Source organism: Monodelphis domestica, chromosome 5, assembly GCF_027887165.1.
Source record: "Monodelphis domestica isolate mMonDom1 chromosome 5, mMonDom1.pri, whole genome shotgun sequence".
Taxonomy (NCBI): domain Eukaryota; kingdom Metazoa; phylum Chordata; class Mammalia; order Didelphimorphia; family Didelphidae; genus Monodelphis; species Monodelphis domestica.
Genome location: NC_077231.1, coordinates 26,879,780 through 26,951,868, shown reverse-complemented (window position 1 = coordinate 26,951,868; position 72,089 = coordinate 26,879,780). Strand labels below are relative to the sequence as shown.

The following is a 72,089-nucleotide window of genomic DNA, read 5'->3' as shown; positions in this document are numbered from 1 at the left end:
CCCTTACTATTCATCTGCCTTGGAACGGATACTTAGCATGGTTTCTAAGACAGAAGGTAAGAGTTTAAAAAAATAATAAATTAAGAACTGAAGACACTATTCTAGGAGTTGAAGACCTAAGCTTCAAAACAGGAATCTCCTTGTGTTTTGGTCTAGAGATGGTCTAGGTTTTTGGTTGAGTGCCAGACCTAGACCTGTTCTTTTGACCTCTAAGGTAAGGTACAATGCCCATCTTCTAGCTAGCCTGGTGGAGTTAATCATCACCCAGCCACTCTTTAAACTCTCTCCCAAAGGCTTGCTCTTTGCCCCAGCCATTTGGAAAACAAATGGGGGAGGGGAGAACAAATGAAAACAAATTATTTGCTGAATTCTTGTCTTTCTCCCTGGTGGAGAAGACTGGAAGGTCATTTGAGGAGGTCAAGCCAATGTTTAACAACTTGGTTCTTTAAAAAAATATATACACACTTTTAAATTTAATCTGGATTATTAACACTTTCTCAAGTCTGAACAATCAACAAAACAATAACTCAAGCCTTGTTTTATAAACTGCTGATTTCCGAGGTATAAATTCTCACAATGGGCACTTGACTATTGCTGTCTTACAAGAGGTTAGAGCTGGCTCCAGCACACCCAGTGGGTTTTTTTCTTTCCTCATCTTCCACCCTCATAAAGTAATCTATATTATCTGGAAGATGTGATCCAGACTTGATTCCTTATAATCTATATTCTTTTGGTTAATGAATGCCTCATTTTATCTCTGAGAAATGGAAAGCCTCTACTCTTTTTTCCTGTAATCCCTACTTTCCTATAATAGCAGGCACTCCCCACCTGAATCCCCAATTTACTCTAAATTTAAAAAAACACCAAATACTGGTAGCTGACTGAACAAAAACCCCAAATCATATCCGTTTATCTTACCCATATGGCTTAATCATAAGGTAAATTGGGGTACTGGATACCTCCAAAGAAGGCAAATTAGGAGAGTCTCATTTATTCAGAGATTTTATCCCATGCTCAGGATATGTGCAAAATCTTTCTGACCAGGGCTTTCAGGTCCTGTTTTAGGTGTACACTATCTTGTCTCTTTAGTCTGTCTGTCCTGAGCTCCTAATTTTCTAATTTTCTAGCACTTCATTTCATTTTCTTTTCTCTCTCCTGGCTCCATTTTACCTACCTGGCCATGTTATGTACTAAAAAGACATAACTAGGGTGGAATAACTGGGATTTTGCCCCAAGGTATGCAATTTAGAAGGTGCAAAGAAGCATTTGTAGTCCTTCAGAAGCAGAGAAACTATGGAAATTAGTACCTAATTTGCAAGAATAATGAATTGAAATCTAAAACTCCTCCCCATATCTGTCCTGATCCCCTATCCCCATCTCAACAAAGGGTGCACTTTGTATTGCTTCCCCTGAGTATAATTTATGGTACTTGCTCTGGGTTCAAAAATTCCTAATTAAAACTTAAAAATTTTTTATTTTTAACATTAATTTTTTTTAAAATATATTTTATTTGATCATTTCCAAGCATTATTCATTAAAGACAAAGATCATTTTCTTTTCCTCCCCTCCCAACCCCCCATAGCCAACGTGTAAGTCCACTGGGCATTAGATGTTTTCTTGATTTGAACCCATTGCTTTGTTGATAGTATTTGCATTAGAGTGTTCATTTAGAGTCTATCCTCTGTCATGTCCCCTTAACCTCTGTATTCAGGCAGTTGCTTTTCCTTTAACATTAATTTTTTAAAAACCTTTAAGTTCCAAATTCTCTCCCTCCCTCCCCTTCCTTGCATGTTAAGAAGGCAAAAAATACATCTGATCTCAATTATAGATGTGAAATCATTCAAAAATATTTCTCCTGGGTCTGCTCATCTCCCTTTGCAAGAATCCATGTAAGTTTTCCCAGGTTTTTCTGAAACGATGCTCTTCATTTCCTACAGCACCAGAGTATTCCATCACAGCCAATACCACATCTTGTTCAGCCATTCTGCAATTGATGGTCATCCCCTCAATTTCCAATTCTTTGCCAGCTCAAAAAGAGCAGCTATAGATATTTCATATAGATGTTTTTCCTTTTGCTTTGACCTCTTTGGGATACAGCTTGGTTAGAGCTCTGATAAGGAGCCCAGCATCCAAGGGAGGCATCAGGGCTTCAAGGTGTTTAGAAGCAAGGAGGGGTGGAAGCAGCTCGAACTAGGCAAAAGCAAAATACAATAGGAGTGAAGTAAGAGTCTGGGCCAGTTAGGAAATGGGAGAATGCCTTGGCATTGGCTAAAGAGTTGACTGAATTTTCTAGCCAAGGAGCACAATCTCCAAATCAGCATTAACCTTAACTTGGCTGGTGAAATGCTCTCAAAGCTCCTGGAGCACTCCTTTCCCAGACACAGAAGCCCTTTCCCAGCAGCCACCTCAGCATAACTCAGGGGCTTCCATCAATGTGTTTACATTTATTAATCAAGCAAACTTCACCAGTAATAGTCAGAAAAGCTAAACTAGGACATCATAATATTAATTATGGCTAACACTTATATAGCACTTCCTATGTGAAGTGCTTTATAGTTATTATTTCATTTGAGCTTCATAACAACCCTGGGAGGTAAGTACTATTGTTACGCCCATTTTACAGATGAGGAAACTGAGGCAAACAAGGGTTAAGTGACTTGCCCAGGATCACATAAGTAGGAAGTGTCTGAAGCTGAATTTGAACACTGGTCTTCTTCACTCCAGATCTAGTGTTCTATTCATCCTATAGATGTAGACATAGGACACAATATCCCACAAATATCTATTTTTATTATATATTTATTAATAATATATGTTTATATGTACTGTTAGCAGGAAGAGTAGACATCCATAAGGGTCATGTTTGGATAGCACCCACATTGGGAAGATGTGCAAGTCAGCATATACCACATATGTTGAATGGATGCCATTCCCACCTTGGATACTACAGAGTAACCACTTTCCTGGCGAAATAACCAAATTTGCTTAGTCTGGTCTTAATGCCTGTAGGGAGGGTATTCTCTCCTAGATCTGAACTCTCTCAGTAAGCAGGCCTCATACTTCATCATCAGTCCTCTTGAATTAATCAAATTTTAAATCTTTCAAAGATGTCTTTCTTTACAAAGTTGTTGTCACTGATTTTCTGGGTTATACTCAGTGTACTCTGTATCAGTTCATACAACTCTTCCCAGGATTTTCTGCAACCATCCCTTATGTCATTTATTGTTTTTAAGATATTTTATTTTCCCATTTACATGTAATCACAATTTTAAACATGTTTTCCAAAATTACAAGATCCAAATTGTCTCCCTCTTTACCTTCCTTCCCCACTCTCAGAGAAGGGGAGCAGTTTGATCTGGGTTATACATGTATTATCATGCAAAGCATGCTTCCATATTGGTCTTGGTTGTAAGAGAATACTCAAATAAAACCCCAAACCCCAAATAAAAACACAAATAAACTAAAGTGAAAAATGTATGCTTTGATCTGTGTTCCTTCCAACTCCATTGGTTCTTTCTTTGGAAGTGGAGAGCATTCTTTGTCATCAGTCCTTCAGAATTGTCCTGGATCGTTGTATTGCTGAGAATAGCTAAGTATCACAGTTGATCATCAGACAGTATTTTTGTTACTGTGTACAATGTTCTCCTGGTCCTACTTATTTTATTCTGCATCAGTTCATGCAGGTCTTTGCAGCTTTTTCTGAAATCCTCCTGCTCATCACCTCTTATAGCACAATAGTATTCCATCACCATCGATACAACAATTTGGTCAGCCATTCCCTAATTGATGGGCATCCCCTCAATTTCCAGTTCTTTGCCACCCCTTGTGACATTTCTTAAGGCAAATAATATTTGTTTCATTTATATACCATATTTTGTTCAGTCATTTTCCGGTTGATGGGCACCCTTGCCTCTGAGCTTCCATCTCTTTGCTACAAGAAATAAAGCTTTTGTAAATATTTTTGTACGTACGGATCTTTCCCCTCTACTTGAACATTTTGGGGAATAGGTCCAATAGTGGTAAAATCTATTAACTTTTTGTGTAAGTTCCAAATTGCTTTCCAGAAATTCTAGACCAATTCACAGCTCTATCAACAACAGTTCATTTTTGACCTGTCTTCCCCAAATCCTTTTAGCAGTTGTCATTTACCATTTTCAACTTTTTGCCAATCAGAAACCTGTGAAATAAAACTTCAGAGCTGTTTTAATTTATGTTCCTCCCTTTTTTATGATTTAGAACATTTTTATATGATGATTGATACCTGTCTTTGAGAACTGCTTGTTAATATCCATTGACAATTTATTTACTAAGGATTGGTTCTTGTTTTTACCTACTTAAATCAGTTCCTTATATATCATGGGCAGCTGACCTTTATCAGAGAAACTTCTTGCAAAGATTTTTCACAGTTAAATATTTCCAATTTTAATTATTTTATTTTGTTGGTGCAAAACCTTTTCATTTTGTGACCATAATAATTGTTCATTTTCTCTTTTATGATAATGCCCTTTTATTTTATTTTATTTATTTATTTATTTTTTAAAACCCTTACCTTCCGTCTTGGAGTCAATACTGTGTATTGGCTCCAAGGCAGAAGAGTGGTAAGGGCTAGGCAATGGGGGTCAAGTGACTTGCCCAGGGTCACTATGCCCTTTTATTTTGATCATGAATTCTTCCTCAGTCCATAGATACAAAAATATTTCCTTGCTCTCCTAATGTGTTTATGATGTGACCTTTTATAACTAGTCCTTTTTCTATCTATTTGGAGTCTATTTTGGCATCTGGTATGAGAGTTGATCTAAACCTAATTTCTGCTAAATTGCTCTCCAGTTTTCCAAGAAGTTTCCATTGAACTTCAGTTGTTGAAGTCTTTATGTTTCTGAACATTTTGTTTCAGTACGTGCTTAATTTGTTCCATTCATTAGTTTTTCTAGTTTAAATGGTATCAAATAGTTTTGATGATTATGACTTTATAATAGAGTTCCTTCCTTTTTTATTTCCCTTAAAATTCTGATCTTTTGGTTCTTCAGATGAATTTTATTACTATTTTTTCCTAGCTCTACTTAGTAATCTTTTCATAGTTTGATTGGTATGACCCTGAATTAAGTAAGTTAATTTAGATAGCTCTGTTATTTGTATTACATTGGTTTGGTCTAACCAAGAGCAATTTTGATTTCTCCATTTATTTAGGTTTCTCTTATTTTATTTATTTATTTTTATTTATTTATTCATTCATTTATTGATTTAATTTAATTTATTTATTTAATTCTGTAGAGTACGTTGTAATGTTATTCCTGTGTGTCTTGGTGAGTGGACTCCCAAATAGTTTCTATATTTTGTGGCTTTTCAGTTTCGTGTAATCAAAGGTATCTATTTTGTCTTTTGTGCCTTTTCCCTTTGTTTACCTCTTAACTCTGGTCAGTATAATGATCACCCATGAGTCCTAAGGGCTAAGGATGAATAGGATACCCATTTCTTGATAGAGTTGGGACTCAGAATGCAGAGTGGAATAATTTTTTTTTAACATGACAATGTAGAAATTTGTTTTTATTTGTTTACACTATTATGAAAGGGCTTTGTTTTTCTTCTACTTTCAATTTAGGAGGCAGAAGGGGAAGAAGGCAGATTTTTTTGCTGATTAAAATAGATTTTATACACACGCACACACTCTACACTTCTTACTCATAGCTACAAGAGGCCTATAATCTGCTTGGAATGGAGGAGAATTTAGGGGAGAAAGACAAATAGTTCAATTTTAAGCTTCTGGAAGATGTGAATAGAGGAGGAAGGAAAATGAAGCTTTTGGTGAATGGCCTCAATTTTTTTAGTGAAATATGAGAAAAGGTTGTCCCTTGAAGGGGGTGGGAACTGGGATGTAGAAGAAGACACATACTCTACAATCCAGTGACTCCAGTTTCCTTTTTGTACCTTATAGAAGACATTCCATTCTGCTCTGAACATTTTCACTGGCTGTCCTAAGGAGCCATGGGAATTCTGAGGAGGGATGAAAAGCTCTGGAAAAGTCACTGTGGCAAGTGAGATACTGAAGCAGTGAAAAGATTGCCTTGCCACAGGGAGGGCCCAGTTAAAATTCTATAAAATATATTTTTAGGGAACCCAGTCAGAAAGTTTCTCCAGCTTCATTTATCAGCACATTCGTAATAAACAAAGGCCAAAGATGGTAGGCGTACTCAAAGGCAAAGCTTGGCATGGCAGGAATGTGCTAGGATAAGTGGGCAAGGGCTTGAGAAGAAGACAACTTAGAACTGAAAGAGTTCACCAAAGGGTGAAGAAGAAGAACGTAGGAGAATGGAGATAGAACAGGGGAAATAGTCTGGGAGGAAATAGGGGTGGAAGGTTTGTAGGGTGACCCTCTGGGTCACTCACTGACCAGATGGTCCCAGAATGAAACTTTTTGCTTCTCCATTTCATCTTCTGTAAAGTCCAGCTCCAAATCTGGGATCTATGAAACATGACCAAATGCGGAATGGCCAATCCTAGGGGCCAATCCTAGCCAGAGTAGATGGTCTGCACTGAAATCTGCAGCCTTTCCCATGCCAGATCCATTTCTCTTACAGTAACCTATTTTACAAATTACTCAGGGGAAGGGGAGAAGCTTGCTGTTCTCATTTGGTAATAATTGTGATATTATTTCCCTTTTATTTTACAATTGTTTTAGTCCTGATGAAAGGTTTCACTCACTCAAGATTTTCTCTTTTTAGTGTGGTGACCAACTAGAGCCGAATGACTTTAGAAGTTCCCATTTTTAAACTCTGGGTAAAATGAGTCAGGTGAAATAAATTTATCATTTAAATATTGCTGTCATTGGAGCCATAATCTTTGAACCCCAAGATATAGAATAATCATTATAATATCTCTATAGTGCTTTAAGATTTCCAAAGTGTTCTAGTTTAATCAACATATGTGCATTATTTCCTCACAAAGCACAGAGAGGAACAGTGGAGAACAAAACCATTTTTTTTTTAATTTGGAAAGATAATCAACTAAGCAACAGACATTCAAGGAGCGTTCAAAATAGAAGAATGGGGAAAACGTGCAAAAATCAGCTTAACAAACTTTTCTTTACCAATCCAATCCAATCCAATAATTATTTCTTAAATGACAACTATGCACCAGGCAATGTGCTAAATGTTGGGGATGCAATTTTAGAAAGCACCTGCCTTCAAGGAATTGGCAATCTAATGTCATCAAAGACAGCGGCACCATCACACTGACATCATAGTCCCTCAACTGCTCATGGAGTAGAATGAAATGACATTAAAGAGAACAAAGACAGTAAAAGTCAGTTGGACCAAATGTATATAGAAGAGATCCATGCTGGGAGAGACACCTATTGTGAGGCTGTTAAGTGACCAATGTACAAAGTATCTAAAGGAGGGGAAGACAGTTAGGTGTAGAAAAGCATTTTAGATTTTATTAAGGAAAAAATGTATAAAAGGAACTCTGAGAGAATGTCAATAATTACTCACCTACCTGCCTATTTTCCCCAAATCTACAAAATTCTTATGGGAGTCATCCATTCCCAAATTGTGCATGTCCTTAATGAGGGTATGAGGAGGAAACAAGCAGACATTAACAAATGATATTTAATAGTAGTCCATAGCTTTACCATTTCACGATTCACTGGAAGTTGTCGAGACAATAAGATTCCATTGGCCTTATTTTTTGTTTATTATGAAAAATCATTTTATTTTCGAGAACAATATACTTCTTTATATTATTTTCCATCAAAACGTCTTCCTCCCGTCCATCAAAATCATTCCCTATTTCTTGGAAGATTTAACAAAAGAAGAAATAACTGTTCAACTCCCCTCTGTTGTTAAATCTTCCGAGAATTGTGAATGGTTGCTGATCTCTTCCAGAATGCTCTGCACTGTCCTGGGGCTTGATGATATTCATCAGTCACACATAGGAGCATCCAGAGAACCTCGCCCTCCATAAAGAATCCCTCTTTGACCCAGGATCACTCTGTGATCTCCTTTGATGGAGGAGATCCTCTGATCCCTCTGTCAAGCATCCTACACTGTACATTTGTACTGATTATGGTCCAGGCTGACTGCATCCATCTCCTTCCTGAAGGGCAGTAGGAAGAAAGCCAGGAATCAAGAAGAGATTTCATCCAAGTGAGAGAGTTGGGCAATCGACTGGAGAATGGAGGACGGAATGGGATCACTAACTATGTCAAGGGGTTCGCCGTGCCTGGAAGAGCAGCCTCTTTATTTAAGATGATGGTGAAGGAGAAAACAATGGCAAAAGGCATCCAAAAGATGAGTGGAGGAGGGAGAAACTCAAAGGAGTTAGCCTAGTATCCCTCCAAATGGATAAAGGATAGAGCTGGGGCAGTCCAGGGTGTGCTGGTGAGGGCTTAACAAATGGTTTTCTGAAAATGTAGGGCACACTTTTAAGTTTCAGGACATTTTTTTCCATCACTTTCTTAAGCCCAGACAACTGATAAAATAATAAATCATGCTGCAATTTGTAGCACGTGCTGATTTCTAAGGTAGACATGCTCACAATGAATATTTAACAATAGATTCTCTTGAGCATAAGGCTCCCACAGCACCCTTTGGTGATATAATGGGCAGGGAGTTGGTCCTGAAGGTGCACAGGAGAAGAATGAACTGGAATGTTTCTGGGACAAAGCTTCATTCCTAAATCCAGGCTTCCTATGAAAGCAAAAATTCATCTTTTTTTTTCTTTTATTTAATGAAAAACAATTTTTTTAACCCTTACTTTCTATTTTAATAACAATTTGAAGACAGAAAGGCATGGTCTAGGCAAACAGGGTTAAATGACTTGCCCAAGGTCACACAGCCAGGAAGTGTCTGAGGCCACATTTGAACCCAAGTCCTCCTGACTCCAGGCCTGGTGCTCTATTCATTGTGCCACCTAGCTGCCCCTCATTTTTTCAATACTAACATTATATTAGAGTTTTTACAAAGCAGAAAGATGTTAGAAGATAACTTCTAAATGAGTATCACACAGAAGGTAAAGGAGAGATGCATAGTGGGAGTGAACAAGCTACAATATAGAATTGATGAGGAACTCCCAAGAAGGAATTGTATCATAGGAAGAGGAGATGGACTGGTTATGTGGCAAGAACTGAGCCCACCAATGGACAATCAGAGTGTTCCGCTGACGATCTAGAAATGCCAGGAAAAAAACAAACAAAGAAAGCAAGCCTCCATCACAGGACTAATTTATGACAGTGTAAGTAGGTATAAGAGCAGCTAATTTATGAGACAAGAGTCACACAGGACAGGAAAGCATGGATGGATCCTAGACCCTGAATTCACAGGGCACCTTGAATATGGGGCTCTGCATTCATCATGTTCATTATTCAGTATAGCACAGTAATATTCCATTACCCGGATTCTGTCAGCACAACTGTGAGCCAATTTCCAGTAGAGGCATACACTTCATTTTTGCAAATTTTCTTTTCTTTTTCTTTTCTTTAGAATATTTTTTCCATGGTTACATGATTCATGATTCCCCCTTCTTTTCTTTTTCTGATGAGCTTAAAATCATCAACTAATATGGGCATTGAAAAGAAAAAGAGGATTGTATAGGATTAGAGAACATATTAAATTTAAAACAGTAGGATGATCCTTCTTTCTTCTCTCTTCTCTGTATTTTAAAAAATTTTATTTAAAGGGGGTAACTAGGTGACTCAGTGAATGGAGAGCCAGGCCTAGGGACAAGAGGTCCTGAGTTCAGTTCTGCCTTCAGATTCTTCCTAGTTGTATGACCCTGGGCAAGTCACTTAACCCCTATTGCCTAGGGTCACACAGCTGGGAAGTGTCTGAGTCCAGAGTTGAACCTAGAACCTCCTGTCTCTAGGCCTGGCTCTCCATCCACTGAGCTACCCAGCTGCCACCCCCCACAACCATTCTTTTGCCATGGAACTGATTAGTTTGTGGAACTGATCAATTCTAAATCGGAAGGTAAGAGTTTGTTTTTAATTTCACTTGAAGCTCCTTTTCTTTCTTTCTTTCTTTCTTTCTTTCTTTCTTTCTTTCTTTCTTTCTTTCTTTCTTTCTTTCTTTCTTTCTTTCTTTCTTTCTTTCTTTCTTTCTTTCTTTCTTTCTTTCTTTCTTTCTTCCTTCCTTCCTTCCTTCCTTCCTTCCTTCCTTCCTTCCTTCCTTCCTTCCTTCCTTCCTTCCTTCCTTCCTTTCTTTCTTTCTTTCTTTCTTTCTTTCTTTCTTTCTTTCTTTCTTTCTTTCTTTCTTTCTTTCTTTCTTTCTTTCTTTCTTTCTTTCTTTCTTTCTTTCTTTCTTTCTTTCTTTCTTTCTTTCTTTCCTTCCTTTCTTCTTTCCTTCCTTCCTTTCTTATAATCTCTATCAATATCCAGTTCTCCCAGGCATCTACTTTGTTTCCTGTACTTTACTACTATAAAATGTTTTTTCTTTATATATATATATATATATATGCTTTTCTTTCATAAATGACCTCCTTAGGGTAAATGTCTAGCAATGGGATCTCTGGGTATAGACATTTTAGTTCCTTTCTTAGTATGATTCTGGATTGTTTCCTAGAATGGTTGGGCCAATTCAGAGACTCAACATTGATTATTCCTATCTTTTGTCATCTTTGCTGATTTTTCTGCACGCAAGGTTAAACTTCAGAGTTGATAATGATTCACATTTCTCTTTTCAGTCATAGGCTGTTGGATAACTCTTTCATCCATACTCCAGCCAGGAAGTCAGGCCCCCAGAACAAGTCTAGTGCTCCTTTCTCTGAAGTTTTTTCTCCTCTCATTCACCAATTAACATCCCCCAATACCAATATAACCTGTTGATTTTTCCTCAATGTCTTTTGACACTGATTGCTCCATTAATATCAATTTGACCATCTCAATCTCTTCACTAGCATTGACAATTATATTACCATCAATCAGTTTTAACAAAGGAATTTAAAGTTTTTTCCTTTTATTTAATTTTTTAACCAATTTCACATAATGACAAATTTCCACACAAATTTTCCTAAGTTATATGATTTAACGTATCTCCCTCCCTCCCTCCCTTTCCTTCCCCCTCAAAGAGCTGGCCAGAGATTTGATCTGGGTTTTACATGTATTATCATGCAAAACATATTTCCATATTGTTCATTTTTGTAGGTGAGTAATCTTATAAAACCAAAAACCCCAAACATAAACCCAAATAAACAAGTGAAAAATCATATGCTTCCATCTTCATTCCAACTTCAGCAGTTCTTTTTCTGGCGGTGGAGAGTATTCTTTGTCTTAAGTCACTCAGCATTGTGTCCTAGATCATTGTATTTTTTTCCATTGAAAATTCTTATTTAATTAATTAATTTAGAATATTTTCCCCTGGTTACAAGAATCATATTCTTTCCCTCCCCTCCTCCCACCCTCTCTCGTAGCCAACATGCAATTCCACTGGGTCTACACATGTCCTTGATCAAGACCAATTTCCATATTATTAGTATTTGCACTAGGGTGATCATTTAGAGTCTACATCTCCAATCCTATCTCCATCAACCCATGCATGTGATCAAGCAGTTGCTTTTCTTCTGGGTTTCTACTCCCACAGTTCTTTCTCTGGATGTGGCTAGTGTTCTTTCTCCCTCAGAATTGTCCTGGATCATTGTGCTGCTGCTAGTAGAGAAGCTGGATCATTGTATTGCAGATAATAGCTAAGTTTATTGATCATTTCCCAATATTGCTGTTACTGTGTAAAATGTTCTCCCGGTTCTGCTTATTTCACTCTGCATCAGTTCATGCAAGTCTTCCCAGTTCTTTCTGAAATTATCCTGTTCATCATTTCTTACAGCACAGTAGTATTTCATCACCCATATATACCTCAATTTGTTTATCAATTTCCCAATTGATAGACATCCCTTCAGCTTCCAATTCTTTGCCACAACAAAAAGAGCTGCTATAAATATTTTTGTATAAGCAGATCCTTTCACCACAAAGGGATATTTTATTTTATTTTATTTTATTTAAACCCTTACCTTCCATCTTGGAGTCAATACTGTGTATTGGCTCCAAGGCAGAAGAGTGGTAAGGGCTAGGCAATGGGGGTCAAGTGACTTGCCCAGGGTCACACAGCCAGGAAGTGTCTGAGGCCGGATTTGAACCTAGGACCTCCCATCTCTAGGCTTGGCTTTCAATCCACTGAGCTACCCAGCTGCCCCCACAAAGGGATATTTTATTAAGAAAGGTTAGCAAGGTTAGAACTATAAAATCATCCTTCCCCTTTCAAACTAGGGCACACTTTCTCTATTACATACCTATATGGTCACTGGTAAAAAAAGTCTCAATGTTAAAGTGATTGCCAAAAAGTGTTCCCATAGCTAAGTTCATTTCTGAATGTAGGTTAGTCAATGGATGATTCAGTGCCTTGCTTGTGGGACACAGCCAGCATCTTAGCTGTTGGGTCAGTTTATTATTGGGCTGAGTAAGCATGCCACTCTTTGGGGCTAACTCTTCACTTTCTTGTTGTTGCTGAGTTATTTAATTATATCTGATTCTTCATGAACCCATGGACCCTTCTATCCTCCACTATCTCTCAAAATCTGTTTACGTTCATGTTCATTGTTTCCATGACACTATCTATCCATCCCCAAGTCTGACATCCCCTTCACACTTTCCCAACATTAGGGTCTTTTCCAATGAGTCCTGTCTCCTCAGGTGGCCAAAGTACAGCTCTCGTGTGGCTTCAGCTCCAGTATTTGACCTTCTAGTGTATAGTTTGAATCCATTTCTTTAAGTATTGACTGATTTGATCTCGTTGCTGTCCAAGGAACTCTTAAAACTATTCTCCAGCACCACAATTCAAAAGCAGAAATGCTGCTGTGCTCAGCCTTCCTTCTGCTCCAACTCGCGTGGCCACTACTGGAAAAACCATAGCTTTGACTGGATGGACCTTGTCAGAAAGGTGACATCTCTGCTTTTTAGTATCCCACCTAGATTTGCCATCGCTTTCTTTCCAAGGAACAAGAGACTTTTAATTTTATGACGTTACTGTCTGCGGTGATCTTTGAGCTCCAAAATATAAAATCTGACACTTCTGCTTCCACTCTTCTCCCTCTACTTGCCAGGAAGTAATGGGTCCAGTTGCCCAATCTTAGGGTTTTAAGCTTTAAGCAGGCTTTTACACTCTCCTCTTTCCCCTTCACCAAGAGGCTTTTTAATTCTTTTTCATTCACTTCCCTCAGCTAATACAACTACAGGCAAACAGCCATGGGTTCCAAGACTTCAAGTTGACATTGCAAGACCTCAGCTGGCTTGTCTCAAAGCTCCCAGGGTCATAACCTGCTCTGTCTGTCTCTGATCCTCATTCATCAAATAACAAGAAAGAAGAAACAAAAAAGGGGGGAAAGGAATAGTGGTTCCATGTGTTCATGGCCCCATAGAAATGTGTGAAATAGTTTCCATCATCTGAAAGCTCAAGTCATTTCTTCTTCCATACCTAAAAGCCTCTAGGAAGAGAGCAATCTTTCTTCTCTTTGTGTCCTTTGTGTGTACACTCAATTCTGACTCAATTAGGAGGCTTTCTATCAGCAAAGAGTAAGCAAATAGGAGACAGTCACAGAATATCTCTGCATGAACTGATACATGACCCCAAACAGGTTCCTCAAGCTTCCAAGTGAAGATGAAACAAGAAAACAGCACTGCACATGATCTGAGGATTAGTCTTCCATTGGCCAGTCTTTGATTATATAGTAATATGAAACAACTTTTATATAGTTTGTAATTCTTCCACTGAGAATTATTTCTTCATATCCTCTGACTGCTTTATCTTTGAAAAAATAACTTTCAGTGTTGAAGGAAAAACATGAATATTCTACTCTGAATTTTAAGCATAAATCTGTGAGAAGCAATTTTATTTAATTTAACACGAATGTATACGATTCTGAGGTACCACTTCACATCCATCAGACTAAGATGACAAAAAAAGGAAAGCAATCTATGCTGGTGGGGCTGTAGGAAAACAGACACTTTATCAATCTGTTGGTAGAGCTATGAACTGGTCCAACCATTCTGGAAATCAATTTGGAGCTATTAAACTATGCTTATCCTTTTACCTAGCAAAATGACTATAAGATGACATAAAAAAAAAGAGGAAAAGAACCTCTATATACACAAACATTTATAGCAGATCTTTTTGAGGTAACAAAGAATTGGAAACTGAGGAGAGGCCCATTAATTAGGGGAATGGCTGAACAAGTTTTGGTATATGAATGCAATGGAACACTATAAGAAATGATGAAAAGGGGTGACTTTGGAGAAATTTAGAAAGACTTATAGGAATCAATGTGAGCAGAACTAGGAAAACAATTTATACAATAACATTATAAAGAAAATAAACTCTGAAAGATTTAGGAATTCTGATTGAAGCAATGACCCTTTCAAAGAATTCTTTTTTCCCCCAAAGGAGTACTTAAGGAGACATGCTATCTACATCCAGATAAAGAGTTGATGGACTTAGAATGCTGATCAAAGCATATCTTCTTTCTTTTTCCCCCATGCTTTTGGACATGACAAATTTGTGCATTTTTCTCTTCATGGCTATATATATTTGCAGTGAACTTTATTTTTCTTACCTATTCAATGGATGGAAGAAGGAAAGGGAGGAGAGAATTTGGAACTGAAAATACAATAAAATTGAGTTTAAAAATTGTTTCCAAAGTTAGCATTGCTTTAACACCTAAGCATTTCTAGCTTAGAAAAAAGATGCCCAAAGTAGCATAATTCCCCTCATATTTTCAGAACTATCACTCTGCACTAAGATGATTTGAAATAATTTTTAGACATCTTAAACAAGGAAAAGATTCTACGTCAAAATATAATTTGAGCTGAGCATTCCAATGAATAGATGCTATGTAGTCCTAGTCCACTCCCCTTATGGACTGAAGTTTCCTCCCTGGGATCAATATCTTAACCCGGAATGTAAAAGAAGATACCCTTCCTAGGTGGCTCACTTCTGATAGGTAGAGTCTTATCTTATCTAGACAATCCATTGCCCCAGAAAAGACCTTGGCTTCTGTTCCACCCACTTTCCTAAAGGGAAAAGGTTAGCCTAGAAAAAATATTATTTCTTAATAGTTTCAACTTGGCAAAAAAAAAAATTATGGTTTTTAATATGCTTACATCATCCTCCTTTTGTATTTCTTACTTAGTTATTCAAACCATACTCTATTTATTAATTCTATGATCTGAGTTTTATGCCTGCTAATCGGTAGCAAGATACATTAACTCTAGTTGGTCCAAAATTTGGAGTTTGTAGTATTTGCCTTAAATGCAGCAAACCCCTAAGAAAACAAGAACTGTTCTAGAGATTTTGACCGTGTACCAAGTGACATAATGAGATTGGATCATTGCCTTGACTTGGGGTACAGAAAACAAAGCAGTAGTTAAATAAAAAGCCCAGTGTTCCAACACACTTGAGTCCCCAGCCAACCCTTTCATCTCCTGAATGGTAGTGGTAAGGCTGTGTAGATGAGCAAAGCTGTCCAGAGCCAAGTGCACAATTCATTTATTTCGGTTAGTTATGTTTTGGATGGTTATAGCTTTACTGGAAGGTGAACTAGCTGGGTCAAAGTGCACAATTTAAAGGCGATGGGAACTCAAAGTAATCTTGTTCTGCTGGTCAAGTGGCCAGTCTATAACCTGATACCTTTAGCCATAACTATTACAGAACAGGTATTCTAACTCGATTATACACTAAGTGTTCCAAGAAAGCTATCATTCTTACGGAGAATACTTACTCTCATATGTTAGAGATCCAACAAGACTTATCAAATACTTGAATTACATCATCATCTCAACATTTCGGGCACACGGCAACTGGATCATGATATAAATGGTTCGTACCAGATGTCTTCTGGCATTATTCCAGTTTCACTTACTCTGAACTGACTCAATTCCCCTGGGGTTTTAGCTCCTACACATCACGATCAACTCCGTCCCACATGTGTCCTGCCCAGGGTCTCTCTGAAATAAGAACCCAGATTCCCTCATGGGGCCATCATTATGGAAGGTCCACCAAGAGTGGCTGCACTGCCAACCTTGGGACTTCTGGGCACTACTCTGGCCAGAGGTCAGAAGAATTCCTGATTCCTTGAACTGTCCAGCTAACACTGATGAGTGGGGCTCAAATATGATCAAGTATGGCTCACAGCTGGCCAGTTAAGAAATTTTGGACCCATTGCTGTCTTCCATTGGATTTTCTCTGCCTATTAGACAATCTCCCTCATTACGGAGATGAATTCCTACTTGGCTGCCTAGAGCAAAAATGGGGTGAAATTCTGTCAACCCCCCACTGGAGCTGACTGAAAAGACTTCTGTCCTAAGATTAGGGGCTTTTCCAGTAGTATGAACTAGTAGTCTCTTTGGAGGCCCAGATGGAAACTGGAATATTGGCTTTCCTCCATTAAATCTTACCTCTCCTAGGTAGTTAGGAATCTCAGGTGCTACTCAGATCTAGCTAGTTTGTGTCCATCAGACTCAGTCTTAGAGCAATAGGATTCACGGGAAGCCACAGTTTGTTTAAAGAAAGGGACATATAACTGATAGTGTTATGCCACCGATCTTCTTTCCCAATTGAATATTTATTGACTGACTAACTGTAGTGAGATAGCAATATGGTCCCATTCTCAGATCACCATGAGTGGTTTTTAAACCCTTCCTTTCTGTCTTAAAATACACTATATATTGGTTCCAAGGCAAAAACGGTAAGGGCTGGGCAATGGAGGCTAAGTGACTTGCTCAGGGTCACATAGCTAGGAAGTGTTTGAGGCCCGATTTGAACCCCGGACTTCTTTTCTCTAGGGCTGGCTCTAGATCCACTGAGCCTCCTAGCTGCCTCCTATTATCTATTACCATGGTTTACCCAATGCAGTGACAGGATTGTACCATCATCAATGGCAACAACTTCCACGTTAGTTCTTATGGACATAGACCAGCATCTACACTTCAATAACTTTACCAAATACATTCCTGGTCATTGAGGCAGGAAATGGAGGTGAAGACCAAACAGTAAATACAGATGATACATCTCACATTCCCAGGTAACCCTTTCCTAGTTCCTTTCATCAGGATTACATGAGGTTGTTGGTTTTGTTTTCGGGGGACTGTAGTTGGTAGGCAACATGACTGCGCCTTACAGTCTCTTTGTTCTGTTACAGCACAGCCTCTTCTTTTGGACAAAGGAGGGGTTATTAGCACAGCCACTCTGTTCTTTTGCCTCAGGCTCAGGCTCCCTAGGAACAATAGTTTGTTTACAGTGGGTGATATAAGTAAACTCGCAGCTAGCTGGAAAAATGGGTAGAACACGAAGCCTCTGAGTTCAAATATGGCCTCAGACACTTAGTAGTTGCATGATCTTGAGTGCCTCAGTTTCCTCATCTGTAAAATGAGCTAGAGAAGGAAACAGCAGATCACTCCGGTATTTTGGCCAAGAAAACCTCAAATGAGTTCGTGAAGAGTCCAAATCTTGTCCGACAAGAATGAAGAACAATAGAGATACAGAGATCTGTGTGGAAGATGCTCGCTTTCAACAACCATCTGATAATCTGGTCACAGAAATTGGTTTTCCTTGTGACTGCTCAGGGGTCGACTTGAACTTTAGGGTAAACTTTAATTCATCCTCAAAACACATAACAACATCTTTAATAAAATCACAAAGATTCCTTCCGTATGTCGCCAACTATTTCATTAAGCTTGGCAAAGTACGATCCTCACAACAACCCGATGAAGAAGATGCTATTTATTATTTTCCATCCCCATTAGATGAATAAGGAAACAGCCCAAGACAGTGATGTCAAACTCAAATAGAAATGGAGCCGCTGGTGACTTAGAAAACAACATAGGAACCTGATCTGGGTTCTAATGTATTTTTATTTTGTCGAATATTTCCCAATTACCTTTTATTCAATTATTTATTTCGGCACTCCAGAGGGTTGCATGTTTGGCATCTCTGAGCTCAGGAATACTAAGTTGACATTTTCCTGGCTGTTCTCCACAACTAGAACACTTTCCCTCCTCAACTGTGCCGTCTTCTAGTGAAAAATTTCCCCCAATCCCCTTGATTCTCTTGCCTTCTCTCTATCATTTCCTATTTACCCTGCATAGTGCTTGTTTTGTATTTATTTGTTGGCTGGCATGTCGTCTTCCCCATTTGATTGTAAGTTCCTTGTGGGTAGAGATTCCCTTTTTTTTGCCTCTTTTTTTTGTATTCCCAGGAATTAGCACAGTGTCTGGTCTATGGTAGGCATTCAGGAAAAGTGGATAGAGATCCAGACCTGGACTCAGGAGGATCTGAGTTCAAATCCCACCTCAGACATTCCCTAGCAAGTTATTTAACCCTAGTTGCCTAGCCTCTGGTGCTCTTCTGCCTTAGAACTGCATCTTAGTATTGATTCTAAGACAGAATATAAACATTATAAAGAAAATGAATACATGAAATAAATGTTGATTGATTGAATTAACTGGGGTCTCCCAACTAGTGCCTATGGAAGGATATGAGCTGGGGTCTTCCTTGATTGATTGAATTAACTGGGGTCTCCCAACTAGTGCCTATGGTAGGATATGAGCTGGGGTCTTCCTTGATTGATTGAATTAACTGGGGTCCCCCAGCTAGTGCCTATGGTAGGATATGAGCTGGGGTCTTCCTTGATTGATTGAATTAACTGGGGTCTCCCAGCTAGTGCCTATGGTAGGATATGAGCTGGGGTCTTCCTTGATTGATTGAATTAACTGGGGTCTCCCAACTAGTGCCTATGGTAGGATATGAGCTGGGGTCTTCCTTGATTGATTGAATTAACTGGGGTCTCCCAACTAGTGCCTATGGTAGGATATGAGCTGGGGTCTTCCTTGATTGATTGAATTAACTGGGGTCCCCCAGCTAGTGCCTATGGTAGGATATGAGCTGGGGTCTTCCTTGATTGATTGAATTAACTGGGGTCCCCCAGCTAGTGCCTATGGTAGGATATGAGCTGGGGTCTTCCTAACCATCTATGCACGGCACCATCCGGCAGCCTCAATATCTTGGTTTTGTTTTCTACTATTATATGCCCAGCAGACGAGGCCAGCACAGGAAAAAATCCCACCAAAAATTTTAGGCCGAAGCCACACCAGCTGATCCCAATCAGCTCCCACATCCTTTTGGTGGATTACTAAATCCAGAGTGAGATAAGGCCAACTTGCCTTAGGTCTAAATGAGCTGGCAGGCCTGAGGAATGGAGATAAGAGTCCCAGGTGATCTGCAGGAAGAATAACAAGGACTGGGAGTCTTGGGGAAGGAGGCAGTCTCCCTTCAGCTCTTCCCACCCCCTGAACTGCCTGTTTGCCTTCAACTGTCTGGCTAGGAAATCCTTCTGTGGGTCTCTGTGCTTTCTACAAGACAAAGATGCCCAAGGTTCTTCCTGGCCTGAATTTTCCATTGAACCTTCTTTCTTTCTCTTCAGGGAGCAGGCTTCTGGTCACTCGGTGGAGAGGGGGCCTTCAGCATACTGGAATGTGTCATGGAGATGAAATGGGCTCTGGAAGGAACTGCCTGGGGTCCTACTAGACAATCCCAACCCACCAACACACACTTAACAGCCCCAAAGATCAAATGAGGAGGAGTTGAACCGGTTATAGAAGGTTGTAAATTTCTAAAGAATGACCCTGGGGCAGCTGGGTGGCTCAGTGGATAGAGAGCCAGTTCAAATGTGACCTCAGATGCTTCCCAGCTGGGTGACCTTGGGTAAGTCCCTGAACCCCCATTGCCTAGCCTTCTACCTTGGAACCAATACACAGTACTAATTCTAAGACAGAAGGTAAGGGTTCAAAAAACCAAAAAACACAAATCCACCAAATGTACAAGTTAAATACAATACAGTCTAGTTCTTGAGGAACTTTACTTAAAAAAAAAAAGAGACTAGTTCTCCCCATTTGGCCCAGGCTAGAAGTGCAGTCACCATTATTAATTGACAAGTTACCTCTGGCCTGTGTTGTTTCCTACCTGTGCATCTCTCCCATTTTCCTGGAGGGGGCCGCCATATTTGATAGGCACAGCCCATTCCCAAAGCTCAAGAGATCCATCAGCTCCAGCCTCATTGCCTTTCCCCCTAAGTCCTCCTTCTTCCTCCCTTCCTGTTACTGCAGAAGGCTCTCAACCCAGGAGTCATCCTTGTATCTCTCATCCCCGTAGCTGATATAGTGCCAAAGCTGGTCAGTTGAGATTTGTAGCATCTCTCTCTTTTTATTTTTAAATCCTTACCTTCCATCTTGGAGTCAATACTGTGTATTGGTTCCAAGGCAGAAGAGTGGTAAGGACTAGGCAATGAGGGTCAAGTGACTTGCCCAGGGTCACACAGCTGAGAAGTGTCTGAATCCAAATTTGAACCCAGGACCTCCCATCTCTAGGCCTAGCTTTCAATCCATGGAGTTACCCAACTGCCCTCTGTAGCATCTCTTGAATGCATTCCCTTCTCTCCTCGGACAGGGTCATCTCCCTAATGCAAGTCCTTATCACCTTACCTTCTGGAGGCAGCAAGGTGACCCAGTGGATAAAGGTTTGGGTCTGGAATCAGAAAGACCTGAATTCAAATGGAACCTCAGATATACTTGGCAAGTCACTTAACCTCTGTTTACCTCAGTTTCCTCATCTGCAAAATGTGGTAATAATTGGACTACCTCCCAGGGTGTTTGTGAAGATTGTGAAGATCCAATGAGATAATCATGGTGAGCTGCTTAGCCGTAGCTGGAACATGGTAAACACAATAGAGAGGTTAGATATATTATTACATTGTGTCTGCCTGTCTCCATCTCTCCCTGCTCCAATCTCTTATGGGAAAAATATTTCCACTGAGTTCATGGGATGTTGCTGTTGCTGAATAACACTAACACAACACAGGGATTTCAGAGGCCCAAACCTAGGTTTTATTATGCTTAAGGACAGTTTTGAGCCCAGAAAAATAACTCTGATCACAGATAAGGATTCTAAAAAAAATGAAATATTTTCTAATTAAGTCTGAGAAACAGAGAATCATTTCTGATGATACAGTAATCTCCTATAATTTCTTGGGCCACAGAAGTAGCACAGACCTAGTCAAACAGAATTATAATCTCATCTCTCCTCTAAGGAAACAGATCTAGCCAAATAGAGTCTATAGGTAAACCAAGTCAAGTTTCAGCTTAAACTACATTTAGAGGTTCGAATGACCTGATGGAGAGGGGAGATTTACATACCACAAAGATAACCACAGGGTCAGCATGCCTGTTGGGATCTTCCCCCCAATAAAACTAATTAAATTGCTTTGGGAGCAGTTAAGCTCAACTCTTGGATGCTCAATTCCCTTCTTACTCCATTTTTTACTTAATATCTTATGTTTAAAGCCTCCCTAAATACTGTCATTCTATGAGTCAGGTTTTAGCCAGCTCGGCTCAGATTAATCTCCCAGAAGACAGGTTTCAGACAAATCACCTTCTAATCCAAAAAGGCAGTCCAGAATCCTCCCAGAGGAAAGATTAATGAAAGAAGAGAAAAAAATGCCTCCTACCAAATTTACCCTCCATTTGGCCAGTAAATTGATTTTTCTAAAATGAGTAAGACCATGGCATCACCCTACTTAGTAAACTCCAGTCACTCCCTGTTTCCTCCAGGATCAATACAAAATGCTCAGTTGGGTATTCAAAGCCTGTCATATCCCAGCTCCCCCTACCTTTCCAGGCTTTTACACTCAACTCCCTGGCTCTTTTATCCAGTGACACAGGCTTGCCAGCTCTTCCATGAACAAAATTCTCCTTTCAGCTCCCAGCTTTAGGCATTTTCTCTGGCTGTCCCTCAAGACTGGCTCTCCCCATCTCATCTAGGCTGGAAGTGCAGGGACTACCTTCAGGCTGTTGCCCTTTGATTGCAGGGGGATCTTTCATACATCGTTTCCATCTTGGGCCCTTACGTTTTGGTGGGGGGAGGGAAGGGACAGAATTCAGACCTGAAAAATGAAATAAATTTGAATTTTAAAATAGTTTATTTATATCAATTTATGTATATTAATATGTGGGGAAAATGTAATATGTAACTCAAAAAATTATATGCATCATTAGAGTAGTAAGAAGAATCACACATAGGGTACATTTGGGGCATCAAGATGATATGGAGAAGGGGGGGATAGAAAGAAAAAGGGAGGGGTGAATCATTGATGGTACTAAGATATAGTCCAAGAAACAGGGGAGGGGGGAACTAAATAGAATAATCTTTCTCACACAAAGATACACATGGGAAGGGGAGGGGAAGAAAACTCCTATAAGAAGGAGAGGAAGAGAGTTTTTACTTAAACCTTACTCTCAGTGAAATCAACTCTGAGAGGGAAGAGCATCCAGATCCATTGGGATCTTGAATTCTATCTTACCCAACAGGGTAAGGGAGAAGGGAAAACCAAGGGGGGTGGGGTGGGAAGGAACACAAAAAGGGAGGGAACAAAAAGAGAGGGGCTAGAAAGGGAAACATATCAAGGGAGGGGTCTAGGGGGACTACTTTAAAGTAAATCACTGGCTTAAAAGTTTATAGCTTAAGAAGAAAGGTCAGAATTAGGGGAGGATATCAAAATGCTAGGGAGTCCACAAGTGACAATCATAACTTTGAACGTGAATGGGATGAACTCACCCATAAAATATAGATGAATAGCAGCATGGATTAGAATCCAAAACCCTACCATATGTTGTCTTCAAGAAACACACATGAGGTGGGTAGACACTCACAAGGTCAGAATTAAAGAATGGAGTAAGACCTTCTGGGCCTCAACTGATAGAAAGAAGGCAGGAGTTGCAATCATGATATCTGACAAAGCCAAAGCAAAAATAGACCTGATTAAAAGGGATAGGGAAGGTAACTATATTTTGTTAAAAGGGACTTTAGATAATGAGGAAATATCACTAATCAACATGTATGCACCAAATAGTATAGCACCCAAATATCTAATGGAGAAACTAGGCGAATTGAAGGAAGAAATAGACAGTAAAACCATATTAGTGGGAGATCTGAACCAACCACTATCAAATTTAGATAAATCAAATAAAAAAAATAAGAAAGAAGTAAAAGAAGTGAATGAAATCTTATAAAAATTAGAGTTAATAGACATATGGAGAAAAATAAATAGGGACAAAAAGGAAAACACCTTCTTCTCAGCACCACATGGCACATTCACAAAGATTGACCACACACTAGGTCACAGAAACATGGCATACAAATGGAGAAAAGCAGAAATAATAAAGGCAGCCTTTTCAGATCACAAGGCAATAAGAATAATGATCAGTAAGGGTACATGGAAAACCAAATAAAAAATTAATTGGAAATTAAATAATATGATACTCCAAAATCAGTTAGTTAGAGAACAAATCATAGAAACAATTAATAATTTTATCGAAGAAAATGACAATGGTGAGACATCCTTTCAAACCTTATGGGATGCAGCCAAAGCAGTAATCAGAATCAGTAATCCCTGAGTGCATATATTAATAAACTAGGGTGGGCAGAGATCAATGAATTGGAAATGCAAATAAAAAAACTTGAAAGAGAACAAATTAAAACCCCCCAGAAGAAAACCAAACTAGAGATCCTAAAAATTAAGGGAGAAATTAATAAAATCGAAAGTGATAGAACTATTAAACTAATAAATAAGACTAGAAGCTGGTACTTTAAAAAAAACAAACAAAATAGACAAAGTACTAGTCAATCTAATTTAAAAAAGGAAAGAAGAAAAGCAAATTAACAGCATCAAAGATGAAAAGGGGGACATCACCTCCAATGAAGAGGAAATTAAGACAATCATTAAAAATTACTTTTCCCAATTATATGGCAATAAATATACCAATCTAGGCAATATGAACGAATATATACAAAAATATAAACTGCCTAGACTAACAGAAGAAGAAATAGAATTCTTAAATAATCCCATATCAGAAAATGAAATCCAACAGGCCATCAAAGAACTCCCTAAGAAAAAATCCCCAGGGCCTAATGGATTCACAAGTGAATTCTATCAAACATTCAAAGAACAGTTAATCCCAATACTATACAAACTATTTGACATAATAAGCAAAGAGGGAGTTCTACCAAACTCCTTTTATGACACAAACATGGTACTGATTCCAAAACCAGGCAGGTCAAAAACAGAGAAAGAAAACTATAGACCAATCTCCCTAATGAATATAGATGCAAAAATCTTAAATAGGATACTAGTAAAAAGACTCCAGCAAGTCATCAGAAGGGTCATCCACCATGATCAAGTAGGATTTATATCAGGGATGCAGGGCTGGTTCAATATTAGGAAAACCATCCACATAATAGACCATATCAACAAGCAAACCAACAAAAATCTCATGATTATTTCAATAGATGCAGAAAAAGCCTTTGATAAAATACAACACCCATTCCTATTAAAAACACTAGAAAGCATAGGAATAGAAGGGTCGTTCCTAAAAATAATAAACAGTATACATCTAAAACCATCAGCTAATATCATCTGCAATGGGGATAAACTAGATGCATTCCCAATAAGATCAGGAGTGAAACAAGGATGCCCATTATCACCTCTATTATCTGACATTGTACTAGAAACACTAGCAGTAGCAATTAGAGAAGAAAAAGAAATTGAAGGCATTAAAATAGGCAAGGAGGAGACCAAGTTATCGCTCTTTGTGGATGACATGATGGACTACTTAAAGAATCCTAGAGATTCAACCAAAAAGCTAATCGAAATAATCAAAAACTTTAGCAAAGTTGCAGGATACAAAATAAACCCACATAAGTCTTCAGCATTTCTATATATTTCCAACACAGCTCAGCAGCAAAATCTAGAAAGAGAAATCCCATTCAAAATCACCTTAGACAAAATAAAATACCTAAGAATCTATCTCCTGAGACAAACACAGGAACTATATGAACACAACTACAAAACACTCTCCACACAACTAAAACTAGACTTGGGCAATTGGAAAAACATTAACTGCTCATGGGTAGGACGAGCCAATATAATAAAAATGAACATCCGACCCAAACTTATTTATCTATTTAGTGCCATACCCATTGAACTACCAAAATATTTTTTTACTGATTTAGAAAAAACCATAACAAAGTTCATTTGGAATAACAAAAGATCAAGGATATCCAGGGAAATAATGAAAAAAACCACATATGACGGGGGCCTTGCAGTCCCAGACCTTAAACTATATTACAAAGCAGCAGTCATCAAAACAATTTGGTACTGGCTAAGAGACAGAAAGGAGGATCAGTGGAATAGACTTGGGGCAAGTAACCTCAGCACGATAGTATATGATAAGCCCAAAGATCCCAGCTTTTGGAACAAAAATCCACTATTCGATAAAAACTGCTGGGAAAATTGGAAGGCAGTGTGGGAGAGATTAGGTTTGGATCAACACCTCACACCCTACACCAAGATAAATTCAAAATGGGTGAATGACTTAAACATAAAGAAGGAAACGATAAGAAAATTAGGCAAACACAGAATAGTATACATGTCAGACCTTTGGGAGGGGAAAGATTTTAAAACCAAGCAAGACTTAGAAAGAGTCACAAAATGTAAAATAAATAATTTCGACCACATCAAATTAAAAAGCTTTTGTACAAACAAAACCAATGTAACTAAAATTAGAAGGGAAACAACAAATTGAAAAACAATCTTCATAAAAACCTCTGACAAAGGTTTAATTACTCAAATTTACAAAGAACTAAATCAACTGTACAAAAAATCAAGCCATTCGCCAATTGATATATAGGCAAGGGACATGAACAGGCAGTTCTCAGTCAAAGAAATCAAAACTATTAATAAGCACATGAAAAAGTGTTCTAGATCTCTTATAATTAGAGAGATGCAAATCAAAACAACTCTGAGGTATCACCTCAGCAGATTGGCTAACATGACAGCAAAGGAAAGTAGTGAATGCTGGAGGGGATGTGGCAAAGTAGGGACATTAATTCATTGCTGGTGGAGTTGTGAACTGATCCAACCATTCTGGAGGGCAATTTGGAACTATGCCCAAAGGGTGATAAAAGACTGTCTGCCCTTTGATCCAGCCATAGCACTGCTGGGTTTGTACCCCAAAGAGATAATAAGGAAAAAGACTTGTACAAGAATATTCATAGCTGTGCTCTTTGTGGTGGGCAAAAATTGGAAAATGAGGGGATGCCCTTCAATTGGAGAATGGCTGAACAAATTGTGGTATATGTTGGTGATGGAATACTATTGTGCTAAAAGGAATAATAAAGTGGAGGAATTCCATGGGAACTGGAACAACCTCCAGGAAGTGATGCAGAGCGAAAGGAGCAGAACCAGGAAAACATTGTATACAGAGACTGAGACACTGTGGTACAATCGAACATAATGGACTTCTCCATTAGTGGCAATGCAATATCCCTGAACAATCTGCAGGGATCTAGGAGAAAAAACACTATCCACAAGCAGAGGACAAACTGTGGGAGTAAAAACACCGATGAAAAGCAACTGCTTGACTAGAGGGGTTGAGGGGACATGTCTGAGGAGAGACTCTAAATGAACACTCTAATGCAAATACCAACAACATGGAAATGGGTTCGAATCAAGAACACATGTGAAACCCAGTGGAATCATGTGTAGGCTATGGGGGGGGGGGGAGGAAAAGAAAATGATCTTTGTCTCCAGTGAATAATGTTTTGAAATGACCAAATAAAATATTGTTTAAAAAAAAAAGAAGAAAATAAAATTATCCAAAGAAATTAACCCCCCCCCCAAAAAAAGTTTAGCCAAATCCTTTTTGGCCAAAAGTTTGCACATATTATTTCTCCAGTGGGTAAGATATAAATGAATGCAGACTTTCCCAGGGACAGAGCCATTTTTATATCCTCTGTTTCTTATTCTGAGCTTCCCATGATTTTTCCTTGGTTGGATACTCAGCCTACAAAATGGAGCATCTGGGCTCAAATCTCAAGATCTCCCAGGAGGCTGATTCCAATTGTACCCCAATAATACATAATCTGATTTCTTTTCTGGGTGCAGAGTCATCTTAAGCCTCCTTTCCCATTTCTGAGGATGTGCTGGTTTTCTGCCAGCCACCCAGTTGGATAATTCCAGTTAAGCACTCCAAAAGGACCAGCAGGATCTCTTTCTTGGTCCAGCACTTCTTTGAGGATGCATGAGATCTTGTGGTCACATCGCTTTGACTGTGGCAGATCTACTGATCTTCAGCTTAGTCGTTCCTCAAGCCTGGAAGTCTCTCTAAAGGCATAAAGAAAGATCAGGTTTTTAGACATTCAAGAAGTCACCACCGAAAGACAGAAACACCAAACGTATCACTTTGGGCCAGTTGGGAATCCCTCAAGGGTGAGTGACAGGGTTATGGAAACCCCAGAGGAGCTGAGAACAATAAATTGGACAAGTAGGCCCTGGAGTGATGTGCTATCCACTGCTGATCAGGTAAGGGAAGCTACCATAATGAGCTTACTCTCCCTTGCTGTCAGAGATGATGCATCCTCACTCTTCCCTCGGATCACCACTGGCCTAGTCTAAAGGCAGGGCTCATACTTACACTGTTTCAGGTTTATCCTATATACAACCTGAGGGCTGCTCACCCAGACATGAACAGACAAGCACAAAATACCTTTCTTTGAGTTTCTGAAAGACCTGACCTCTCTCCCGTCTCTCCTCTCTCCTCTCCCCCTCTCTGTCTCTCTCTCTAATGGTCAGATTCCATAAGCCCAATCAGAAGTCAGAAAGCCTGGGAAGTTCTTCTCCAAAAGATTCCTATCAGGGTTGAAAACGTCGATCATTTTTGTTTAGTTGGCCATAGAAACCTTCTGAAGAAAAGGGGTCCTGGATTCCTGTTAGGGAACAGAAGAAATTTCATGAGAAAGCAAGGACAAGTAGGCCAGTTTGCAAAGTACATCGAGAATTGATCGTCTTCGTAACCAGGGTTTTGCTCTGTGCATGAACAAATCACTTAACGTAGAGGCAGCCTCCTGGAAAATACCTGCTACTAGGATCTACTTCTTCTCTTTTTAAAAAAAATTTAATAACATTTCCTCATAAGTTTTCTGAAGTTATATAATCCAAATTGTTTCCTTCTCTACTCCAGGAGCTGACAAGCAATTCGGTCCAGGTTATACATGTATTATCATGCAAAATATATTTCCATATTATTCATTTTTGTAAGTGAATAATCTTATAAAGCCCAAACCCCCAAACATAAAGTGAGAAATTGTAAGCTTTCATCTGCGTTCCGACTCCAATAGTTCTTTCTCTGGAGGTGGATCTTTGTCCCAAGTCCCTCAGAACTGTCCTGGATCGTTGTATTGCTGATAATAGCTAAGTCTATCACATTCGATGATTCCACAGTATTGCTGTTACTGTGTACGATATTCGATATTCTCCTGGTTCTGCTTATTTCACTCTGCATCAGTTCATGTTGGTTTTTCCAGCTCTTTCTGAAACTATTAGGGACTTGCTTCTAAGAGAAGACATTCTGTGTCCCTCTATTATAAGTAGAAGTGGCTTCTTTCCAGTGCCTGAAGAGCCAGAACAAATTGTCTTTAAAAACTTCAAGACTGGGATATTCTCTTTCCAATGGCATTCAAAGGGAGTGAAGAGCACGTTCACCCACAATATGGGTGCCATGACATGACTAAGAGAAGGGAAGGTCTATCTTCCTTTGTTCCCTCTTTTACCCTGGGGCTTCAAGGTCCAGCACAGGGTCTGGTCTAGTTTGATTCGCTTGTTATTTTTAATTGTAGGTATGTGTGATAGAATCTCCACTGGACCTGGTCCTAGGTTCAAGGAGAAACATTTCTTGGGTAGCCTTCAAAATCCATCCTGGAATACTGGTTCCAATGTCACCAAGGCTTGAATTTGGGTCCAGTAGGGACCTGTATCTAGAACTGAAAAGCACCAATGAAACAACACAAACCATATACTTCAAGCCCAATTTGGAGCCATAGACAAAAGGAGAGGAGGAAAAAAAGTAATCCTTCCTTTTACCCAGTCAGTTCATTCATAGTGCCCAAAATGGAGGCGAATATGGCCTTCACCCCCTTTGGATGCCATGGGAAAGAGAATATCTCAATTTCAAAGTTTTGTTTTGTTTTTTAATATGTAGCCTGTTCTGGCTATTCTGATACTTAGATTCATGTGGCAGGGAGCACAGCATATCTATTTTTTTTTTAAACTTCTTACCTTCTGCCTTAGTGTCAGTTCTAAGACTGAAGAGCAGCAAGAGTAAGGCAATTGGGATTAAGTGACTTGCCCAGGGTCACACAGCTAAGAAATGTCTGAGTTCCCATTTGAACTCGGGTCCTCCTGATTTCAGGCCTGGTGAGGCACCTTACCAAAGAGTTCTGACGATTTACCGCTCTTTAACATCATTTGATTGTTGGTTGTTGTCCTTTGGATTCGATGGATTTAATCGAGGCAGAATTGCACAGTCATTGGCCTCCCTCTCTCTTCCAAAGTCCAGTGACAAGACAAAAGTGAATACAGCAGATGACCTTGGCTTCTTCAGTGTCGGACTGAGCTCTCAGCATCTCACAGTGCCTATTTCTGCTGCTTTCATGCCAATTGTAATCAATTGCTCTCATCCATACATTCCATGTGGGGTAGACACTTCCCCCACTCACGGAGGGCGTTGCCGGAATTGTCATAGCTTCTGAAAAAGAGCAACGCTTTTATTTCCTTTCTTCTTTGCCCATATCTACTCCCTCAGCTCTTTTTTTACTTTATTTTTATAGCAAATCTTTCTAGAAATAAATCAAATAGTGGTGGTAATAGTGAATATTCTTACTTTACCTTTGATTTCACTGGAAAGGCTGTAATAATTTCTCCGTTATACATAATGCTGTCTCTTGGCTTTAGAAAGATATCTTAAGGAAAATCCATTTGTTCTTATGCTTTATTTTTTTTTTAAGCAGAAATGAGTATTAACAGTTTGTTAATGTATACATTGGTAAAATCACATGACATTTATTTATTTTTAGTAATATGGTCCATTCTGTTTATAGTTTTTCTATTATTGAAACAACTCTACATTCCTGATATAAATTCTACTTGGTCAGAATATAATAATAATATTGAAAAATATTGCTGGAGCTTCTTTGGCCATATTTAAAAAAATTTTATTTTTTCTCATTGCGTGTAATTTTTTTAATATTGGTTTTCTAAAATTTTGAGTTTCAAGTTCCCTTCCCTCTCTTCTCACTGAGAAGGCAAACAATTTGATGTAGCTTATATACAGGTGCAGTCATGCAAACATTTCCATATTAGTCATGTTGTGAAAGAAAACACAGGCCAAAAAACCAAACAACAGGAAAATAAAATTGGTGTTTTTTTAAAGTATGTTTTGATCTGCATTCAGACTCCATCTGTTCTTTCTCTGGAGGTGGAATTGTCTTGGATCATTGTATTGCTGAGCATAGCTGAATAAATTTGCAGTTGATCACTGATATAATATTGCTGTTGCTGTGTACAATGTTCTACTGGTTTTGCTCATTTCAATTTGTATCAGTTCATGTAAATCTTTCCGGATTTTACTGAAAGCTTCCTGCTTATTATTTCTCTTTTTTCCCCCCAATTTAAAAATTATTTTATTTGGTTATTTTCAAACATTATTCATTGGAAACAAAGATCATTTTCTTTTCTTCTCTCCTCTCCCTCCCACAGCCCCTCCCCTAGCCAACGCACAATTCCACTGGGTATCACATGTGTCCTTGCTTCAAACCCATTTCCATGTTGTTGGTATTTGTATTAGGGTGTTCATTTAGAGTCTCTCCTCATTCCTCATTCCTGTCCTTATTATTTCTTATAACATAATAGTATTCCATCACAATCATATGTCACAACTTGTTTAGCCATTCCCCAATTAATGGGTAGCCCATCAATTTCCAATTTTTTGACACTACAAAAAGAGCTGCTATAAATATTTTTTAGACATACAGATCTTTTTCCTTGTTTTTAAATCTTTTGTGGATACAGATCTAGTCATGGTTTTACTAGGGCAAAGAGCATCTACTGATAGGGGTCTCATATCTAAAATATATAGAGAACTTTATCAAATTTATAAGAGTAGGAGCCATCCCCAAACTGGTAAATGAGCAAGAAATGTGAATAGACAGTTTTCAGATAAAGAAAACAAAGCCATATGTTAGGTATGTGAAAAAATGCTCTAAATCACTATGATTAAAGAAATCCAAACTGAAACAATTCTGTGAAACCACTCAACAGATTGGCTAAAATGATAAACATTGGAGGGGATATGGAAAAATGGGGACACTAATACTGTGAACTTTAAATTATTCCGCCCTACTTAGATCTTACTTTATGGTGAAGATAAAATTGTAATCTCCTGATTGAACAATGAAGGTACTTAGTTCTTACTTTATAGTGAAGCCAGAACTTTAAGCTATGTCTATTTTTAGATCTTAATACAAAAAGGTGTTAAGTAACTATAAAGGGTAAATTAATTTAAAAAAAGGTTAAGTAACTAACAAAAGGTGAACTTAAAGAAGTGTTAAGTGTTAAGTTAAGTTAAGTGTTATATAATCTATAATCAAAGAAGATGAGAACTAAAGAAAGGGCAGTCCTGGAGAAAAGCTCTCTGATGGGACTGGTAGACATGGAAATTGAGAGGAGGGGACACAAGAGTAAAAGGTCTATATATTTCACATCACTTCCTCTCTCTGGTACCTTTTTGCGGAGGAGAGGTGGCTGGTGGCAGCATGCTGGGCCTTTAGGCATCTTGGTGTGGCTACAGCTATTGTCCAGTTTGGTGGTGAGTTTCTGGCTGAGTTTTTCCTCCTTTACTTTCTAAACTTTATCCTCTTAGAAGCCTCTAATCTCCTTCAGAGACCTTGTGGCGGAGATCTTGAATTCCCCCAGCACAGACCAGGCGGGAGAAATCCTATATTCTCTTCCCTCTTCCTCTTTAAATCCTTCCTTCTATATTAATTAAAATTACCATAAATTTCCAGACTGACTTAGGTATTTTATTTGGGATTTTTCCCTGGCAACCAATTAATTTAGATTTTAAGTCACAACCCTAAAATTATCTTTACAGTCTTTACTGTTAGTGGAATTGTGAACTGATTTTGGAGAGCAATTTGAAATTATTCTCATACAGGTCTATTCCCAAGGAAATCAGGGGAAAAAAGGAAAAGAACATATATTCCAAAATATTTATGGCAGCTCACTTTGTGGTGGAAAAGAACTAAAAGTTGAAAGGACGCCCATCAAATCGGGAATGACTGAACAAATTGTGGCACATGATTGTGATGGAATACTACTGCCTCAAAAGAAATGATGAGCAGGCTAATTTTCAAAAACTTGGAAAGAACTATAAGGGATTTTGAACAATGAAATTAGTAGAATCAAGAGAACATTATACACATAAAATGTGATTTAATACTTAAAGAATAACTTGTGAATGTTACCTTCAGAGAATGAACTGAAAAATGGAAACACAAAAGACATAATTTACATATTAGAGTCTGTCTCCCAGATGACACCTTCTTTATTGCAGGGAGGGGAAGGAGAAGGTGAAACACTTATAAATACATTCCATTAAAATTTTTTAATTGGCCTAATGATAAAAAAACGCACAAAACTTCACTGAAGAAAAAAACTTAAAATGCAGAATTGACCAAATGCAAAAAGGTACAAAAGCTCACTAAAGAAAATAATTTCTTAAAAATTAAAATCAGGCAAGTGGAAGCTAATGACACTATGAGACTTCAAAAACAATCAAACTCAAAAGAATGAAAAAAAAATAGATGAAAATGTGAAATATCTCATTGGAAAAACAACTGACCTGAAAAATAAACTCAGGAGAGATTATTGAACAATTATTGGACTGCCTAAAAGGCACAATCCAAGAAAGAGCCTAGACATCATCTTTCAAGAAATTATCAAGGAAAACTGTCCTAATATTCTAGAACCATATGGTAAAATAGAAATGGGAAGAATACACCAATCACCTCCGGAAAGAGATTCCAAAATGAAAACTCTCAAGAACATTATAGCCCAAATCCACAGCTTCTACATTCAGGAGAAAATATTACAAATGGTGAAAAAGAAAGAATTCTAATATAATGGAGCCATAGTAAGGACAACCCAAGATTTAGAAACTTATACATTAAAGGAGCAGAGGGTTTGGAATATGATGTTCTGGAGGGCAAAGGAGCTAAAATTATAATCAAGAATCATCTATCCAGCAAAGCTGAATATAATCCTTCTGGAGGGGGAAATGGATATTCAATGAAATAGAGGATTTTTAAGCATTCCTGATGAAAAGACCAGAGCTGAATAGAAATTTTGACTTTCAAATTCAAGAATCAAAAAAATGATAAAAAGGTAGACAAGAAAGATAAATCATAAGACAGTCAATAACATAACTTTTTTTTCCAAAAATAACCTTTTACAACCCTAGGTAAGAAAATGATACTATAACTGCTAAGAACTTTATCATTATTAGGGCAGTTAGAAGAAGTATACATAGATAGAGGGCATAGATGTAAATTGAATATGATGGGATGATATGTAAAAAAATAAAATGAAGGGGTAAGAAAGAGGAATGCAGGGGGCAGCTGGGCAGCTCAGTGTGTTGAGAGCCAGGCCTAGAGATGGGAGGTCCTAGGTTCAAATCTGACCTCAGACACTTCCCAGCTGTGTGACCCTGGGCAAGTCACTTGGCCCCCATTGCCTAGCCCTTATACAGTATTGACTCCAAGAAGGTAAGGGTTTAAAAAAAAAAAAGAGGAATACACTTAGAGAAGGGAGAAGAGAGAGGTACAGTGGGGTAAATTATTGCACATAAAAGAGGCATGAAAGAGCTTTTATAGTAGAGAAGATGGGCAGGGGAGGGGAAGCACTTGAACCATACTCTCATCAGAATTAGCTCAAAGAGGGAATAACAATACACACTCATTTGGATGTAAAAAGCTATCTCATCCTAAAGGAAAGTAGGAGGAGAAGAGGGTAAGAAAAGGGGGGGGGGGGGCAGCTGGGTAGCTCTGTGGATTGAGAGCCAGGCCTAGAAATGAGAGATCCTAAATTCAAATCTGGCCTCAAACACTTCCTAGCTGTGTGACCCTGGGCAAGTCACTTAACCCCCATTGCCTAGCCCTTACCACTCTTCTGCCTTGGAGCCAATACACAGCATTGATTCCAAGACAGAAGGTAAGGGTTTCTAAAAAAAGAAAAAAGAAGAAGAAAAGGAGAGGGCTGATCAAAGGGAGGCCAGATTGGGGGAGGTGGTGTCACAAAACACTTTTGAGGATGGACAGGATGAAAAAGGAGAGAGAGAGAGAGAGAGAATAGAATAAATGTGGTGAGGGGGTGGAGAAATAGGATTGAAGTAAATACATAGTAATCACTGTGAAAAAAATGATGTTTCTCTGATAAAGGACTCATTTTAAAAATATGTAGAGAACCGAATCAAATGTATAAAAATATAATTCATTCCCCAGCTGATAAATGGTCAAAGGCTATGAATAAGCAACTTTCAGATGAAATAATCAATACTATCTATAGTGCATGGATAGAATTTTGCTCCCCAGGGACTTTCTTTCCCAACATTCCTTTTGCATATTTATGCCAACGTACTAATGTATGGCATTAGTGGTGGTTGGGTGAGTGCCAGGCAGGAGAATTTTACTCACATGACTTAACTCAGGTTTTTACTTTTATTCTTGTATTTCTTCTACTTCAAGTGATTATTAATAAATCTTATAAAATATACTTGGAGTTATTGGATATTAATTTAAATTTTATAATAGTTATATGAAAAAATGCTTTAAATCACTATTGAATAGAGAAATGCAAATTAAAACAACTCTGAGGTATTGCATACCTGTCAGTTTGGCTAAAATGATAGAAGGGGAGCACTGTATGCAGAGATTGATTCACTGTGGCACAATCGAATATAAAAGACTTCTCTACTAGCAGCTATGCAACAATCCAGGACAATTCAGAGGGATTTATGAGAAAGAACGCCATCCACATCCAGAGAAAGAACTGTGGGAGCGGAAACAGAAGAAAAACAACTGCTTGATCACATGGGTTGAGGGGATATGACTGGGATGTAGACTCTAAAGGATCACCCTGGTGCAAATATTAATAATATGGAAATAGGTCTTGATCAATGACCCAGTGAAATTGTTCATTGGCTATGGGAGAGGGTTGGGAGGAGGGAAGGGAAAGAGCATGAATCTTGTAACCATGGGAAAATATTCTAAATTAACTAATTAAATAAAATTTTCCAAATGAATAAATAAATAAAATGATAGAAGGGGAAAAACAACAAATGTTAGAGGGGAAGTTGAGATTCTACTGTAATTGTTGCTGAAGTTGTGAACTGATTCAACCATTCCAAAGGGCAATTTTGAACTATGCCCAAAGGCCTATAAAACCATGCTTACCCTTTGATCCAGAAATACCACTACTAGGTCTATACCCCAAGGAGTTAAAAACAAAAAAGAAAAGAAACTTCATGTAAAAAAGATTTATAGCAGTTTTGTGTATATGTGTGTGTGTGTGTGTGTGTGTGTGTTGGCAAAGAATTGGAAATTGAGGGCATGCCCATCAACTGGGGAATGGTTAAACAAATTGGGGTATATGGTTGGATGGAATACTATTGTGCTATAGGAAAAACCTGAAAAGACTTACATGAATTGATGCAAGGTGAAATGAGAAGAACTAGGAGAATGTTGTACACAAGAAGAACAAAATTATAAATGACTTTGCTATTCTTAGCAATATAATGATCCAAAGCCATTCCAAAGGACTTCTGATAAAAAATGTTATCTACCATCAGAGAAAGAACAGATGGAATCTGAATGCAGATTAAAGCATACTTCTAAAAACTTTATTTTCCTTTTTTTTTAATCTGTGTTTTCTTTCATAGCATGACTAATACGGAAATGTGTTTTGCATGACTGCACATGTATATGCTATATCATATTTCTTGCTGTCTCAGGGAAGGGGGAAGGGAGAGAAGAAGGGAGAGAATTTGTAACCAAAAATTTTATAACACAAAAGTTTAAATTGTTTTTACATATAATTGGAAAAAATAAAATGTTAAAGGTTAATTTTAAAAATAAAAGATACCATAGATCAGTGATAGTGAACCTTTTAGAGACCAAGTGCCCAAAGTGCAAGCCTCATGCTGCATGTGAGCTGCCCCTTATCCCAGACAGGGGAGGGAGGAAGCACTCCCATTGGGCTACTGGACAGAGTGGCAGGTCATGTGAGAAATGTTCTCAGGTGTGATGGAGAGGGGGAAGGGAGCAGCCCCCTCTGGCAAGCATGCCATAGGTTTGCCCAACACAGCCATAGACAATGAAGAAATATTTTAAAATTTTACATTAAGTTCCTCTGATAAAGGCTTAATCTATCAGATATATACTGCATCAAATTTATAAAAACAAGAGCCATTCCCCAATTGGCAAATAGTCAAAGAGTAGAAGAAATCAAAGCTATCTATAGTCATGTGAAAAAAAATGCTCTAAGTCACTCTTGATTAGAAAAATACAAATTAAAACAACTTTGAGGTACCATCTCCAGAAATGACAAATGTTGGAGGGGATAAGGTAGGAAACAGAGTAAAGAACTACTGTTCAAATAGTGAACTGGTCCAACCATCCTGGAACTATGGGCTGTAAACTATACATACCAACCACTATGAAGTCTATACCCCAGAAATCAAATAAAAGGAAAAGGACTTATAGGTGTAAAAATATTAATGGCAGCTCTTTTTGTGGTGCCAAAGAATTGGAAAATGAGAAAATACTCATCATTTGGGGAATGGCTGAACAAGGAATGACTGAACAAATTGTAGCATCTGATTGTGATGGAGTGCTACTATACTATAAGAAATGCCAAGGTGCTACTCTCAGCATTCCACTGATCTGGGATAATCCTGAAAGACTTATGGGGAAAGCTATCCACCTCCAGAAAAAGAACTGTTGGAATCATCTTTCACATCACTGTATTTATGGTTTTATTTTGGGGTTTTGAGTATGTATAAGTTTGCTCTTACAACAACAACCAATCTGGAAGTGTGTTTTGTATGACAATTAAAAAAAAAAAAGAAATGCCAAGGTGGGTGGTTTGAAAAAAAAAGTCAAGATCTATGTGAACTGATGCAAAGTGAAGTGAGAAAAACCAAGAGATCAATGTACACAATGACAGCAATGTTCTAATGATGATCAACTAGGAAAAATAGATCAATATTTATGAATTAAAGATAGATTTTATTATTATATGTTATTTTTTCTTTTTTAAATATTATTAGTATATATTAAATTAAAATAGATTAATAATTGTAAATGATCAAGACAATTCCAGAGGACTCATAATGAAAATATACTATCCACCTCCAAAGAGAATGATGAACATTTGAGTGCAAGTGGAAATATACTTTTCTCACTTTCTTTTTCTTGCATTAAAAAAAAAAACATGGCTAATATGGAAATACATTTTGCATGAATTCACATGTATAATTGATATCATATTTCTTGTCTTCTTAGTGAGGAGGGAAGGTGGGGGAGGAGGGAGAGAATTTAGAACTCAAAATTTAAAAAGAAAAAATGTGAGAATATATAATTTTTAAAAATTAAAAGTTTAAAATAAATAATTTTTTAAAAGCATATATGCTCCACAAAATAGATCAATTCAGGAATGGTTAAACAACTTAAATATGAATGTATTGGAATATTACAATATTACTCTGCTATATAAATTATGAATAACAAAAATACAGAAAAGTGTGGAAAGTTTTTTTTTTCACTCTGTGGCAGTGAAATAAGCAGAACCAATAAAGTGATCATATACAATGACCACTGCTAAATAGAAAGAACAACCACACAACAAAATCAAAACTGAATGTCACAAAATGACAATAAATTAACAGGGCTGCAAAAAGGCATATGAGAAGACATCCATACTCCATTCAGCCCTTTGCACAAGTGGGAGGTCCAGGAGTGGGTACATTGATTATATTTTCAAACTTTTGGGATATATTGACAAGTTTTTATGATTTTCCCCCTTTGTTCTTTGTTTTATTTTTTATGATATTTTTATTTGTTATATGAGGTGACTCTTAGGAAGCAAAAGGGAAAGGATACTGGGAAAATAGTGATTTTAAAAAAGATATTATTAAATAAATTTTTAAAAAGAAATGCCATTCTCCTTTCTATTCCTATTAAGTAATCATCAGAGGTCTAGCATATCTAACTTTTCTTTTTTTTTTAACACTTATCTTCTATCTTAGAATCAATACTGTGTATTGGTTCCAAGGCAGAAGAGTGATAAGAGCTAGGCAATGGAGGTTAAGTGACTTACCCAGAATTACACAGCTAGGAAATGTCTGAAGTCACATTTGAACCCAGGACTTTGAGTCTCTAAATCTGGTTCTCAATCTATTGAGCCACCTAGCTACTCCCATATCTTACTTTTCTAAAGTTCTATTCAGGTACTTAACATTTTTCTCATTTATATTTTTGTTTTATTTATTTAAGTATAAAAAGTATACATTGAGTTCCTCAACTATTTTAGTTATGATGTCTAGTTCTCTATGTAATTTTATTCATTTTTTCTTAGATGCTATGCCATTTGGTGCATATATATTAAGCTATGATATTATTGTATTATCTATGGGTGCCTTTAAATTTTCCTTTTAGCCATGTCAATATTTGCTGTTGCTTTGTCTGAGATTATGATTGCTATTTCTGCCTCTTTGAGTTCAATTGAAGCATAATAAATTTTGCTCCAGCACCTCATTTTAACTATTGTAAATATATTTCAAGTGTGTTCCTTACAAACAACATATAGTCGCATTCTGGTGACTGCCATCTTCTTCCATTTTATGGGTGAATTTATCCATTCACAATCACAATTATGATAGCTAATTGTATACTCCCTCCATCATCATGTCCTCTCTTGACCCCCTGTCTTCATCTTTACAGAGAAGAAGAAAGTGGAGGTAGGGAAGGAATGTTATTAACACTAGTAAAATCTGTAATTGAAGCTATGTGCTTTTACTTCACTCCTCCTCTCCTCTCACCAAATTCTCCCTTTAAAATATCGATCATTTTAAGTTGAAGTTTGTTCTGCTTGTTGATATTCCTTCTCCAACTCTCCTCTCCTTTAGAGTTTCTTCATCCTTTCCCTGCTGAATTTGCTGTCCTTCTTTGTCTCTGTCTCCCTGTTCAACATTCCTTTGTCTAGTTCAGATGAAAATGAGGTCTGAGTGATGGTCACTCTTCATAACCTTTCCTCCATTTTAATAGAATGTATATGCTTCTCCTACTTCTCAAAGGAGAGAACATTATGAGAAAAATATACTCCCTCCTTTCCCTCATTTTCTTCCTATATATTCCTCTTCCTTTCCCTTTTTCTTCTTCTTTTAAGACAATCCAAAACAAGAACAAAATCATCTTTTTGATTCCCTGTATGACTCTTGAAGTCATTAGAATTCTATGAGGACCCTTGGCTTTTCTCCCTGAAATCACTTCATAATTTAGTCACTTCTGGTTGGCAAAATGTATTTTCCTTTCTACCTTTCATTGATTCCTGTGTTTGCATTAACTTTGTACCAACTCTGGCCTTTTCAATAGCAAAACATGAAAGTCCTCTACTTCATTAAAAATCTATTGTTTCCCTGTTGGATTATACTGTCCTGCTGGGTAAATTATATTCCATTGGAACCCTTTACAATGCTGGATGCTGGGTGGTCTTCTGTCATGGGCTTTCTTGACCAAGGGAATGTGTGATCTGTTCCCACTAAGACTCACCAGGTCAGTGTGCAGCCCAGGGCTTCCACTCTGCTTATCTGTCCTTTTTCTAGATTCTCAGACAAAACCCCTCTTGCAGTATCTGTAGCTGCTGGCTGTCTTTTTGGGTAGTCTTCTACCCAATAAAGCTTACTTATCTTTCTCTCCAGATTTCTTGGCCATTGCTCTTTCTAATCTATCTCATTGTTTGAGAGAAGTGGCAAATCTGAATTCCTTGAAGACTTTTCATCCTCAATCTTAACTCAAAATCCATTCCTACCTTCCGTAATGTCTCAGATGCCACCTCTTCTCTCTACTTGAACCACAACTACTTAGTTTAGCTTAGATCTTCATCACCTCTTGCCTGGATACCTGCCAGGCTCCTAATTCGGCTTTACTTCTCCAGTGTCTCTCTTCAATAAATCTTCCCCACAGCTACCAAAGTGATATCCCTAAAGCATGGACCTGACTCTTTGGCTCCCGAGTTCTAGGAGGTTCAGGGGCCTGCTAATTGCCTTTAGGATCAAATGCAAGATGTTTTCCTGGGCACTAGAGTTTGGTTCTACCCCAGCTTTCCAGGCTACTCATGCTCCATTCCAGCCCAAATGGCTTCTGGTTATTCCTTGTGTACAGCATCCCAGCCCTCTCTTCCATGCCTCTCTATGGGCTGTTCTCAACGCCTCCCCTTCCAACCTCTCCCTTCATCAATTCCTTTTGGAGCTTCAAAGTTGAAGGGCCGAGCCCTTTTTTGATTTCTCTTTCTTGATTCTTGATTTCTCAATCAGCTCCCCAAAAAGCACTACGGCAATTGGCTGTCCGATTCTGTATTTACTTCTCGGCCTCAGACCTCGGGGTCTGAATGTGTGTTCTAGGTAGGAAGCAATGTCCTGGAAGGCGAGGGCAGAAACTCTTTTCCGAACCTCTAGCACGATGCCTAACACATAGTGGGTGCTTTAAAATGGTTGTTGATTGACGTTTGGACATTATAAGGAGACAAGGACCAGTAAGGAAGCATAAATAAGGAGGAAGGGCCCATTTCGGCAGTCCAGGTGAGTAGTGGCCAAGTGTCCAGTACTAGGATGATGGCGGTGGTGACAGAAAGAAAGGATCAGCTGATATACCCGATCTAAGGCCTTCCCCCTCCCCCGCCCCCCCCCCAGAGAAAGAAGACTCAGAAGCAGTGAGGCAGATGGGCCAGGTCATACGCGGGTAGAGGAGAGGCAGCCAGGGGGACAGCGGGAGGAGGGGGTTGAGGAGGGGCAGGCTGAAATACGTGCGCTGAGACTTGCCCCAGCCTTGACCGCCTAGGTCGGTTCCGCTCTCCCCTCCTCCCCTTATCCTTCCTCCGAAGGGGAAAGGAAAGGCGAGGCCTGATGTTTGTTCCCAGGCGGGACCCTCCTCCCCTCCTCAAATTCTCCTGGGACCCGGAGCAGGCGCCGGGGTCGGAGTGGGGGGAAGCATCCCGAGCCAGTGCGATTTCACGGAGCCTCCGGGGGCGACTCAGGGGTGGGGTCTCGATTCCCTCGGGAGGAGGGGGAAGAGGAGCGGGAAGCGGGAGTTACCCCATCCCCTTCAGCAAAGGAGAGAGACCGTCCATCCCACCGGGGGAGGTGGGAGGGGTAGATTAATTTACATAGCAGGCGGGGCACCCTGGCGGGGGCTCCTCTCTTATTGGTGGGAGGGTGGCTGGGGGGGGGGGGGAATCAGCCTTCAGAACTTTCCACTTCCCTCTCCTCGGGATAAAGGAGGGAGAGCCCCCTCCATTGCTCTGATTGGCTGGAGCAAGGAGGTCCCCGCAGTCTGGCCATTGATCTTGGAACCCCCGTAGCCCGGACGGGTGTAGGTGGCTGCATGAGCCGGGCGGAGAGGTTGAGGTTTGGCCGAAATTGAACTTGAAGCCTCCTGCAGTCCGAGGCGCTGCCGTGCCCTCCCCTCCCCCAACTTCTCCTCCAGCTCGAGATCCTGGACCCCTTAGTGTTGGCTCCCTGCTGGGCCGGCCGCCTCAGCCTGCTTCTCCTCTCCGAGCTCCGGCGGCTGGCATCTTAGCCCCAGCCCCCGGCGCACGGCAGCCATGAGGGGGCTCCTGGCGCTGTATGCCTCGGGCTGGCTCCTCCTTTTGGCTGGAGGCTCGGAGGTGGGCCCGGGGAACCCGCGGCTTTTGAGCCCAGGAGTGAGTAGCAGCAGCTGGCCTTTCCCCCCCTCGGGGGTCCCCGGCTCTGAAGCCCTGGAAGCTTGGACGGGTTGGCCCTCCCCCCAGTGCCCCACCCCAGCCGACCTTGAGGCTGTCAACCTGTGCTAAGCGCTGGCCAGCGGAAGACAAAGAGCCCCGGCTCTCCAGGAGCTTCCAGTCTAACACGGGAGGGAGGAACAACTGTCAACCAGCTACAAACAAGCTACCTGCTGGAGAAACTGAAGATGATCGCCAGAAATGGGGCCCATGATGAAGGGGAATCGGAAAAGGCTTTCGCTGGGATTTGAAGGAAATTCGGGAAGCCGAGAGATGGAGAGCAGGAGGGAGAGCATTCCAGGCATGGGCAACATCCCGCTGGTAAAGGTGCCAGCAGCAGGGAGATGGGGTGGCTGGCTTGTTTAAGGAACACCAAGGAAGCCGGTAGGATTAGGTCTCCTCGCTTAGTGCTGAGGAAGAAAAGTAGGAGGAACCGATGCCGAAGGACCTTGAATGCCAAGGAGAGGGATATATTTGATCCTGGAGTGAAAGGGAGCCAGTGGAGTTCAGGGGGGAGGGGAGGACCACAATTGCACCCCTTCCTTAGGGAGATTGCTTTGACAGCTGAGTGGAGGTCAAACAAGCCTGGGGAGAGCCGAGGCTACGGTGATAGTCCAGGGAGGGAGGTGAGAAAGGCTCCCTAACAACTGGTGGTGGGGAGACGTGGTGGTTTATGGGGAAAGTCTCAGGAAATGAACAGGATTGGACAATAGACTGGATGTGAAAGATGACAAGGATAGAAAGTCCCTCCACAGTACTTGGGGGAGTTGGAAGCGTGGAGAAGACAGTTCAGTTCTGGATATTGAGTTGAAGATGTCTGTGGGACATTCAGTTGGAGCTGTTCAACGGGGGCTAGAGATGCTGTCTACCTACAAGTCAGCAAAGAGAAGAGGGCTGGAAAAGGAGATTTTTAGTCATCAACATGGAGATCCGAATTGAATGCCTGCGATTCTCTCCCCTTCCTTGTCTATTTGGGTAGGGGAGTAGGCAGGGCAGAGATTAGTCACATGGTCAAATCCAGGTTATTAGGTAAGAAAAAGCCCCAGAATGCACTCCTTTCTGCTTTCTTCCACCTATTCCATCCAATCACCTCCTGGTAAAACCAAATCGCACGAAACTTCTTGAGTGCACTGTAGATATGAAGGGAAAGGAGGCATAGACCCTGAGAGGCTCCCCTTATGGGAAAAAAAAAAATTCAAGAGGCAGTTCAGGAAAAGCTGTTGGACACACACACCCCAGCCCTTTTCTTGGGGATCTGAGAGTGCTAGTGGAATTTGAGATCAAAGAATTAGCTGTCCCCTACCACCCCTGCCCTGTCCTCCAAGATCCCAGTTTGAGGCTTGGTGAATTTTGTGTCCCACCCACAGCAGGGGTGAAGGATGTGGGAGTAAGGGAAACACCTGTGTTTCCCCCACAGTTGCTGAGTCTAAATTTAGCCCCTGGGACTTTAAATTATGAACACTCCCAGCTGAAAGAGTGAAGGAGGGGTCTGGCATTAGGGGTGGCAGTTGCAGGAAAGAGGTGACAGTATCTTCATGCCCTTCAGACTCTGGGAACCTGAGAAGTTATCTGTCAGGAAGGCAGAAGTTCTGGCCTTTAGCCCTTCCCCTGAAGGAGGGGATGAGGAGGAGAGTGACACTGCCCAGGACTCTTTTTATCTGCATTTTCAGCCTCCGGACATCTGGCCTTGCCTGGTCACCCTAGGCTCCCTTCTACCTAGCTCTAGTGAGGGGCAGGGGATTTTGGAGTTGGCATCCCCATTGAGAAAGGAGTAGGGGAGAGTAGCCCCTTCCTGCTCCACAGTACTGTCTTCTGAAGTGGGTCAGTGACTCACAACCTCCCCAAAAGCTTCTGGCCCCCCTTCCTCTTTCCATCTCTCCCTTTCTACTGCCCTTTGCTCCTATATTTTGTGAGAGATGGATTTTACCCTTGTGGGCAGGATTTCTCATTTTCTCTCCCCTCTCTCCAAGCACACAACAATCCAGAAATTTATACATGTTCATGTGATTCTCTTTGGGGTGATGGAGGAATGAGAGAGAGGTGTAGGGAGATGTCCTTTAACACGGTAGCCCAAGGCAAGGTATATTCTTAGGGTGGTTGTGGGATGGGGTGAACTCTGAGAAAAGAGGTACAGCAGAGGCAAAATTACCTTACATTCTCACTAACCTCTCTTTCTCTGTCTCTGTCTCTCCCTCTTTCTCTTTCTCTGTCTCTCCATTTCTGTTGCTCTCTCTGTCTCTCTGTCTCTTTCTCTTTCAGATATGATCTCTCAGATAATCTAAGTCTTCAATTTTATTCATACAGGAGAAGGAAATTCTCTCCCCACTGATGCAGCTCAGAAACTGTCCTGCCTTTTATAATCTTAAAGGTGACTTGTCCAGAGTCACCCAATCAGTATGTATCAGAGGCTAGACTTGAACGTAGGTCTTTCTCACTCCAAGGCCAGCCCTCTAGCCACTAACTCACACTGCCCTCAGAGACTATATTGTCACAAACATCTCTGCACATAGACTCACAGGTCCTTGCTTCATGGGCATGGAGGAGGGGGATCCTGTTAGCAAGGGAGGTAGGAGGAGGCAGTTAGCTATCTCTTGGGCAGAGGGAATACAGTTCTCACCCTTCCTCCTTGTTCCCTCCAAACTGACATTCTGGATTCCTGAGTTCAGTGCTGATCTCCATCCCATCTTCCCTCTCCCTTCATAGTAATGGAATCCTGACCAGGAGAGTGGGGTGGGGAGCTGCCAAGGGATCAGGCCTGGTATGGGGCTGGCAAGAGGGGGTTCTGTGGCCCCATTCCCCACATGCCTTCATGACTGCTTCCTGATGAGCTGGCAGTACCCCCAAGGAAGAGCAGTTGCCAACAGTTGATGTCTCTGCTCCTGACTCCCAACACAGACTTTTATCCCAGTGGAAAAGGGAGGGGGCAGAGAGACTTTGAATTGGTCGTTGCCCTGCGCCCAGATTCCATTCCATTCCATGTCCATATCATGATTTGTTCTGCCATTTCTCCAATCTGTGGCACCTAATGGAAAGACACAAATGCTCTATCATCTGCTCATGTGCTCCCAATCCAGTTCATCCTTCCTGCTTTAGTCTAAGAATGGCCAGTGATGGAAAGCTTTTGGATTGAGCCTTTTTGGCCCCTAAATAGTGATATGGGGGAAAAAGAAGGAGTTAAGATGACAGATCAGCAGGAAGTATAGCTGGGCTCCTCCCCACCAACCTTCTTGCAGAAAAACCAAAAAAATGTGCCAAACTGTATATTATAGCAGAAATACAAGAAAATGTCAGAGTGAGTCAGTCATCTTACCAGGCCAGGTTTATATAGGGACAAACACAGACATCTGTTGGTATTGGAGGCAGGCTCTGTCCATGTGGAGTATTCTAGCCTACAGGCACTGAAAGAGAGCCAAGATTCAGAGTAGGAAGCATTGGGGCAAGAAGATTCCAGAGGGTCCCTGAGCTATCAAGGGGTAAGGAGCAGGTACCACCTGGCAGCTTTGTCACCCATTATTCTGTCTGGTTCAAAGATCCAGGGTGATAAAGTTGTGGGTGCTAGCAGAGTACTTAGTGAGGAAGAAATTCCAAGGCTAATAGTAGCTATGTGGCTCTGATCCTAGGAACAGGAAAGGACTCAGTGTTAACTTCCAGTCTAGACTGAAACTTGCAGAGGAATAACCGAGGCAGAGATTCCAGACCAAAGGGGAGCCTGCAGTTCAATCCTTGTGAACTTGTAAAATCTGCTAATAGGGAAACAGTAGCTGAGTATGGCAATAGTCTGAAAATTCTAACTAGAGATAAGCTTAAGACTCAAACATGGATCACCAACTAGAAGAACTCAGACCAAGAGGGCAGTGAACAGATTTCGCACCAGATCACATCACTTCAGGAAGCACTGAAAGCTTGCAGGCACCCAGCTTGTGCTATGAAGGTAGCAGAAGGACGTAAGAGCTCAGAAACTCAGCCTAAACATTCCTCTCAGAAATATTTGCATGAAGTCTAAAATTAAGAAGCAAGCAGGAAGAATGACCAAATGAAAAAATAATCCCATCATAAAGAGCTTTTATGGTAACAGGAAAGCTCAAGACACAAACTCAAAAAAAGAATGACTCTGAAACATCTACAAGCAATGCCACAAAGAAAAAATGCAGCTTGGACACAAGTTCAAATAGAATTTCTGGGAGAATTAAAGCAAGAGGTGGTTTGGTTTGGTTTTTTTTTTTTGGTGGAGAGTTGTTACAAAATTATTTTTAAAACCAAGAGAGTACTAAATAGAGGGGGGAAGTGGGAAAATCAATAAGCATTTTGGAAGAAAATATGAAAAGAGAATTAATAGCTTAGAACAAGATGAATACAATCTTATGCAAGAAAAGAACTCCGAAAATTAGAATTGACCAAGCAGAATCTTACTCCATTATTATTGTTGTTTAGTCCTTTTCAGATGCATCTGATTATTCATGACCCCATTTGGGGTTTTCTTAGCAAAGATAGTATAGTAGTTTGCCATTTCCTTCTCCAACTCATCTTACAGATGAGAATTAACAGGTGTCTGAGGCCAGATTTGGACTTAGTAAGATGAATCTTGAAAACCTGACCCAAAAAATAGCCTAGACATCACATAAAAAAAAAAAGAGAAGAAAACTGCCCACCTCATAACCAGAGAGCAAAGAATCTACTGGTCATCTTGTTAAAGAAAACCCAAAATGAAAACTCCAGAAATATAGCCAAATCTAGAAGTCCAGGGTCAAAGGAAAAATACTGCCAATAGCCAGAAAGAATTTTTGTACTGAGGAGTCACTATTAGAATCACACATGATTTTATAGCCATCAATATGAAGGAGCAGAGAGCTTAGAATATGATATGCCAGAAGGCAAAAGATCTGGGTTTATAGCCAAGAATAATATAACTTATCCAACAAAACTGATAAGGATCTGATTTCTCAAAAACAACAAAGTTATAAGAATAAGAGTCACTTCTAAATTGATAAATGGTCAAAAGATAAAAATAGATAATTTTCAGTGGAAATCCAAATTATCAGTATCCATATTAAAAACCCCACTCAATCACTGCTATTTAGAAGAATGAAAATTAAAATAACTCTGGAGATACCATCTACTATCTGATTGGCAAATCTGAAAAGAAATGTTGGGGGTACTGGAGGAAAACAGGTATATTAAGGTACTGTTGACAGAACTATGAACTGGTCAGGTCATTCTAGAAAGTAATTTGAAACCATATCCAAAAATTAAACTGAATATCCTTTGATGAACTGATGTGGCTTCTAGCTTCTCCCTCAAAGGCATCAAAGAAAGAGGCCTAGGACTAATTTGTATAAAACACTTATAGCAGTTCTTTACATGATGGCAAAGAACTAGAAATCTAAGGGACATCCATCAATTGGGAAATGGCTGAACACTTTATGGTATACGAATGGTATATGAAGGTGACAGAACAGTATTGTGCTATAAGAAATTATGAAGAGGACTATTCCATAGCAACTTGAAAATAAATATTTTCTTCATAATTTCTTATAGCACAACACTGTTCTGTCAAAGTTGGGATCTGTTCCTGTGGTGAAGGGAGCACTGTTCCAAGCTTCAGGTTCTTTGTGTAGCTGCTTTCAGAGCTAACTCTATAAGCTTTCAGTTCTTCCTAGGTGGTATGATGTATGGACAATTGTGTTTAATATTCTTCCAGCCTGTGCTCTGTTCTTTGAACAATCACAAACACTGTTTTCTTCCTTGGAACTGTGACCAGTGTCCCCTGTTCCCCTGTGGCAAGCACTGGTGTGTGTTAGTGCACTTCCTCACTCTGAGACTATGACCCAGGACTGTGACCTGGATCTGCATATGGGCAATTTGACAAAAGTCTTAACCCAGAGCCAGCAAAGGGACCCCTGTAATTTCCTTCTGAGGAGTTGTATGATACCTCCCCCCATCTTACCTTTTGTGACCAAGAGCTCTGGAAGCCATTGCTGCTGATTTAGCTGCCCCCAAGGCCCATTGTTGAGGTGAGCCCTACCTTAGTGACCTGCTTTGAGTCCACCTCAGTGCAACACATATAAGTTGTTTTGGGCAAAAAAGTATTTCCCCTCATCTTTTTGTGGGTTATGCTATTGCTTTCTGCTGCCTCTTCCATCTCACTAGGGAAGAAGTAGCCACTTGGAAAAAAAATAATGAGAGTTTTGGCTTGGTTAACTTCTTAGTCTCCATGCTTTTGGCAAGAGGTCCCAATAACTATTTCCATCCACTCCAGGAATTCTGAATATAGGGGCATGGAATATCCATCTGCCTTAGCCTCCCTTGTCTCTTCTTCCTCCCCAATCTGTCTGACATCCAATTCCCTCTAGAATCCTGTCCCTACTGAGAAGTAGAAAAGCTCCACTGTAGTGGATTGGTACTTAAGGGGATGCCCAAATTCTCAGTTATTCTCTTTTCCTTCCCAACAGCATGTCGAGGGAACTTAGATGAACTGGATATTACCAGCAATCTGGAAAACCAGAAGACACTGCAGAAGCTGTATGAGCAGTGTGAAGTGGTGATGGGAAACTTGGAAATTGTGCTTACTCAACATAGCTCTGACCTCTCCTTCCTGCAGGTTCCTTCTCCTTTATTACTTCCACTCTACGAGACAGCCTTGAAATCTCCTCTCTGGAAGCAGGGAACATTATTCTCAGTTTTTCCCTTATTTCCCCTTTTTGTCCTCCCTGTGGAAAAAAATTCTCTTCTCTCTTAGACTTCTCTCTTAGGGTCTGTCTTCTACCTTCCAGTCCTGGTAAAGAAATATGGATATAAAGAGGACAAGAATTGGGGGAGAGGAACAATTAGGGAGCTCTTTGTAGATTTTCAGTCTGTTTCCCAAAAGAGGAGAATTAGGAGGAGGTGTCACTTTATATCAAGATGCTCAAAGGAGGAAGCCAGTAGGGAAATGAGAACTCATAATTTCTGCTCTGATTCTTAGCATCTTGACTCCTAGAGGTAAAGGTTCTGAAAAAGATCTCCAAATCTAAGCTTCTTCCTGGAGAATGGAGAATTTGGAAGACTTGGGCAGTCCCCTTCCTTTCTCACCCTTCCCCCCCACAAAAGCCTCCTTGCTTGCTTTTGAGGAAAGGAGCATGGGACTGTGTTCCGTGCATATATATTCCCAAATTCTCACTGATGCTCCTGTGTCTTTACATAGCGGATCCAGGAGGTAACAGGATATGTTCTCATTGCAATGAATGAGTTCTCTACTCTACCACTCCCCAACCTTCGTGTGGTACGGGGGACCCAAGTCTACGATGGGAAGTTTGCCATCTTTGTCATGCTCAACTACAACACAAACTCCAGCCATGCCCTACGCCAGCTCCGCCTCAATCAGCTCACAGGTGAGTTGGCATTTACTCCCATCTGACTCCACTTGACTTCCTGAGGTTTCCTTGGCAAAGGTACTCGAGTGGTTTGCTGTTTCCTTCTCCATGGGCTCCCCATTTAATGCATGAGGAACTCGGACAAATATGGGATAAGTGACTTGCCCTGGCTCACACAGATAGGGTCAGAGGCTTGATTTGAACTCACATCTCCATGACTTCGGGATTGGTGCTCCATTCACTGCACAAGCTAGCTGCCATGGCTAACTATTCCACAGACCACCTCCAAGCATTGCACTGACTCCTATGACCAAGCCACTGGCCTTCCTAGATGACTGTTGGTCACTCACTGACAGCTGCCCATTTATCTCTTCACCCCTCTTCCCATCCCTGCATACTTTTGTCTACACTAACAAGTCAAATTACCATCTACTAAGCTCCAAACTATCACAAAGGTCCATAGGGAGGAACAAAGGTCTTCTGCATTCACAGGGGCTGAAGGGAGTCATCCCTGAGCTCTGGACTTGAGCCTTGACTTCTTCCCATTCCTCTGCATTTGGGGTTACTGTACTATGCTTACCTTGATTTCCCTCTCACCCCATTCTCACCCCCCAAAGCCAGTCCTGATTTCTTCGACTTATTCCCTTGGAGAAAAGTATGTTGGTTCAATATGACTTGACTCACTTCTCCCCTGCTCTCAGCCTCTTCCTCCTACTTCCTTACCCCAGTCAGTTGAAAAATAAATAGGCAGGGCAGCCTGGAGGTGGAGGAGTGGGGAAAGCCAGCCAAGTCAGCTGAATCCTCCTTCCTCCCCCTTGCTCCATTCCTCTTCTACTGGCTAAACCAGATCTAGGACAGGTGTCTGGGGAACCAAGAGATGCTTCAGCCTCATTCCCTGTCCCCTATCCCAAACCAGAGCCCTCTCCTTTGCAAGTTGGGCCACTTCTAGCCAAGCCCATTTCCTTGCCCCCTGTGCCCTTTCAAATACCATCTCAAAGCCAGGAGAAGCTGGTATGGAGAAGAGCTCTAACAAGCAAGTCACTTTGGTCCTAGAGATTTCAACTGCCCCTACTAATCTTTCCCTCCAGAGATCCTGGCTGGGGGTGTTTACATTGAAAGGAATGATAAACTTTGTCACATGGACACAATTGACTGGAGAGACATCGTGAGGGACCCACAGGCTGAGATTGTGGTCAAGGATAATGGCAAAAACTGTGAGTCGCTCCCCCACATTCCCATGAAGTCTCCCCTCCCTTCATCCTCAGGACCCTAACCCCTGGATCCATGGCCCTAGATGGGTTCATCCCTCATGATAGTCCTCAGGCCCCAGTGTGGTCTAACATCTCCTACAAGAAGATGGGTAAATTCCCAGTATGCAATACTTCTTAATGGCCCAGCACTGCTCTTCCTTCCCCCTCTGGAAAGTAGCAGAAATAATCCTGCATGTTCCCTGGCAGTTCTACCCAGCCAGCTGTCCTACCCCCAGGACATTCATGTGGGCCCTTGAAGACTCTTAAATCAGCCCTACACACACACATCAAATGAGCATGCCTACCTCCTTCCTTCCTATTGGGCAGTCCTCTCCCATCCCCTCTGATCTCCTCCTCTGCTGGCATGCCCTCCTCCACAGTGGGCCCTCACACCAAGCTGACTTAAGTACTTGAAGGAGGTGTTAAGGGAATTGAGTCTGGACAAGGCTGGAGGGAGGGTGACTAGCCTTCCTAGCTCCATCCCTCTGGAAGGCACAGCTGCACAAGACATGGACAGGAATGCTGACGGTTTCCTTGTTTCTGCCTCTTTCCCCAACCAGGTCCCCCTTGTCACGAGTCCTGTGGGGGGAAATGCTGGGGTCCTGGACCAGAAGACTGCCAGACATGTGCGTACCCTTCAACTTCCATGTCCCAAGTCTTCCCCTATGGCTTGAGCTAGCTAGGGAGAAGGGTAGGGAACAGGCTAGGGGGCTGGGAGGACAGTGGATTGGGGATGAGCCCAGGTGGGTGTTCCATTTGTGGTGGGAGAGATCCTGTAGGTCACAGCTTTTCCCTTTCTTCCCCAAACCAGTGACAAAGACAATCTGTGCCCCACAATGCAATGGCCACTGCTTTGGACCCAACCCCAACCAGTGCTGCCATGATGAGTGTGCAGGTGGATGTGGAGGTCCCCGGGAGACAGACTGCTTTGTATGTACTGGGGTGGTGGCTGGGGCCTTTTTGGTGTGGGCCTGGGCCTGGGCTAGTGTTGGAGTGGGAGGCCTGGGGCTGGGGCTGGGGCTGGGGCTGGGGGGAGCGAATGAGTGGGCAGCAAACTTCATCCCAACTCTGTCCACCTTTCCTAGGCATGCCGACACTTCAATAACAGTGGAGCCTGTGTGTCTCTGTGCCCACAGCCCCTCGTCTACAACAAGCTCACCTTCCAACTGGAGCCCAATCCTCACACTAAATACCAGTATGGAGGGGTCTGTGTGGCCAGCTGCCCCCGTAAGTGGCTGCAACTGGCAGAGAGAAGAAACCTGGGCAGACTTGGGTGGAGTAGGAAGAGGGGAAGTCCCTCCAGGGTGGTATGTGTGTTCATGGGGACAGTGGCAAGTAGAGTGGAGAGAAGGTTCCAAAAGGGAGAGGCACACGGATTAGGACCCCAAGAGGGGGGGGACTCTTGGGGAGGAGCTCAAGGGCCTTTTGCCAAGGACTCGGGGTAAAGGGGCCTACATCCTCTGGAGGCAATCAGGACACATGACTGGGGACAGGAGGGACAGGAGTTCTCTCTGTTCAGAGTATGCTGCATAGGGGACAAAACTCTGCTTTGGGAGCCAGAGGACCTTACAAGGGATGTTTAGCTCTTTGAGTTCTCTGATCTACCAAAAATGCAGGCAGCAGACTCCATGCCCTCTATGGGCCCCTTCAGCCTCAATCCCATGAAGGTCTGATGGAGGACCCTGCAGTTCCCCTCTCTCACTTCTCACCAACTTCTCTCCTTCCACAGATAACTTTGTGATAGATCACACCTCCTGTGTCAGGGCCTGTCCTGGGGACAAGATGGAGGTAGAAAAGAATGGACTGAAGATGTGTGAGCCCTGTGGAGGGCTGTGTCCAAAAGGTGAGTCTGTTCTTGTGGTGGGCAGACGAGATTTATTCCCCCCAAATCTCCTTGGAGTGCCTCCCATCAAATGGCTCTGAATTTCCCTTGAGTCCCCCTCATACAGCCCTTTTTGTGTTTGCAGCCTGTGAGGGGACAGGCTCAGGGAGCCGATTTCAGACTGTAGATTCCAGTAACATTGATGGGTTTGTGAACTGTACCAAGATCTTGGGCAACCTGGACTTCCTTATCACTGGACTCAATGGGTTAGATGCTTTCCTTCTTCAAGCCCCTTCTGGGTTCTCACACACCCTTCCCAGCCTCCTCCTTAGCCCAATTCTAAGAGAAGGAAGAATCCTGGGAAGTCAAGAATGCAATCTCCTCCCTGCTCCAACACTTCCTCTGAGGAGGGACTTGTGCTTTTCAGGGGGGCTGCCATTGTGGGAAAGCTCTTCCTTGACTTGGGCTCCTTCATTTGTATTCCCTCCTGTCTACCAGTTGCATCCAAGTGATGTCCCCTGGGGCTAGCTCTGGTCCTTAGAAGGAATGAAGATCTAATCCCTCTTTCAGCTCAGCTTGGAACTATCCCAGCAAGACACTCATGTTATGTTGTCCCTTGTCCTCCCCCAGAGACCCCTGGCACAACATACCAGCCCTGGATCCTGAGAAGCTCAATGTTTTTCAGACAGTTCGGGAGATCACAGGTAAGTGGGGTCTGGGAAGAAGCAGCCCAGGAGCATGAAACACTGACTGCTGGGAGGATGGATTGTACCCCCAGGTGCCTGGGGAGAGACCCAAGTGAGGGGAGCTCCAGAGGGGAAAGAGGAGCAAGTCCATGGGGACATCTCCCTTCCTCTGCAGGTTACCTGAACATCCAGTCATGGCCTCCCCACATGCACAATTTCAGTGTCTTCTCCAACCTAACCACCATTGGAGGCCGGAGTCTCTACAAGTGAGTCTCTGACAAAGGCAGTATCGCCCGAATTTGGGGACACCTGTGTTTGGGGGGACCCTCTGGCGGGCATCGGGCTTACCCAAAGGAACCAGGCTCAGGAATTTGGGGTCATTGGGCAAAGGGACAGTCGTCGATGGTCATGGCCCCCCAAGAATTCTCGGGGACCATCTTCCTTATGTCGTCCTTCCCCCTCCCCAGTCGGGGCTTCTCACTGCTGATCATGAAAAACGTGAATGTGACATCCTTGGGCCTGAGGTCCCTGAAAGAAGTCAGTGCTGGGCGTGTCTATATCAGTGCCAACCGGCAGCTCTGCTACCACCACTCTCTGAACTGGACCAGGCTGCTTCGGGGACCAAAGGAAGGGAGGCTGGACATCAAGCACAACCGGTCCAAAAAGGACTGTGGTAAGGGGACAGGCAGTGGGGATGTGGAAGTCCGAAGGGCATGGGAGGAGGAGCAGGGCAGGAAAGATGCTGAGCTGGGAAGAGTGGGTGTGATTTGGGAGGCAGACTAAGGAGGGATCTTCTTCTGACCCTCTTCTCTTTCTCCAGTGGCAGAGGGCCGAGTGTGTGACCCGCTATGCTCCTCTGGGGGTTGCTGGGGCCCTGGGCCTGGCCAGTGCTTGTCCTGTCGCAACTACAGCCGAGGGGGAGTCTGTGTGACCCAATGCAACTTCCTGAATGGGTACTGAGGGAGGCTAGAAGGGCTTCATGGACACAAAGGGGCAGGCAGGAGGGGCTGTGTGGGTGTGGGTGTCATGTATATGGCTGGATGCCCCACAGTGACTCTGGGCCTCTTGATGGGGTGGGTATTCTAGAAGGCTGGGGAGTGTGCAAAGGCCTTATGAGGTCCAGAACCTGAAAATGACCCCCTCTCTTTGGCCCTACCTCCAGAGAACCTCGAGAGTTTGCTCACGAGGATGAGTGCTTCTCCTGCCATCCTGAGTGCCAGCCTGTGGAGGGCAATGTCACCTGCTATGGCTCGGTACAGTATAAGCCCCAGAGTTCCTTGGACAGGGAGGGGGCTACTGAAGGGGCTGCAGAGTCTTCATTTTGGCAGGAACTCTCCTGCCACTCTCCAAGCATTTACTAAGTGCCAGATAAGATGCCAAGACTAAGACTATCAACACAAAAGTGAGACAGGCAGACTGAACAATGTTGGTATTGGTGATAGAAGTGGTCACTACCTGGGCCCCTCACCCTGGCTGGGAAACCCCCTGGATCAGCTCAAAGGAATCTCAGGCATCAGTCCTTCTTGACCTTTTCTTCCAAATCCCCTAGGGCTCAGATGCTTGTGCTCAGTGTGTCCACTTCAGGGATGGGCCACACTGTGTGAATACCTGCCCCCATGGCCTCCTGGGTGCCAAAGGACCCATCTACAAGTACTCTGATGCTCATGGAGAGTGTCTACCTTGCCATGAGAACTGCACTCAAGGGTCAGTAGCCAAGTAGAGGAAACAGATGGAGGATGGAGAAGGGGCAAGAAGGTTCATAGGTCTGAGCAATAAAAAAGGTTAAGAAGAAGACAGGACCCAAACCCAAAAATAAGCTAAGAGATGTATGAGGGCTGGGATGGGGAGGTTCTGTCCCACCACAATACACTTCCTAGGAGCCAAGGTTAAAGTATAGATAAGAAAAAGAAAATTGGGACTGAGAGAGAAAAGGAAGGTTCAAAGAGTCTATTATGATAGGCTCTGATGAAATATGCATTCCAGTATGGGAGGACTATAGTAGGTTCTGGGACAAATTTAGTGGGGAAAAGAGCTCATAGAATGGAATGCCAGTTGTCTAGGTGCCAACTAAGGTGGTCTTCTTCTAATCCAGGTGTAAGGGACCAGAGCCCCATGATTGTTTGGGAGGACTATAATCCATCAGCAGGTAGGATGTGGTGGGGGTAAATGTTTTATACCTCAAGTCTTCTTAGTGTTTTCCATCAAAACCCTTGGTATATACCCTGACCCTACTTTACTTTGAGGACCAAGATTCTTTTTTATTTATATTTTGTCCTTTCTAACTTCCTCTTGCCTCCTTTTCTTTTACTGTTAACTTTCTACTAATCTCTTGTCTTTTCCTCAGCAATGCTTGAAAGCCCTCTATTTCAGAAGAGTAGAATATTTTCCATTGTAAGCCTTTGCCTGTTGCCTTCTGTAAGACTGTATTCCAAGATTTTCTCTCCCTTATCCTAGTTACTGCCAGATCTTGTGTGGTTCCTTAGTACTTGCACTCTAACATTGTATGTTTGTTTTATTTTTTTCTTTGACCCAGAAGTTCTAACTTTTGGCTATGCTTCTGGGAATTTTGATTTTAAGATTTCTTTCTGAAGGTGAGCAGCAGACTCTTCCTATTTTTACTTTGCCCTCTGGTTCTAATAAATTTGATTAATATTCATTCACAACTTCTTGAAATATGGCATTCAGGGGGTTTTTTAGTCATATTTTTCAGTGAATCCTTTCAGTATTCTTTTTTTTTAACTCTTATGTTCTGTCTTAGAATCAATACTGCAGTGGTTCTCAACCTTTCTAATGCTGTGACCCCACACTACAGTTCCTCGTGTTGCAGTGACCCCAAACCAAAAAATTATTTTGGTGGCTACTTCAAAACTGTAATTTTGCTACAGTTATGATTCGGAATGCAAATACCTGATATGCATTATGTATTCTCGTTGCTACAAATCGAGAGGTTGAGAACCGCTGCAATACTGTATATTAGTTCTAATAAGGGCTAGGCAATGGGGGTTAAGTGTCTTGCACAGAGTCACATAGCTAGGAAGTGTCTAAGGTTGGATTTGAACCCAGGACCTCCCATCTCTGGGCCTGGCTCTCAATCCACTGAGCCACCCAGCTGCCCCCCTCTTTTCAGTATTCTTAAACTGTTTCTCCTCAACATTTTTCCCAGGTCAGTTGTTTTTAATGGCACACACATTTTCCATTTTTCAATCTTTTGATCAGTTTGAACACTGGCCTGTTGCTAGGTCCCATCTAACACAAGTGACTCCATATTTGATCACTAATTGACTCAACTTTAAACCAAATTCCTAGACACCCAGTAGTGGTTTGTCAGCTTCTCTTAGGCAAGGAATGCAAAGCCCTCCAGATTATTATCAGTTTAGTACACTTTATCTAATCCAAATATGCAAGGTTGATCAGTTTGCCCTTGTAATCTGATCAATAAGGGGGGAGGTAGAATAAAGTCCAGACCACCCACTGATTGACTCCCTCAGGTGCAATTCCTGTGAATCTGTCCATCACCAACAATCAGCTGCTGCCATGTTCTGCTTCCCCATGGGACTGAAGGGATGAGTAGCTAGCCCAATGCTTGCTTGCCCATCAGTAGTAAAAGGCCTGACTTGTGTTCCTTCTCAGTGCCTTCCCTATGATCTCCTCAAAAGTGGGTAGCAGGAGCAGGGAACTGTGAGATCATCCTCCTCTTGATTTGGAAAGATTGCCAATGGAAAACAGGGGGCAGAGCTCTTGGGGGAGTGCTGGGGAGATCTCCTCAGTCTTGGGAGTTAGTTCCCCAGAGGACACAAGAGCTCTGTCCCTGGGTCAGTGCAAAATCAAAACAAATTCAAAGGAAAGGAAATGTTCCTTCTCATGGCCCCCAACAGCAAGAAATATTTGTCCTCACCCTTGTCAACGTGAAATCTAGAGGGGAGTGACAAGGTCAAAACCTGGGGTTTCTGCCTCCCAACTAAATAAACTGGGGATCACCAAACCCCTCCAAACTACAAGTCTGGGAACCTCTAGATTCCACGTTGACACTCTAATACTGACAGAGACTCATTTGGAAGTGGGAGCTACAAGAAGGCAACTGGGGTGTTCTAGTCAAAGAGTTAAATAGCGTAAGGCAGAGGTCTGTGAAAAGAAGATGGCGAACAGATGGATGGATGGATGGATGGATGGATAGATGGATGGATGGGGCCTCTGAGCACTTGGGCACAGGGTGGGGTGCAGCACCGTTCCTTAATAACATGGGAGTTCCTGGCTTGGCAGAGGACTGTCATCAGATCTCTCATCCTTTCAAACAAGTGAGGGAAGCAATCACTCCCTCGGAGGACTTTTGCCAGAAGTTGCCAAAAGGGAATGCCTTCCTGGGACTTGACTCACTTTAAAGACTTGACCTTAGATATGAGGCTAGAGGCCAGCTCTAGGGTCTCCTCCCCTGTTAAAATCCAATGGCCTGGATGAAGGAGTCTCTTTGTGATGAGATTGCTTGCAAATACATTCTTTTCAATGCCTCTCAGACTACTGGACCAGGACCTCCAATTGGCTTTTCCTTGGCATGGAAGGCAATACACCTTCTCTGTCCAATCTCAGGGGTTTTGGAACAACCCCGCAATTTGTCCCCATTGGGAAAGGTGGCCAGTATCCAAGGCCCCCCTGATCCCATGGCATTACAGCCCTCCGTTCCATAGATCACATTGTGTTGGCCACTCAAATGGAAAAAGAAAAGCAGTGTGCAAAGATTACAGGGTCACTAATCCTGAAAGAATGCTGGACCTGGAGTTAGAAAGGTCTGAGTTCAAATCTGGCCTCAGACACTAGTCACATTACTGTGTGACCCTGAACAAGTCACTTAACCTTGTTTGCCTCAGTTTCATCATTTGTAAAATGAGCCGGAGAAGGAAATGGCAAACCATTCCAGTATCTTTGCCAAGAAAATACCAAATAGGGTCATGAAGTGTTGGACCCAACTGAAAAGACTGAAGGTCAATGAAACCTAAGCCACTGACCTGTCAGACCTCCCCCACCTAAGGATAAGTGGGGTGTATGTGCTTTTGGTGATTAAATCTAAAAATGGGCAGGGGAGAGTTAATCCCATCTTCCCAGTACCTGAGAGAGGAATTCACCTAACCCAAGCATGTGCCCAGTTAGTGCTAGAGCAATACCCAGCATGTCAACAGAAGAAATGTGTTTTTGTGCCCATGGAAGGGAGCGTCCCTGGGGCACTTGGCCAACGCAATCTTGCAGTTACACCTCATTGACCTTCTGTCTCCACAGCAGCCACTACAATATATTCTTACAGCAATTGGCACTCAGGCTGGATATGGAATAGCTGTAGTAATGGCATATCCCCCTGCCAAGGCCCCTGCTCAAGCCCTTGAGATTCACAACTCTTAGATGTTTGGAGGGAGCAGCTGGATGGCTCAGTGGATGGAGAGCCAGGCCTAGAGACGGGAGATCCTAGGTTCAACTCTGACCTCAGACACTTCCCAGCTATGTGACCCTGGGCAAGTCACTCATCCTCCATTGCTAGCCCTTTCCACTCTTCTGCCCTGGAACCCATACACAGTATTGACTCCAAGACAGAAAGTATGGTTTAGAAAAGAAAGAAAAAGTCTGGATAACCAGATTACACTTCTGCTGATTATGGGACCTTTATTTGCTCTTCCTTCACCCAGCAGTGGTCCTGAGAGCAAGGCCATACAGTGTCTTCCTGCTTTGTATCACCCTCAGGCAGCTGGGATAATAGAACCATGGAAGGGCCATTAAAAGCTCCACTCGCTGGTAGACACCATTGCCAATGACCCATGGACTGGATGAGTAGATCAGCTTGCATGGGCAACCTTCACCAGAGCCCCAAAGAGCTCTTTTCCCCTGACCCACCTGCCTGCCACACACACATTTTCAGGGAATGGAGACAAGGAACTGCAACTGCCTTTGGCAGCAACTGATATACCAAACCAGGAGTCCAGAGCTTGGCCTCAACCCTCCCCAGCTCTTATTTCTATATGACCCTTGTGCTAGGCATGGGTTTTAGAGTTTCAAATATAAGAACAATGTATTTTTAAAGGCACAAACGAGCCTTACAAAAACAGGCAGCAGGTGCCATAGTTTGCCCTGTTCTAGACTTACCATTGACTAGACTTCCCACTTCCCTCACTCCCAAACTGAGCCCAAGTGCAGGATGGTTTCTTTTCTCAGCTGGTTAGGGAGATGTGGACACCAACTTCCCAGAATGCCGTTCTCCTTCCTCCGATCATCCCCATCAGCTCCTATTTTTACTTCTCAGAGAAGGAAGGAGACAATTTTCTTAGGTCTCCGAACCCCCTTTATTTTTCTCAGGTCCACCCAGGAGAAGACCTTCCCTAGCAAGGTCACAGGATGGTTCTAGTAGATTCCTCCTCCTCCTCCAATCTGGAGCAGCTACAATTAGAATCCGATGGGAAGGTCTGGTTTAGTTACACAGGGGGTGTCCACGGACATCGTAGCAGAAACAGAAATATGATTTTAATTGCAAAAGGGAAGATGGATTATCATTTAATGGGGAATAAACACCCCAGACCAAGAGAAGGTGGGAAGGAGATGGGGTAAGACTGTAATGTATCCATACTACTTCTAGGTGAGCTTGAAAACCTATGGTGATGGATCCTGCTAATAATATGCCTCAGTCAGGCTGGCCACAGTCTCCTGGCTCACCTGTCACCATGACATCTACCATCCATTCTTCTGCTCCTGCTTTCAGCTCTACCATCACAAAATCAACAGTCTACAGAAGTACAGTAAGGCTATTGCTAAGGCATCCCACTGAGTGTGTTACCCAAATGATTGATTTTTAGTATCCATGACAATAATGTGACTATAAAAGACGTGATCAAAGGAATTCCCTAAAACCCAAATAGGAAAGTGAGGAAGATGAATTGTGAAGATCAGACTCTTTGAAGCCCTAGCTGACAGAAGCTTTGTCCAGCTTTGTCCCAGGAAGTTTCTATATACCCACCACTGGTTTAGTCAGCCTCCTTCAGGCAAAGCTCTCCTGATTATAAATGGTTTGGTAACCCCATCAAATCCAGGTATTCCAGGTTCACCAACTTGCCTAATTACAATGCTCTGCTGATGAATGAGGGGTATTCAACTCATCCAAAAGTCCTCTTCCCATTTGATCACTGTGAATCTGCCCCAAACAACAATCAAATATAAGGGCAGAGACCAGACCTCTGCACTTTCAGTTGCGATACACAGTCATCCCACACACTGTAGAGAGGGAAATTACAGGATGCCAGGAATGATGGACAGGGGCTTGAGATCAGAATCTTCATGAGCCTGGTTGGGTCAGAATTTAGGGTTAGAGATCATCTGTGGACATTACCCCCTGGGATTCCTGTTTCTGACTCACCAAGGACTCTTTGAGAGATACTGATCCCCTGTTGGACATGCCTTTAGATAACTTGGGTTTTAGTCTATTGTAAGTCAGATATTGTTTATTAGTGGGTAAAAGAATTCAGATTTCACCCTTTCCCATTTCCCTTTCCTTCATCCCTTCTATGTTAAATAAATTAAATATTTATATTTTTTCCCTCTGTGTTACATTCTTTCCCCGATCCAAACTATATATACATTTAACACCACCTACCTTATTCTTGCCCAAAAGACTAAAGGTTTGTGGAGCTACACACTTGTGTGCTTATAACAATCCTCTGAGCACTTGAGTTCCTTCTCCAAATCTCGTACTTTGCACACAATTTGTTATTATCTCATAAACTCTGAGTTCTGTTAGATTTATTCAGAGATCTGCCTCTTGGGCCAGATTCCCTTCTAGGTGCCTGATTCTCCTTCCAATTTTTTCCTTCTGTTGAAGATATAACTATGCCAATCTATCTCCAATTTTAGGTTCAATGGTGGGAAAGAAATAAAGCACTTATAAACTTATAAGTTATTATATAATAAAATCAAATTGACTTTGCCCTTAAAAGAGCAAACATGCAATAAGGATAGAATTGTACTTAACTTCTCTAGATACATCCTCCTTCATCTCCTTATGGAAACTCATCTGGTCAGCAGATTATCAAGATTTGGCATCTTGAGTGATCTTAGGCACCTAGTAAGTCTGAGAGGCCCTGATTCCATGTGGCTACAACTTTTTATCCCTCTGGTTGTCAAGGAGGATGCAGCTAGATGTCACAGTGGACAGAGTGCCCAACCTAGAGTCAAGAAGACTCTTCTTCCCAAGTTCAAATCTGGCCTTAGACACTTACTAGCTGTGTGATCCTGGGCAAGTTACTTAACTGTTTGCCTCAATTTTATCATTTGTAAAATGAACTGGCAAAGGAAACAGCAAACTACTCTAGAATCTTTGCCAAGAAAACCTCAAATGGGGCCATTAAGCATTGGACTGACTGAACGACTGAACAACAAGGTGACTGGGGAGCTGCATCAGAGAAGATGAAGGCAAGTAGGTTCTGGGAGCAGATTTGTCTTCTCTTGGGAAAAACATCTCTAAGATGTAGATGAGAAGAAAGAAGCTGGGTCAGGGCAACACTAATTGTATTACATACCGCCCCCCCCCCCTTGGTGGAAAAGTCCTAAACATCTTCTAAAACAGTTATGCCAAACTCAAATAAAAATGGGAGCCACTAAATCATGTATCAGGAGTCCTGAAGGATGCATATTGACTTAGTTGTTGTTGTTGTTTTTTAAGGAATAGTATCTATCTTTTATTTTTAAAATTTGTTTAGTAAATATTTCCCAATCACTTGTTCATCTGGTTTGGGCCACAATCAAAAGTATTATAGTCTTTAGCTATATTGGCAATGCAATGATCCAGGTCAATTCTGAGGGATTTAAGACAAAGAATGTTCTCCACCTCCGGAGAAAAAACTGCTGGAATCAGAATGCAGATGAAGGCAGATGATTTTTCAGTTGTTTATTTGGATTTATGTTTGGGGGGTTTGGTTTTATAAGATTATTCATTTACAACAATAAACAATATGGAAATATGTTTTGCATGATAATACATGTATAACCAAATCAAATCACGTGCCTACACCAGGATGGAGAAGGGAAGAGAAGGAGATTAATTTGATCATATGACTTAGGAAAACCAGTACAGAAATTTATTACATGTAATTGGTAAAAAAATAAAAATTAAAAATAGTTTGGTGCCAAAAAAAGCTTAATTTCAGTGATGTATCAAGGCAATTCATATTTTCAGATACACTGTTCTAATAAATGTTTACTTGTTATTCAAAAGTATTGTAGTCTGCGAGTCTCATGTTCTTCTAGAGGACCTTCCACCATTTAAATTCTTATAAGGCTTTGACTATACAGTTCTACTGTAATTTGCAGTTCTAAGGGGAAGAAAGAAAAAGGTGGCAAAAGGAGGAAAACTACCAACAAGGCAAAGATTGGGCATCTTAGACCTTTCTTTCCCCTTTTAGAAAGATCAATTTTCAAGTGGCCCAATCTGGTCCATGTAGTAGATGATGTGAAATCTTTGAAGTTGATGGCATGGGTCCTAATGCAAAGTGGTAACTAGAACAGCATAAAAGAACATCAGAAATATAGCACAATCACAGATTTCTTCTCCTTTTGTGATGTGGTAACTAAAAGCAGGAGAACAACTCTAAGAATACCAGGGCCACAAAACTGGAAAACGAGGGGATGCCCATCAATTGGGGAATGGCTGAACAAAGTGTGGTATATGTTGGTGATGGAGTACTATTGTGCTAAAAGGAATAATAAAGTGGAGAAGTTCCATGGAGACTGGAACAACCTCCAGGAAGTGATGCAGAGCGAGAGGAGCAGAACCAGGAGAACATTGTACACAGAGACTAATACACTGTGGTATAATCGAACGTAATGGACTTCTCCATTAGTGGCGGTGTAATGTCCCTGAACAACTTGCAGGGATCCAGGAGAAAAAAACACCATTCATAAGCAAAGGATAAACTATGGGAGTGGAAACACCAAGAAAAAGCAACTGCCTGAATACAGAGGTTGAGGGGACATGACAGAGGACAGACTCTAAATGAACACTCTAATGCAAATATTATCAACATAGCAATGGGTTCAAATCAAGAAAACATCTAATGCCCAGTGGACTTACGCGACGGCTATGGGGGGTGGGGGGGAGGAAAAGAAAATGATCTATGTCTTTAACGAATAATGCTTGGAAATGATCAAATAAAATATATTAAAAAAAAAAAAGAATACCAGGGCCACTTCTGGAACAATCAACAATTCTTCACCTTCCATCAGATGCCTCTTCCATGCAACTTTTCCTGATATCTAAGTTGATACAAAGGCTCTCCCTATGTGGCACCCTCTCAGCCTTCCCTGGCTCACCTGCCAAAACCTCCCCATTCCCCAGGAGTCATATCGGAAACATGTCATACAGTCTGCCTCCCTAGAGGGTCTGTCCCCTTTTTCTTCATCTAGAGATTTCCTAGATTTACATCTCAGAATTATCAAGAATTCAACCCTTTTCTCCCACCACAGTTATAATGCAACCTTCCCAATGCAATCAGAAATCCACAATTCTCTCCTTTAGTCACCAATGCTCCAAGACTTATCTTTGTCTCATGTCTTCCATCTTAGCAGGAAACAAAACCTCTAGGTCATAAACCATTGGATGGCTTCCTATCTAGACCCCATCAAGAGAGATCACTTCATTTTCATGGCTCTAGCCCCTAGGCTTTCCATGTATGGTCCCTGAAAGATAAGAGTGCGGTCTCTGTCTCTTGCTGCTGAGCATTCTAGCCTAGTTTATCTTCAGTCGGATAATGCAGCTTCTGGAAGTCCATCAAGAATATTAGGCAATGCTACCCTTGGCCCTTACTTTACCCTCCTGGGAAGCCTTTTCTAGCACCCACTGAGCAAATCCTTGCTGAACGGCATTCTCTTCCCCATCTCCCAGAGAAGACAATCAGAAGGACTCCGGGGTCCTAGAACCACAAAGTTTTCCCAACATCTGATCGAGTCACTCTCTTCTGAATTTTCAAGGCTCTTCCCCAAACTCAACCACAATATTATACAAAGCCATTGTGTCTTGTCCCAAAGGACTCTCACATTATCGCACTAAGGTTGGCAGGGAACGAGGCACTCATAAGCCAATGAACATTTGGTAAAGTGTACTTTGCCCTGACACAACAAGAATGTGTAATGAGGCTATAATGTCACCAAGCTTCTCTGAACTCAGCCTTCCTTGTTTCCTCTCAAGTCCATTTGGAAACTCCTATGGTCAGTAAGTCATCGTGGTTTGGTGACTCCACACCTCCTTCTTAAAGTCCAATTTTTAACATCCTTCGTATTCCTCTCCTTGTCCCAGTTACCTGAACAACTGTCAAAGTCTCCTAATAGGTCCTCCTGCTTCAAGTGTTTCCTCTCCAAAAAAAAATCCTCCATACAGCTGACAAAGTGATTGAGTTCTAAAATTTCTACCTCCTTCAGCCCCTCCCCAACCCATTGAAAAAGCAAGCGATAAAATATCCATTATACAGGTGAAGTCATGCCAAACATATTGCCATATTAGAAATGCTGTAAAAAAGGGCAAGAAAAATAAAGTGAAAAAAATATGCTTCAATTTGCACTTCAGTTCCCAGTTGTGTGACCCTAGACAAGTCACCTAACCCCAATTGCTTTCTCTTTCTCTTTCCCTTCGCTGCTCTCCTGTTCTGTCTTAGAGCTGATACTAAGACAGAAGATAAAGATTTTTTTTTTTTTAAAGAGTTCATCAATTCTCTCTCTGGAAGTAGATAACATTTTTCCTTTTGAGTCCTTTAGAATTGTCTTTGATCCCATTGTCTTCAACAAAGTAGCTGTCTTTCAGTTGATCATCATTGTAATGTTGCTGTTACTGTGTACAATGTTTTCCTGATTCTGCTCAATTCACATTGCATGAGTTCATATAAGTCTTCCCAGGTTTTTCCAAGACCATCCTGTATTCCATCACAATCATATACCACCACTTGTTCAGCCATTCCCCAACTGATGGGCATCCCCTCAGTTTCCAATTCTTTGCCACCACAAAAAGAGCTGCTGTCATTCTTTTTGTTCCTATCAGTCCCTTTCTCTTTTCTTTGATCTCTTTGGGATACAGACATACTATTGATATTGATGGATCAAAGGGCATGCAGCTTTATAGCCCTATGGGCATAGTTCCAAATTGTTCTCCAGAATGGTTGGACTAGTGCTCAACTCCACCAACAGTGCATTCGCATTTCCCACATTCCCTCCAACATTTATCATTTTCTTTTTCTGTCAACTAATCTAATAGGTGTGATGGGTACCTCCGAGTTGTTTCAATTTGAATTTCTCTAACCAATAGTGATTTGGAGCCTTTTGTGTGGATAGTGATTACTTTGCTTTCTTTTTCTGAAAACTACCTATTATTATCCTCTGACCACTTATCAATTGGGGGATTATTCTTATTTTCACAAATATGGCTCAGTTCCCTATATAATTGAGAAATGAGTCCTTTATCAGGGAAAATTGCTGTAAATTTTTTTTCAGTTTCTGGTTTTCTTTTTAATTTTGACCACATTAGTTTTGTTTGTGCAAAACCTTTTTAATTTTGTGTAATAAAAATTATCCATTTTACTTCCTGTGATTCTTTCTGTCTCTTATTTGGTCATATACTTTTCCATTATCCATAGATCTGACAAGTATATATTTCCCTGCTCTCCTGATTTATTAATGATATCATTCCTTATGTCTAAATAATTTCCTTGTTTTAACCTTATTTTGATATACAGTATGAGACATTGATCTATGCCTAGCTAGCTTCAGTCAAACTGTTTTCTAGTTTTCCCAACAATTTTTGTCAGATCGTGAGTTCTTACTCCAAAAGCTTGGTTCATTGGGTTTATTGTGTACCTAATCTATTCCACTTGATCCACCATTCTTCTACTTAGCCAGAACCAGACTGTTTTGATGATTACCACTTTGTAACATAGTTTGAAAGCTTGAAAGGTATTGCTAAGTCATCTTCCTTTGCATTTTTAAAATTGATTTTCATAGTATTCTTGACCTTTTTTTTTTCCAGAAGAACTTTGTTACTATTTTTTTCTAGCTCTATAAAATAACTCTTTAACCATTTGATTGATATGGCACTGAATAAGTAAATCATTTTAGGTAGAATTGTCATTTTTGTTTTTGTTGTAGTTGAGTCATCTAACTTTGTGACCCCATGAACCATAGCTATTCATGAGGTTTTCTTGGCAAGGATACTGGAATAGTTTGCCACTTTCTTCTCCAGTGATTCCAGTGGATCCTTTTGTCAGGCAGAGGTTAAATGACTTGCCCAGGATCACATAGCTAAGAAATGTCTGAAGCTGGAATTGAACTCAGGCTGACTCCAGGCCCAATATTCTATCCACTGAGCCACCTTGTTGCCTCCTTTTGGGATATACAGGGTATTTAGGGAAGACTAGAACCTCTGGTTCAAGGGCTTGCTGTGCCATTTTCAAAGCTGCTTTCTTCCTTTGGTATCCACCTGTGGTTCCAAGAAGCTGTAACATGAACAGCAACCCCAATAAAACAATCTCAGCAGACAGCCTAAACCAGGTTAAAGCTAACTGACAGGCCTCAAATCCCTCAGTGAATCAGAGGAAATCTACTCTATGTATGAAAGACTTTCCCTCAAGGAATGAGTTGTTCCAAGAGCTATGAAGGCAGCTGAAGCAAGTAGTCTGGAGCACTTAAGAGCTTAGTTAGACATTATAGGAGCCAGGGTCTTCTACTTCATTCCCAGGTGTCTGACTTTTGTCTTGCCACTGAACTTTGATAACCCTGGAAGAGACTGAGGCTGATGACTTTGTGCAACTCAGTCTCACTTAAATCCAATTTCTATAGTGTTGTGGCCCATGTGGTAACATCATTTTTCTCAAGGTATTTCATTCCAAGTAATTCCTTCATACAGGAGGAAAAAAATATCACCCAGTCATGAAATTCTTGGTTACCTTCAAGAACAAAGGACAACAATTAATGATTTTTTTTTATTGGGTTGGCTCAGCCTACCCATGAGCAATTAATAATTTTTTCCAACTGTTTAGATGTGTCTTTATTTGTGTGAAAGTGTTTTGTAATTGTGTTCATATAGTTTCCATATGTGTCTTAGCAAGTAGACTCCCAAGTATTTTTTGTTAATACTGTGTGCAATTATTTTAAATAGAATTTCTCTTTTTATTTTTTCTTCCTGAGTTTTGTTGGAAATATATAGAAATGCTGATAATTTGTGTGGTTTATTTTATATACTGCAACTTTGCTGAAGTTAATTGTTTCAACTAGTTTTTTTTGTTGACTTTCTAGTTTTCAAAATAAACCATCTAAAATATCATCTGCAAAAAGTGATGGTTTGGTTTCTTTATTGCCACTGCTTACTTCTTTGATTTCTTGTTCTTTTCATATTCCCATAACTAGTATGTCTAGTACAAAATTGAATAAAATGGTGATGATAGACATTCTTTCTTTATTCCTGATTTTACTGGAAAAACTGCTAGTTTATCCCTATTACTGATAATTCCTGTTCTTAATTTTAAATATCATAGATAGATACTACTTATCATTTTAAAAAAAGCTTGATTTATTCCTAAGCTTTATAGTGTTTTTAATGAAAAAGGGTTATATATTCTGTCAAAAGTTTTTTCTGCATCTATTGAAATAATCCTATGGTTTTCATTGTTTTGTTGTTAATTTGGTTGATTATGCTTATAGTTTTCCTAATATTGAACCTGATCTGCACTCATGGTATAAATACAACCTGATCACAGTGTATTATCTCTGTGATATGTTTTTGGAATCTCCTTGCTAATATTTGTTTTTAAATTTTGCATCAATATGCATTTAGGAAATTCTCCTATAGTTTTCTTTATTTTGGCTCTCTCTGGTTTAAGTTTCAAGATTATATTGATGTCATAGAAGGATTTCGGTAGGACTTCTATACTTATTTTTTTCAAACATTTATGTAGTTTTGGTATTAATTGTTATTTAAATGTTTGGTAGAATTCACTTCTAAATTCATCTCATCCTGGGTTTTTTTTTTCTTTGAGAATTCACTTATTGCTTATTCAGTTCCTATTTCCAATATAGGATTATTTAAATTGTAAGGGGTAAAATTTAGGGGTTATTGACTGAATATATCAAACTAGTCATACTAGTGGTCTCCAGGAATTAATTCAATACCAATAAAATACTCAAGTCAGTTTGGGTTTTTTATGGTGGTTTAATTATAATAGAGGGAAGAAATTAAGAAGAAGAGAGAGAAAGGAAAGAGAATTTTAAACTGTTCCAGCCCGGGCTGAGCCAGGCAGTTCAGAGGCCTTGGCCTTCAGAGAAGGCAAGGGGACTTCTCAATCTAGCTTGGCTACCAGCCACGAGGCTTCCTCCGAGATTAGGGGTCTCCTAGGGGTTGTAGGAGGTAAAGGAAAAAGGAATCAGCCTAAACCACTCACCAAACCGCCAAGACGCAAACCACACTGCCATGAGCCACACACGTGAGACAGAGAGCAACATCTCCACCAGAGAGAGAGCCATGTCTCTGCCAGAGAGGCTGGAGAGAGGAAGTGACATGAAATATATAAAGCGATCTTTACATCACTTCCTGTGTCTCACATGTACCAATGGTAGCTTAAGCTTGACTTAGAACAACCCAGGGGGTCTATCAGTTGTTTCTTATTTGTCACTTGCTAGCACATGTCTGTCATAGGCCATCATCCTCAACACTTAATTTTTTTTCCATTTGAATAAGTTTATTTAGTCAATTTAGAACATTATTCCTTGGTTACAATAATCACATTATTTCCCTCCCTCCCCTCCACCCACCCTTCCCACTGCCCATGTACAATTTCATTGGGTATTACTTGTGTCCTTGATCAGAACCTGTTCACTTAGAGTCTACATCCCCAACCACATCCCTTCGATCCATGTATTCAAGCAGTTGTTTTCCTTTAGTGTTTTTACTCCCACAGTTTTTCCTCTGAATGTGGATAGTGCTCTTTATCATACATCACTCCAAGTTGTTCAGGATCACTGCATTGCCACTAATGGAGAAGTCCATTACGTTCGATTGTACCACAGTGTATCAGTCTCTGTGTACAATGTTTTCCTGGTTCTGCTCCTCTTGCTCTGAATCATTTCCTGCAGGTTGTTTCAGTTTCCATGGAATTCCTCCACTTTATTATTCCTTTGAGCACAATAGTATTCCATCACCAACATATACCACAATTTGTTCAGCCATTCCCCAATTGATGGGCATCCCCTCATTTTCCAATTTTTGGCCACCACAAAGAGCGCAGCTATGAATATTTTTGTATATGTCTTTCCCCTTATTATCTCTTTGGGGTACAAACCCAGCAGTGCTATGGCTGGATCAAAGGGCAGACAGTCCTTTATTGCCCTCTGGGCATAGTTCCAAATTGCCCTCCAGAATGGTTGGATCAATTCACAACTCCACCAGCAATGCATTAGTGTCCCTACTTTGCCACATCCCCTCCAGCATTCATTACTTTCCTTTGCTGTCATGTTAGCCAATATGCTAAGTATGAGGTGATACCTCAGAGTTGTTTTGATTTGCATTTCTCTGATTATAAGAGATTTAGAGCACTTTTTCATGTGTTTATTAATAGTTTTGATTTCTTTAACCGAAAATTGCCTGTTCATGTCCCTTGCCCATTTTTCAATTGGAGAATGACTTGATTTTTTGTACAAATGGTTTAGCTCTTTATAAATTTGAGTAATTAGACCTTTGTCAGTGGTTTTTGTAATGAAGATTGTTTCCCAATTTGTTGCTTCCCTTCTAATTTTGGATGCATTCGTTTTGTTTGTACAAAAATTTTTAATTTGATGTAATCAAAATTATTGATTTTACATTTTGTGGTTTTTTTCTAGCTCTTGCTTGGTTTTAAAGTGTTTCCTTTCCCAAAGATCTGACAAGTATACTATTCTGTGTTTGCCTAATTTGCTTATAGTTTCCTCCTTTATATTCAGGTCATTCACCCATTCTGAGTTTATCTTGGTGTAGGGTGTGAGATGTTGATCCAAACCTAATCTCTCTCATACTGTCTTCCAGTTTTCCCAGCAGTTTTTATCAAAAAGTGGGTTTTGGTCCCCAAAACTGGGATCTTTGGGTTTATCATAGATTGTCTTGCTGAGGTCATTTACCCCAAGTTCATTCCACTGATCCTCTTTTCTGTCTCTCAGCCAGTACCAAATTGTTTTGATGACCACTGCTTTATAGTATAGTTCAATATCTGGGACTGCAAGCCCTCCTTCCTTTGCATTTTTTTTTCATGATTTCCCTAGATATCCTGGATCTTTTGTTCTTCCAAATGAACTTTGTTATGTTTTTTTCTAATTCAGTAAAAAAGTTTTTTGGCACCATTCATAAGCAAAGGATAAACTATGGGAGTGGAAACAAGGAGATAAAGCAACTGCCTGAATACAGAGGTTGAGGGGACATGACAGAGGATAGACTCTAAATGAACACTCTAATGCAAATACTATCAACAAAGCAATGGGTTCAAATCAAGAAAACATCTAATGCCCAGTGGACTTACCCGTCGGCTATGGGGGGTGGGAGGGAGGAAAAGAAAATGAGCTATGTCTTTAACGAATAATGCTTGGAAATGATCAAATAAAATATATTTTAAAAAAAAGTTTTTTGGTAGTTCAATGGGTATGGCACTACATAAGTAGATTAATTTGGGTAGGATTGTCATTTTTATTATGTTAGCTTGTCCCACCCATGAGCAATTCAACACTTAATTCTTAAGTAGGGGTGTAGACATTCCTAGTTGCTAGGATTTTAAAGACTAATCAGGGTGTAGAAAAATCTAAAATTCACAAAATATTCTATTTTCTCTTAAATAGCCCTGAATCCCATTCAAATGCATAATTATGATTGCTAACAATATATTTCTGTCCATTCTATACTCTCATAATTGTTCTCTTTTTCACCCTTTCTCCTCTACCAGAGCCTGTTTTGTATCTGACCACTGCTTCCCTTTGTCTATCTTCCTTTTTAACTCTTATTTTCTGTTTATCCCTTTTCATCTTACTTCCCTTTTGAGTAAGATGAATTTCAACACAGAGGGCTCCTAGAACCAGCTCAGATGAGAATGAGATTCACGTGTTGCCCACTTTCCCCCACTCTCCCCTCCATTGTATAAACTCTTCCTTGCTTACACCAGTTACATAATCTCCCCATTTCCCTCTCCTTTCCCCCTTCTCTGAGTGTATACCTCTCCTCCTTCTCATCCTTCCTTTTTTGTTTTGAGATCATCCCAAAGTAATAGAATCATACCCTTGCCTTCTGTCTACATAAACTCTCTCTAATAGTCTTAGTGATGATGAAAGTTCTAAAGGATTACATGTATCACCTTCCCATATGGGAAAGCAAACAGTCCTATCTTGTCTAGTCACTTAGGATTTCTCCCTCATGATTATCTTTTTTTTTTAATGTTTCTCTTTTATCTAAATGTCATATTATCTATTCTGTTCATCTTTTCATCAAAAATGCCTGAAAGCCCGCTATTCCCTTAAATATGAATTCCCCCTCACCCCCATAAGATATACCTAGTTTTGCTGGAAAGATTATTCTTGGTTAAAATCATAGCTCCTTTGCCCTCCAAAATATAATATTCTAAGCCCTCCATTCCTTTATAGTGACAGTTCCTAAAACTTGTATGATCCTGACTGTAGCTCCTTTGAAACTCCTGATACATGAATTATTTCTTTCTGGCTACTTAACACTATTTTCTTTTTGTCCTGTGAGTTCTAAACTTTGGATATAATATTCCTAATTTTTATTTGGGGATTTTTTTTTTCAGGAGAAAAATGGTGGATTCTTTTGCTTTCTATTTTGCCCTCTGGTTCTAAGATATCTGGACAGTATTCCTTTATAATTTCTTGAAATATGATGTGTAAGCCCTTTTGTTGTTGTTCATGACTTTCCATGAAGTCCAATGATTCTCATATTTCTTAACTTACAGCAATA

General features: G+C 40.8%; 1 protein-coding gene across 5 annotated transcripts; it reads left to right on the top strand.

The window, feature by feature from the left end:
• The first annotated feature begins 41,505 nt into the window (after positions 1 to 41,505).
• On the top strand, positions 41,506 to 62,347 carry LOC100028072 (receptor tyrosine-protein kinase erbB-3-like). Of its 5 annotated transcripts, XM_007505787.3 has the most exons (17): positions 41,506 to 43,032; positions 48,453 to 48,601; positions 49,184 to 49,370; positions 50,441 to 50,566; positions 51,163 to 51,228; positions 51,414 to 51,532; positions 51,688 to 51,829; positions 52,332 to 52,445; positions 52,570 to 52,690; positions 53,055 to 53,128; positions 53,286 to 53,376; positions 53,578 to 53,783; positions 53,931 to 54,063; positions 54,273 to 54,363; positions 54,660 to 54,814; positions 55,203 to 55,256; positions 59,721 to 62,347. In XM_007505787.3, exons 1-16 carry the CDS (start codon positions 43,011 to 43,013, stop codon positions 55,243 to 55,245), a joined length of 1,839 nt encoding a protein of 612 aa, XP_007505849.1. In that variant the 5' UTR covers positions 41,506 to 43,010; the 3' UTR covers positions 55,246 to 55,256; positions 59,721 to 62,347. The 5 variants fall into 5 exon arrangements, with proteins under 5 accessions (XP_007505849.1, XP_007505850.2, XP_056653895.1 ...); XM_007505788.3 differs by lacking the exon at positions 48,453 to 48,601 and having other exon boundaries at positions 41,506 to 42,330; XM_056797917.1 differs by lacking the exon at positions 48,453 to 48,601.
• The last annotated feature ends 9,742 nt before the right edge of the window (positions 62,348 to 72,089 follow it).

Bases quoted from the DNA above. Each gene is read 5' to 3' on its own strand.
- LOC100028072 (XM_007505786.3), top strand. From the start codon at position 48,413: ATGCCCAAATTCTCAGTTATTCTCTTTTCCTTCCCAACAGCATGTCGA. The intron at 50,567-51,162 runs GTGAGTCGCTCC...TTCCCCAACCAG, and splicing joins CAAGGATAATGGCAAAAACT to GTCCCCCTTGTCACGAGTCC. The intron at 53,129-53,285 runs GTAAGTGGGGTC...CTTCCTCTGCAG, and splicing joins GACAGTTCGGGAGATCACAG to GTTACCTGAACATCCAGTCA.